Source organism: Helianthus annuus, chromosome 6 (genome assembly GCF_002127325.2).
Source record: "Helianthus annuus cultivar XRQ/B chromosome 6, HanXRQr2.0-SUNRISE, whole genome shotgun sequence".
In the NCBI taxonomy this organism is placed as follows: domain Eukaryota; kingdom Viridiplantae; phylum Streptophyta; class Magnoliopsida; order Asterales; family Asteraceae; genus Helianthus; species Helianthus annuus.
Window position 1 is genome coordinate 55,669,875 of NC_035438.2, and position 63,118 is coordinate 55,732,992.

General features: G+C 37.3%; 1 protein-coding gene across 1 annotated transcript; it reads right to left on the minus strand.

Annotated features, from left to right (window-relative positions):
• Positions 1–50,999: 50,999 nt before the first annotated feature.
• Positions 51,000–52,238, minus strand: LOC110876467. Its single transcript, XM_022124638.1, has one exon. The coding sequence runs from the start codon at positions 52,236–52,238 to the stop codon at positions 51,000–51,002; it is 1,239 nt and encodes a 412-aa protein (XP_021980330.1).
• Positions 52,239–63,118: the final 10,880 nt, after the last annotated feature.

Genomic DNA, 63,118 nt, shown 5'->3' on the forward strand with positions numbered 1-63,118 from the left:
TGTAATGTTTTTTTTTCTTTTTATATTTTCTTTTTTTAATGTAATGCTTAGTATGTATTTTCTTTTTTTAATATAATGTTTTATATTTTCTTTAAGTGTTTACGGGGTGGGCCTGTTGACTGTTTCACAGGTTTGGGCTTACGGGTTTGGGCTTACAGGGTTTGGGTTTACGGAGTTTGGACTGACGGAGTTTGGGCTGACGGGGTTTGGGTCTACGAGGTTTGGGCCTATGGGATTTGGGCTTAAGGGGTTTGGGCTTAAGGGGTTTGGGTTTACGGCGTTTGGGCTTACGGGTATTGGAGTGACGTAGTTTGTGCTTAAGGGGTTTGGGTTTACGGGGTGTGGGCTGACGGGGTTTGGGTCTACGGGGTTTGGGCCTAAGGGGATTGGGTTTACGGGGTGTGGGCTGACGGGGTGTGGGCTCACCTGGTTTGGGTGTAAGGGGTTTGGGCTTACAACCAATAATGTTAATGTTAAAAATAACAAGTTTAAGTTATATTATTTAATGTTATAAATATTTATTTACTTAAAATTAATAATTAAAATAAATAACGTGTTTTGGCAGCAACATGTAATGGGCTTTCTAAATTATAAACGTTCCAAAAGCCCCTTGAACCTTAACTACTAAAATTATAAATTATAAATATTTATTTGGTTAAAATAATCTATTAAAATAAATAAGGTGTATAAATAAACTTAAAACTGGATGTAACTCGTTCTCAGGGTCACGGTGTAGTGGCTTGTGATATGTTGGTTAAGTCGTTGGTGTTTGTGTGAACCAGGTTTGGCGCGGGTTCGATACCCGGCGTTCCCCATCTTTTTATTTTTCATATTTATAAGTTTTTGAATATGAGCCTTTAAAGAAAATGAGTGTATAAATCAAACTAATACTCGATTTAACTCGTTCTCAGGGTCACGGTGTAATGGCTTGTGATATGTTAGTTAAGTCGTTGGTGTTTGTGTGAACCGGGTTTGGCGTGGGTTCGATACCCGGCTTTTCCATTTTTTTATTTTTCATATTTATAAGTTTTTAAATATTGGCTTTTAAACAATAATAACTTTATTACATCCCAAAAAACGATACAAGATAAATTTAAATAACATCCTAAAAACGTTAGCTAAATATAATTTTTGAAAGTTTCAAACACGGAAATGTGTTCAAAGTCCTCGTCAAAAATTATTCCGTAGTCTAGCAGGGCTTCTTCAATGACCTCTTCTTCAGCCAGGTTGTTGTGCCGATTTTTTTTAACGTTCTTGTACCTTCCTAAGAAACGACTACATTTGAATCGTAGGAAAGCACACCGAGTGTTGAGGTCATTGGCGCTACGGGTCGTTTGTTGCACGTGAATGCAGAAATAGTTCATAACCTGACCCCAGAACGCGGGATCGGAAATTAAGTAAGTGCCTTCATCCCGAGCGACGACGTAGGAGACGACAATAGCAATGTCTTTTTCGTCGGTCCAAGAATCCATGATTTTTTTAGCAAGTTTCAAGTTTGAGGTTAAATTGTGATTGGATGTGGTTACATGGCAAGAATGCCTATGCCTATTTATAGTGGGTTCATTGATCACTATTTACTAAATTAATAAATTGAAAACAGGTATTTTATTGCATAAACAAGACAACATTTGGACGGGGTAAACACCACCAAAAATACAGTTTTTCTGCAATGAATTGTCTGTACGACAAAAAAGTTTTACAAATGTCTCCAGTTATATTTATTGGTTTATCCGTAACCAGATGCTCCATAAGCATACACAGGTAGACAGCTTCATTCCCTGCGATTGATGTGTTAGATACCACGTAGTTGTCATTGAGCTCAGCAGAGATACATTTTTTCTGGTTTTCCCGTTTTTTTTTCCAATATTGCAAATGCACTAGTAATGCTCCTAAATAAACTTTAACCTTCGTCAAACGTGGGTGAATAACGTTTATGTATTTATTGCCGACACAAACATTTTCGCACGGGTAATACACCAACTCCTGTGACGATAACTCTAGTCGAGCTAGGAGCCATTCGTTATTTTCTAACGGTAACGGAAAGAAGACGTAATCCACTTCGAAGAAAGAAGGAAATGGGTGTAATTTTCCATTGGCATATTTAACAACGTTTTTAGGAGTAGAATCTAACAACGTTTCGTAAAATTGTGGTGGAAGAATTGTCCACCGCAAGTTTAACAACGGATCCCTTTGAATCTTTTTATTCCTCCAAGCCATTAGCCTTCCCACCCATCCTTCAATATGTTGTATATGTTGTAATTTAAAATTAATTAATAACGGGAAAAAAATTCTAGATTTAATAAAAATATTAGGAAGAATAATTAACTGTTGACGTTAGGTAGCCGCCACAGCGAAAACCTAATAGAGTCCCCCAATTTTTTTTGTCCAACTCTATTCTATTGATCTTGTGAAAACTGCTGAATAACAGAACGACGCATCCCCATTTTTTGTAGAATGTTTCCACGTCTTTTGACCAGTTCTCACTTTCGTCGTCTGGAATTGCCCATGTACCAGCCCGGTGGAGGTGAAAACTTTGTCGATTGTGTACAAAGTGGCTTTGTTCTGAATCATTTCGTTGTGAAACTTCAGAAGAACTTTCACCCTTGGAACTTCTCCATTTTTTGAGAATCCAAGATGAAGATTTGTTTGCTGGTTGCGAGCAGTATACATCATTTTTATTTTTTTCAGACATTTTGCGAGCTCCAGAAATGTACTCAAATACTATACTTAAAGGGAAGAATTATTATTTAAAAAAATTTCGATAAATTAAATGAGAATTTAGGTCAAGTCATTTCAACCAAGACGTTTGGACACGTGGCATGCATGCACGAGACGTTTCAACCAAGACGTCTTTAAGACGTTTCAGGACATTTCTTTAAGACGTTTCAGGACGTTTCAGTACATTTGAGGACACGTGGCATCTTTAAGACGTTTTAACTGTAGGACACGTGGCATTTTAAGACGTTTGAGTACATTTAAGACGTTTCATTTCATTTTAGACGTCTTAAGACGTTTCCGACATGCACGAGACGTCAACGCTGACATTTAAGACGTTTCCAACATATCGAGACGTTTCTTTATTAAGACGTTTGTTCTGGTACTTGAGACGTTTCACAAGAATCTTGAGACGTCTAAACTGTAACTTGAGACGTTTCCTCATTCCTACCGTTTGATGAACGACACGTTTCCAGTTCATTTCCCCGTGTAGCCATCGCGTGACACGTGTCGAGGAAGAGGTTTTGACCTTGGGAGTGTGGGTTCATGTGTTTCATTTCTGCCGGCAAACGTCTTCGGGACCACATGCTCCTTGTGGACCACCGTTGAAGATTCGAAGAAAGACCCGACCACCGTTGAAGATCCGACGAAAGACCCGACCCGCGTTGAAGACCGGACCACCGTTTCATTTCTATCGCCGAACTACCACGTTTACCGTTGACTCATAATGGATCCAAATTACCACGGTTACCCACCCATGGGTCGTCCAGAGCACATATAACCTGATCACGTCATGCAAGACGTTAGAGAAAATCATGTCCCATGTGTATTGGTGATACTTTATCTCTTTTGTTTCCTTTATTATACTGTTTTAGTATTTTAGTATATTTACTTTTTTTGTAACGCAAACTTAAGATTCAATTGGTTTTTTTATTTTTTCTTTCACTTGTTACTTTACAAGGCCAAAAAGATCGAAGTTCGACAAACGTGGAATATAGTAAAGACTTTGAACAAAAGAATGACGGCACCTATTGAATCCCAGATTAGGCAGACCTGTTTTGGGCCATATTTAGATATCAAGTGTGTTATGTGTGATAGCCTACTTTTACTCGGTGTTGCACAATTACAAGTGCATACACCTACACCCAGATTAGGTATTACATATCGCCTAGGCCAAGAAATTTTAATGTTTACCCCGAAACAGTTTTGTCTTATAACGGGGTTAAGGTTTGGGCCCACTAACTGGACACCGATTGAGCACCCTGACTCATTTAAAAACCTAATTTTTTCGGGCCATGAACGTATTGCTTTCAAAAGAATAAGAGATATATTTGAAGGTCCGATGCAATATAGCAACGAAGATTGCACAAGGATATGTGTACTGATGCTTTTGGGCCAAGGGTTTTTAGGGTTGCAGGATTCAAATGCAATCGATAATAAACTGTTACACCTGGTGGATAATCTGAATGACTTTAACCAATATCCCTGGGGTAATTATTTTTGGGAGAGCACGTATTCGAACGTGTATGATATGCACGTTCGTCAAAAGGAAGACGCGAAGGGTTTTTCGTTAGACGGATTTGTTTGGCCCTTTAAGGTACCTGGGAAATCGTATATATATTTTAAGTGTAATGTTCGTTTTAATTTGTAGACTAATACCTGTTAAATATGTTAATGCATTAACAGATGTGGATTCTAGAGGTATTTCTGGAATTTAAACAAAGGAGGGGGTATTTCACTGGTTAGTCCATTCCGAGATTTTTAGGATGGCAAGAAGGACAAAAGCTGATTAAGGGTACTGTTGATGGAATCTTAGCGAATGCAATAAAGGTAAATTGCTATATTGTGTCTTAAATTGTTTGACAAATTTTATAAAATTATAAAAACCGATAAAATTATAAAAACTGTTAAAAGTATAAAATTATAATAACTGTTAAAATTATAAAATTATTAAAAAATATTTTCAACCGTTAATAGTTTTTGAAACATTTTTATATGCATTTTCAAATTTTCAAATTTAATAATTTTATAAATTATAAAACTATAAAAAAAATTCAACGTTTAACATTTTTTGACATTTAATAGCTAATCAAATTATTTTGTAAAATGTTTGAAAAAAATTCAACGTTCAACGTTTAACAGTTTTTTTAATTTTTTTCAACCTTTAATAGTTTTTAACATTTTTTTGTAAAATTTTTGGTTTCAATCTGATAGAGACGTGAATATAAACCGCTAAACTTCATACTAGCTACTGAGTTTGAGGCCGAACACGGTGGTTCATTTCAAGCTCGGATTATTTGGACCGTGAACGTCAAATTTATCAACCTGCTATGCCGACTGAATTACCCCTTCAAATGCAACATCCAATCCAGCCGTGTGACAACCCTCACCAAACCAGGTATCTGTACGACTTAATTAATATTTAATTACTGCTTAATTACTGTGCTTGCTTGAAATTGTGGATAAACTGCTACCTGAATGCTGATACATGTACTTACTTGCATCATACTTTATTTGCTGTCACTCCATTATTTGCTTACAGAACTTTAGTGACAACCTTGATGCACAAAAGCACAGTAGCACAATAAACGGATAACCCAGTAAACGTGCTGACATAGCCAGCACCAGGCAGGCACTGCCTCTAAGGCCGTATGAGCCAGAGATAGTTTACTACACTAGTAGAGAGTGTAGGGAAGTAAGGAGTGTAGAACTGCGTCACTAGGTGATATTTGTAGTGACCGGATGTGCCTAAAACGTACTTCGAATACAAAAATTCTGCACTTTAAATAAAAATTCAGCAATTAGCTAACTAGTAAAGTGCCATAACATGAGAAAAATATTACTAGACACTTTCCAATAAATAATAAGTTATAACGGTATTATTAATACCACTCGACCTTTAAACGTAACTTACGCATTTTCGGAAAATACTAATGAACGCGTATTTTGTCAAGATATTATTTTGGGAAAATTATATGTAATAAAATATAATATTTTTGGGAAAAATATTTATATTTTGGAGTTAGAATTAAAATATATATTAAGTGAGACTTAATAATGTATTCTGAAGATACAGAAACGCACATGTATTAAAACCCCCACCCTTGGGAAGGAAAATGTTTACCAAATATTTGCAAAGAGTAATTACGAAATAGTTGTCTAACTATTTCCCAAAGACATTAAACCTTAAGCTAAGGCACGGCCGTCCGTCTAATAGAAGTTAGTACGTGTAGGTCGTTGCACAGCAGATTGATCAGGAGATTTACTTGATAGAGACGCACCACTGTGAGTTCATGTCCCCCTTTTCTCTTAACTGTTTTCAGTTTTACAACTTCGGGGGTGAAATACATGTTACATACTGTTTACAAACGCTTTTATACATGGTATGATTAGCTAAGGAATTTCCTGCTAGATCACGTGAATGGATAGGCTATTATCGTAAGACCATTAATCCTTGTATAAGGACCGAGAGGCATGAGTGATAGATCTATCGGGTGTTGCGAGCCCCACACATGAGCCAGCGTGTGGCTGCATGTGGTGACTATCTCGTTCCGCCGGAAGGACCGGTATGAAATACGCGTTACAGGTTTGAGTGCTTCCTAGGCCATTTCACTTATTAATGTATTAGCTACACATTAATTGATCTCTTTTTCCTTATTTGCTACATACCAGGATCTCATACTTATAAAGGTTTTACATACTCTCTTACACATGAACTCGCTCAACAATTTTTGTTGATTTTTCCAACTTACATGTATTTCAGGGAACTAAAGATCTGGCACGGTATGCTACGTTTTTCACGCTGCATTAAAGTTATGAGATCATCCAAGTTTAAGGGTTGTGACTTTTTCCTGGACGAGTCACAGTTCTTAAACTGCGTTTGTTTCATGTTGGTGTTGGTGTCTTATGAACATTATTTTTATTTTGTAGTATTGTAACTTTCGTTGCATGTGTCAGCATTACAGATAATGTTATGTTACTTGGTTTTTAAGACTTAATTATATGGATGATCTGCATGGTTTTAATTTCATATAGCTTTGTTATGATTAAGCTATGGTATTAAGAAGTCACACCAAATTAACCACGCTTCCGCAAAGCCAGGGTGTGACAGCTTGGTATCAGAGCTCTAATCATAGCGAACTAGGATTCTTTCTCGAGTCTAGACTATGATCACTAGGGCTCTCACGAAAACATTTTTACATTGCATACCACTTAAGTCCAGATCCAAAACGTTTTTACAAACAAATGTTGAGCACATTTTATTTATTATTTATAGGCTCAGTCTGGGAGGCTGAGGCTCGATCTGGGAGGATGAGGCTCGGTCTGGGAAACCGAGGTAGTTGTCTAGTGGGACTAGGAAGATCAGTCTGGAAGGCTGGGAGGCTAGTGGGACTAGGAAGAGCAGTCTGGGAGGCTAGTGGGACTAGGAAGAGCAGTCTGGGAGGCTGGGAGGCTAGTGGGACTAGGAAGATCAGTCTGGGAGGCTAGTGGGACTAGGAAGAGCAGTCTGGGAGGCTGGGAGGCTAGTGGGACTAGGAAGATCAGTCTGGGAGGCTAGTGGGACTAGGAGAACTATTTGATTGCGTATTGGTGACTAATATGTTTATTTGACTATGTGATTGATTATTTGTGCATATGCGTGTTTGTATTACAGACGACCTGCCTTCATCCGGCCTTGGAGAGTCGGACACCACATACCCCATGCCCATAGTATCAGACGGCATAGTCTCATCAGAGCACGAGGTCTATACCTCAGATACTACCAGCATGGACAATGATGATTTCCAGCCAGTTGCCGCTCGCGGGGATCCCTGCCCCTGTACCCCTTGCCGCTTACCCTATTGTTGATATGCCCTTGACGTAATCACTGACGACAACGTTGACTTGTTTGATGAGGACCCACTCGAGGATGACTTGGAGGGTAAGGCCCTTATTACTCCTGGTGATCTCTTACTTCTCGCTGATGCTCCTGTGGAGGAGGCACCCATCCACTCACCGACCCCGACTCCTTTGAGTCCGTGACATCTGCACCTTCACATGCGCAGGAAGTACAGCATCATTCGCACGACATGGACCCTGATATGGCATCATCCGCTGCACCTGCCCCTGCCCCTAGCTTTGAGTATGGTCATGACGTTGATGACGATTCGGATCCTGTTTTCCCACCGGGATTTGATCCCGATCATGACATTGAGTTTATTCACTTAGATCAGCCCATGAGGGACCCTGTTGACCCCATGTTTGCTGATCCTGTAGATTTTTGAGATGAAGTTTGACGATCCGGAGCCTGCAGTGGCCCCGAGCCAGTAGTTGCTCCAGACCCCGCATTCGAGCATGACCCTATTCATGCTGATGTACCCGCTGTTGATCCTTTGATTGATGATGTACCTATCGATGATCATCCTATTGTTGCTCCACTGTTGGAGGATGAGCTTGCTGTTGATGCTCATGTTGATGCCCCTCACATTCCTGATATTCCTGCTGATCCTGTTATTGCCCCTTTTCCTGACCCTGTGCATGTACAGTTCGATCATGCGCCTTTTGCGACCCATGTTGATCCTCGATACGCACACCCGAAATGGGTGGATAGACGATGCTAATGGTCACCCACTTTTCGAGTTTCCTGCGACGCCCCCTTGTGACTCTTGTTTCATGTAACATCCGTCAAAAACGGATATCCAAATCCGACCCGTTTTAAATGTTCGGATCCTAATCCGTTCAAAATTTGGGAATTTGTACATTAATTCGGTAAATTACCCAAAATTTGGGTTAAAACAAATAAATATAAGATTTATTAATATTAATTTAATAAATTAATAAATTAAATAAATTAATATTTTTCTTATTAACTAAATAAATAAATAATTGAATTATAAAAGCTTGGTTAGTTAAAAACCTTAAAAGGAATTAAGTTAAACCTTTAACTAGGTTAGAATGTTTATCTGTTTTCAAAGAAAAGCACTAACTGAGTTAGAAAACTCAGTTAGTTACAGTTAGGTCAGTTAAAAAAAAAGGGGGATCCTTCTTTAAAGGATCGACCCTTATAAGACTCGAACTCGCGACCTTAGCTGTAACAAACGAACACACAACCATCCGGCCGGGCATGCCACATCCGACTATATTAGGAAACCTATTAATGTTAAACGCTATTTCGAACAGATTCCTTTTAAACCCTTTACCGCCAAAACAGATGACAGCAACACCCGGTCAACCTTTCCATTTTCTCGACTTCGTGATTTCCGGCCATCACCTCGTGATTTCCCTCGTTTCCGTAATTACCCGATCTGGTTTCTTAATTCGGTTCAATCACCGATCATTGCCGAAATTACGTAACCTCGAACCAACCTATAAATACCGAACCCTCCTCACACCTTTCGTTCACCCCCACAACCGGTTTTGACACCACAGCACGTTCAAACCTCAGCAACACTTGTCGGAAGCCGGGGATTACAAACCGATAACCCGCAGCCCTTGTTCGACATCGTTTACCCTCAAACTCTCAACCTCCTTTTCTGTTCAGGCCACTGTCCCTGCCGGAGCCGTCACTGCACTTGCCGGGACTTCGCCGGAGAAGACGAGTCGGTACTGAATCGTTCCCGATGCTGTTTCTTTTTTTTCTGTTCTAAGTATTCTATTAAACATAATATTATTATTAATAATCAGTTATCATTATTATTATTATACTTATTATTATTATATTATTAATATTGTTATCATATTATTACTGATATTATTTAATAAAATCAGTATCATTAATATATGGATTATTATAACTATCGATAAATATATATATCAGATTTATAATTATTAATAATATTATTTTTATTTGTAATCAGAAATATTAATTATAACATATATAAATTCAGTGTTTTTATTAATAATAATAATCAGATTTATTAGTATTATTTTGTTTATTTATATTAATCAGGAATATTATCACTAAATCAGATTAAATATTATAATCAGATTTATTATTTCAGAATTTTTATATATATCAGAATTATTATAGCAGAATTCTTATTATTATTTATTATCCCAGAATTATTGTTTAAATCAGAATATTAATATTATTAATCAGAATTTTTATTATAAAAATCAGAATTTTTATTTTTATTATTCTTAATCAGAATCATGATTATTTTGTTATTAATCTAACTTAATATCATTATTATTTTTATTGAATTATTACTATATCAATTATTAATCAAAAATTTGTATTTTTATTATAATTATTGTTATTATTAATATTACCATATATTACATATATTAATATTAATGTTATTATCAATAATGCTATTATTATCAGTATTAATATTATTGATATATTGATAAATAATAACAAAGTCATTATCATTATTACTATAAATATTAATATTATAAAAATGATGTTAATATTATTATTATTATTATCATTATCATTATTAACTAAAATCAGAAATAATAACTAATAAATGATTCTCATTATTATTACCATTTTAGAAATATTACTATTGCTATTAATTCCCACTAATTCTACCATTATCATATTGATTATTTAAGTCACCAACATAATTAACGAATTCCCAAACACAATAGGGTAATCTCTTGCAACAAAATCCACTCTCGTATTCTTTACCAAGAAACGCAACGCAAACTAAGGTGAGTATACATGACCCATTTTCTATTTTCCACTTTTGGGTGTAATATGTATTCTATATCAAACATCACAATCACATCAAACATTTTACGCACACTCTATCCTTACCCTATGTGATACATTTTAATCATGTTAGACATGTTATGCTAATGTAAACATTCATGACTATGTGTTCATTAACTTCGTACAAGCCTCCCCTAACAATGGTAGCGCTATAGGTTGAGAAACGCCCCTCTCGTTATATTAACGAGTATTGTTAGGTTAAACTATGTTAAAACCACCCGTACACTTTTGGGTTGGACATGTTAATTGCGTTAAACTTTGGTTTGGACACGTAGAGTAACATCGTTTCGAGTATATACTGTCAATATGATATTGTATTTCACATTTGGATATGAGCAACATTTTAAACACGTATTATGCTATGTATGAAAACTTGTATACTCGCCAACATGCTTTTGTTGATTGTATTTTAATACATATTGCAGGTTGATGTTCAAGAAATAAAGAAATCAAGCTAGGATGGAACTAGAAACCCATTTTAGCATAGTATTTTATTTTGTTTGAATTATGATGTATTTGAAAACAATGTATTTCTCCTTTGAAATTTATGAAATGAATTTAAATTATATTGTCACATTTAGTGTTATGTTGTTTTGAACAATTTGTTCGTCTCATCCCGATGTTTCCGCCATCGGTTGGGGTGTGACAGATTGGTATCAGAGCCATAACTATAGGGAATTAGGAATGCCTTGCCTAGTCTATAGTTTAGGAGCTTTCTCACTATGTGTTGCTTAAAACAACTTCCTTGCTAACTCACTTGCTTCTCTCTATTCCTTTGGACTTCTAATGTACATGCCTTTCCTAAGGCTAACACAATACACACTTGGGAGACACTCTTACAACGCAATCGAAATGACTTACCAAGATAGGGGTGATTCCCACACTTGGTGATGATTTTCACTAAGCTATACTTTGATTTTGCACGAAATCTACCCTAAGTTAGGAGTGGTATCCAAACCTTGATGGGAGTTTTCCATTTCATACTCTAGTGGACCCTTATCTTTTGATAAGTACCAACCACGTTAGGGTACGATGTTATCAAGTTAGAGGTGAAACTCGCATCTTGTTTAACTAGTCCTACTCTTTGATTTTCAATCTCGCCAAAGTTTTGATTTTCCCAATCGATTAAGGACGTGTAGTAACTGGAAGGACAAATATCGTTAGTCGCTTCTCGATGAGAGTATTCGTCTATTAGGCCAAAGCACGTTTCCTTAATTCGAAAAGGACTTCGATTTACTTTGGAATAGTCTTATGTTACGTTCCGTGACAATCCAACTTTTATCTCTTTTATGCTATCTCAATTTTCATGTTTTTTTACATTTGTACGTTATATCATTTCAATTTAATACATGCATACTAATATGTTATACTGGATTCGTGATTATTGGGTTATTCTTATGTGATGAACTTGTCTTTTAACCCACACCTTAACATGTATAGCACTATGCATAGTGCTATAGGAGTAGCGCCCGCCCGTATTCTAGTGGTTATGTTAAGTTAACAACATTACACCCTCTTCGTTGCGACGATGTTGGGTAGTCAACATTGCGGTACACGATGGGTTGACCTGTTTATTCACATGCCAGTGATACGTTAATCTGGTTAACTAAGTATGTCATGTGGATTGTTCTACATTTTTATGCTAATACTCATATTCCCAAAACAATGGAAGCTTATCATCAAGATAGGAGTGATTTCCTTACCTTATGATTAGCTCCGCTCACTTTTCGACTTCACCAATGAGCTAGGGGTGATTTCCTTACCTCAGAGGTAGTTGCCAACTCTTTTTTCGTTATTAATGAAACTTTATATTTGAACATTACTTTCATTTCAAGTTTTGAGACACGTTACACACTATCTTCGCAATCAAATAATAATATTCTCTCATGAACAAACTAAATTTTCGATGCTTTCATTATCTATGTTACACTACGTGAAATTCATGATTATGCTATGTGAAACTAATTGAACAAATTATATGCTGTGTGAAACTATTTGAAACGTTATATGCTATGTGATGCATTCAAGATAACAATTTCCTTAAACAAACATTTATTCTCTCTTTTGAATCATTTCAAAAATCTTCCTCTTAGATTTCGAGGACGAAATCTCCTAAAGTAGGGGAGACTGTAACATCCGTAAAAAACGGATATCCAAATCCGACCCGTTTTAAATGTTCGGATCCTAATCCGTTCAAAATTTGGGAATTTGTACATTAATTCGGTAAATTACCCAAAATTTAGGCTAAAACAAATAAATATAATATTTATTAATATTAATTTAATAAATTAATAAATTAAATAAATTAATATTTTTCTTATTAACTAAATAAATAAATAATTGAATTATAAAAGCTTGGTTAGTTAAAAACCTTAAAAGGAATTAAGTTAAACCTTTAACTAGGTTAGAATGTTTATTTGTTTTCAAAGAAAAGCACTAACTGAGTTAGAAAACTCAGTTAGTTATAGTTAGGTCAGTTAAAAAAAAGGGATCCTTCTTTAAAGGATCGACCCTTATAAGACTCGAACTCGCGACCTTAGCTGTAACAAACGAACACACAACCATCCGGCCGGGCATGCCACATCCGACTATATTAGGATACCTATTAATGTTAAACGCTATTTCGAACAGATTCCTTTTAAACCCTTTACCGCCAAAACAGATGACAACAACACCCGGTCAACCTTTCCATTTTCTCGACTTCGTGATTTCCGGCCATCACCTCGTGATTTCCCTCGTTTCCGTAATTACCCGATCTGGTTTCTTAATTCGATTCAATCACCGATCATTGCCGAAATTACGTAACCTCGAACCAACCTATAAATACCGAACCCTCCTCACACCTTTCGTTCACCCCCACAACCGGTTTTGACACCACAGCACGTTCAAACCTCAGCAACACTTGTCGGAAGCCGGGGATTACAAACCGATAACCCGCAGCCCTTGTTCGACATCGTTTACCCTCAAACTCTCAACCTCCTTTTCTGTTCAGGCCACTGTCCCTGCCGGAGCCGTCACTGCACTTGCCGGGACTTCGCCGGAGAAGACGAGTCGGTACTGAATCGTTCCCGATGCTGTTTCTTTTTTTTCTGTTCTAAGTATTCTATTAAACATAATATTATTATTAATAATCAGTTATCATTATTATTATTATACTTATTATTATTATATTATTAATATTGTTATCATATTATTACTGATATTATTTAATAAAATCAGTATCATTAATATATGGATTATTATAACTATCGATAAATATATATATATCAGATTTATAATTACTAATAATATTATTTTTATTTGTAATCAGAAATATTAATTATAACATATATAAATTCAGTGTTTTTATTAATAATAATAATCAGATTTATTAGTATTATTTTATTTATTTATATTAATCAGGAATATTATCACTAAATCAGATTAAATATTATAATCAGATTTATTATTTCAGAATTTTTATATATATCAGAATTATTATAGCAGAATTCTTATTATTATTTATTATCCCAGAATTATTGTTTAAATCAGAATATTTAATATTATTAATCAGAATTTTTATTATAAAAATCAGAATTTTTATTTTTATTTTTCTTAATCAGAATCATGATTATTTTGTTATTAATCTAACTTAATATCATTATTATTTTTATTGAATTATTACTATATCAATTATTAATCAAAAATTTGTATTTTTATTATAATTATTGTTATTATTAATATTACCATATATTACATATATTAATATTAATGTTATTATCAATAATGCTATTATTATCAGTATTAATATTATTGATATATTGATAAATAATAACAAAGTCATTATCATTATTACTATAAATATTAATATTATAAAAATGATGTTAATATTATTATTATTATTATCATTATCATTATTAACTAAAATCAGAAATAATAACTAATAAATGATTCTCATTATTATTACCATTTTAGAAATATTACTATTGCTATTAATTCCCACTAATTCTACCATTATCATATTGATTATTTAAGTCACCAACATAATTAACGAATTCCCAAACACAATAGGGTAATCTCTTGCAACAAAATCCACTCTCGTATTCTTTACCAAGAAACGCAACGCAAACTAAGGTGAGTATACATGACCCATTTTCTATTTTCCACTTTTGGGTGTAATATGTATTCTATATCAAACATCACAATCACATCAAACATTTTACGCACACTCTATCCTTACCCTATGTGATACATTTTAATCATGTTAGACATGTTATGCTAATGTAAACATTCATGACTATGTGTTCATTAACTTCGTACAAGCCTCCCCTAACAATGGTAGCGCTATAGGTTGAGAAACGCCCCTCTCGTTATATTAACGAGTATTGTTAGGTTAAACTATGTTAAAACCACCCGTACACTTTTGGGTTGGACATGTTAATTGCGTTAAACTTTGGTTTGGACACGTAGAGTAACATCGTTTCGAGTATATACTGTCAATATGATATTGTATTTCACATTTGGATATGAGCAACATTTTAAACACGTATTATGCTATGTATGAAAACTTGTATACTCGCCAACATGCTTTTGTTGATTGTATTTTAATACATATTGCAGGTTGATGTTCAAGAAATAAAGAAATCAAGCTAGGATGGAACTAGAAACCCATTTTAGCATAGTATTTTATTTTGTTTGAATTATGATGTATTTGAAAACAATGTATTTCTCCTTTGAAATTTATGAAATGAATTTAAATTATATTGTCACATTTAGTGTTATGTTGTTTTGAACAATTTGTTCGTCTCATCCCGATGTTTCCGCCATCGGTTGGGGTGTGACAGATTGGTATCAGAGCCATAACTATAGGGAATTAGGAATGCCTTGCCTAGTCTATAGTTTAGGAGCTTTCTCACTATGTGTTGCTTAAAACAACTTCCTTGCTAACTCACTTGCTTCTCTCTATTCCTTTGGACTTCTAATGTACATGCCTTTCCTAAGGCTAACACAATACACACTTGGGAGACACTCTTACAACGCAATCGAAATGACTTACCAAGATAGGGGTGATTCCCACACTTGGTGATGATTTTCACTAAGCTATACTTTGATTTTGCACGAAATCTACCCTCAAGTTAGGAGTGGTATCCAAACCTTGATGGGAGTTTTCCATTTCATACTCTAGTGGACCCTTATCTTTTGATAAGTACCAACCACGTTAGGGTACGATGTTATCAAGTTAGAGGTGAAACTCGCATCTTGTTTAACTAGTCCCACTCTTCGATTTTCAATCTCGCCAAAGTTTTGATTTTCCCAATCGATTAAGGACGTGTAGTAACTGGAAGGACAAATATCGTTAGTCGCTTCTCGATGAGAGTATTCGTCTATTAGGCCAAAGCACGTTTCCTTAATTCGAAAAGGACTTCGATTTACTTTGGAATAGTCTTATGTTACGTTCCGTGACAATCCAACTTTTATCTCTTTTATGCTATCTCAATTTTCATGTTTTTTTACATTTGTACGTTATATCATTTCAATTTAATACATGCATACTAATATGTTATACTGGATTCGTGATTATTGGGTTATTCTTATGTGATGAACTTGTCTTTTAACCCACACCTTAACATGTATAGCACTATGCATAGTGCTATAGGAGTAGCGCCCGCCCGTATTCTAGTGGTTATGTTAAGTTAACAACATTACACCCTCTTCGTTGCGACGATGTTGGGTAGTCAACATTGCGGTACACGATGGGTTGACCTGTTTATTCACATGCCAGTGATACGTTAATCTGGTTAACTAAGTATGTCATGTGGATTGTTCTACATTTTTATGCTAATACTCATATTCCCAAAACAATGGAAGCTTATCATCAAGATAGGAGTGATTTCCTTACCTTATGATTAGCTCCGCTCACTTTTCGACTTCACCAATGAGCTAGGGGTGATTTCCTTACCTCAGAGGTAGTTGCCAACTCTTTTTTCGTTATTAATGAAACTTTATATTTGAACATTACTTTCATTTCAAGTTTTGAGACACGTTACACACTATCTTCGCAATCAAATAATAATATTCTCTCATGAACAAACTAAATTTTCGATGCTTTCATTATCTATGTTACACTACGTGAAATTCATGATTATGCTATGTGAAACTAATTGAACAAATTATATGCTGTGTGAAACTATTTGAAACGTTATATGCTATGTGATGCATTCATGATAACAATTTCCTTAAACAAACATTTATTCTCTCTTTTGAATCATTTCAAAAATCTTCCTCTTAGATTTCGAGGACGAAATCTCCTAAAGTAGGGGAGACTGTAACATCCGTCAAAAACGGATATCCAAATCTGACCCGTTTTAAATGTTCGGATCCTAATCCGTTCAAAATTTGGGAATTTGTACATTAATTCGGTAAATTACCCAAAATTTGGGTTAAAACAAATAAATATAATATTTATTAATATTAATTTAATAAATTAAATAAATTAGTATTTTTCTTATTAAATAAATAAATAAATAATTGAATTATAAAAGCTTGGTTAGTTAAAAACCTTAAAAGGAATTAAGTTAAACCTTTAACTAGGTTAGAATGTTTATTTGTTTTCAAAGAAAAGCACTAACTGAGTTAGAAAACTCAGTTAGTTACAGTTAGGTCAGCTAAAAAAAAAAGGATCCTTCTTTAAAGTATCGACCCTTATAAGACTCGAACTCGCGACCTTAGCTGTAACAAACGAACACACAACCATCCGGCCGGGCATGCCACATCCGACTATATTAGGAGACCTATTAATGTTAAACGCTATTTCGAACAGATTCCTTTTAAACCCTTTACCGCCAAAACAGATGACAGCAACACCCGGTCAACCTTTCCATTTTCTCGACTTCGTGATTTCCGGCCATCACCTCGTGATTTCCCTCGTTTCCGTAATTACCCGATCTGGTTTCTTAATTCGGTTCAATCACCGATCATTGCCGAAATTACGTAACCTCGAACCAACCTATAAATACCGAACCCTCCTCACACCTTTCGTTCACCCCCACAACCGGTTTTGACACCACAGCACGTTCAAACCTCAGCAACACTTGTCGGAAGCCGGGGATTACAAACCGATAACCCGCAGCCCTTGTTCGACATCGTTTACCCTCAAACTCTCAACCTCCTTTTCTGTTCAGGCCACTGTCCCTGCCGGAGCCGTCACTGCACTTGCCGGGACTTCGCCGGAGAAGACGAGTCGGTACTGAATCGTTCCCGATGCTGTTTCTTTTTTTTCTGTTCTAAGTATTCTATTAAACATAATATTATTATTAATAATCAGTTATCATTATTATTATTATTATACTTATTATTATTATATTATTAATATTGTTATCATATTATTACTGATATTATTTAATAAAATCAGTATCATTAATATATGGATTATTATAACTATCGATAAATATATATATCAGATTTATAATTATTAATAATATTATTTTTATTTGTAATCAGAAATATTAATTATAACATATATAAATTCAGTGTTTTTATTAATAATAATAATCAGATTTATTAGTATTATTTTGTTTATTTATATTAATCAGGAATATTATCACTAAATCAGATTAAATATTATAATCAGATTTATTATTTCAGAATTTTTATATATATCAGAATTATTATAGCAGAATTCTTATTATTATTTATTATCCCAGAATTATTGTTTAAATCAGAATATTTAATATTATTAATCAGAATTTTTATTATAAAAATCAGAATTTTTATTTTTATTTTTCTTAATCAGAATCATGATTATTTTGTTATTAATCTAACTTAATATCATTATTATTTTTATTGAATTATTACTATATCAATTATTAATCAAAATTTGTATTTTTATTATAATTATTGTTATTATTAATATTACCATATATTACATATATTAATATTAATGTTATTATCAATAATGCTATTATTATCAGTATTAATATTATTAATATATTGATAAATAATAACAAAGTCATTATCATTATTACTATAAATATTAATATTATAAAAATGATGTTAATATTATTATTATCATTATCATTATTAACTAAAATCAGAAATAATAACTAATAAATGATTCTCATTATTATTACCATTTTAGAAATATTACTATTGCTATTAATTCCCACTAATTCTACCATTATCATATTGATTATTTAAGTCACCAACATAATTAACGAATTCCCAAACACAATAGGGTAATCTCTTGCAACAAAATCCACTCTCGTATTCTTTACCAAGAAACGCAACGCAAACTAAGGTGAGTATACATGACCCATTTTCTATTTTCCACTTTTGGGTGCAATATGTATTCTATATCAAACATCACAATCACATCAAACATTTTACGCACACTCTATCCTTACCCTATGTGATACATTTTAATCATGTTAGACATGTTATGCTAATGTAAACATTCATGACTATGTGTTCATTAACTTTGTACAAGCCTCCCCTAACAATGGTAGCGCTATAGGTTGAGAAACGCCCCTCTCGTTATATTAACGAGTATTGTTAGGTTAAACTATGTTAAAACCACCCGTACACTTTTGGGTTGGACATGTTAATTGCGTTAAACTTTGGTTTGGACACGTAGAGTAACATCGTTTCGAGTATATACTGTCAATATGATATTGTATTTCACATTTGGATATGAGCAACATTTTAAACACGTATTATGCTATGTATGAAAACTTGTATACTCGCCAACATGCTTTTGTTGATTGTATTTTAATACATATTGCAGGTTGATGTTCAAGAAATAAAGAAATCAAGCTAGGATGGAACTAGAAACCCATTTTAGCATAGTATTTTATTTTGTTTGAATTATGATGTATTTGAAAACAATATATTTCTCCTTTGAAATTTATGAAATGAATTTAAATTATATTGTCACATTTAGTGTTATGTTGTTTTGAACAATTTGTTCGTCTCATCCCGATGTTTCCGCCATCGGTTGGGGTGTGACAGATTGGTATCAGAGCCATAACTATAGGGAATTAGGAATGCCTTGCCTAGTCTATAGTTTAGGAGCTTTCTCACTATGTGTTGCTTAAAACAACTTCCTTGCTACCTCACTTGCTTCTCTCTATTCCTTTGGACTTCTAATGTACATGCCTTTCCTAAGGCTAACACAATACACACTTGGGAGACACTCTTACAACGCAATCGAAATGACTTACCAAGATAGGGGTGATTCCCACACTTGGTGATGATTTTCACTAAGCTATACTTTGATTTTGCACGAAATCTACCCTCAAGTTAGGAGTGGTATCCAAACCTTGATGGGAGTTTTCCATTTCATACTCTAGTGGACCCTTATCTTTTGATAAGTACCAACCACGTTAGGGTACGATGTTATCAAGTTAGAGGTGAAACTCGCATCTTGTTTAACTAGTCCCACTCTTCGATTTTCAATCTCGCCAAAGTTTTGATTTTCCCAATCGATTAAGGACGTGTAGTAACTGGAAGGACAAATATCGTTAGTCGCTTCTCGATGAGAGTATTCGTCTATTAGGCCAAAGCACGTTTCCTTAATTCGAAAAGGACTTCGATTTACTTTGGAATAGTCTTATGTTACGTTCCGTGACAATCCAACTTTTATCTCTTTTATGCTATCTCAATTTTCATGTTTTTTTACATTTGTACGTTATATCATTTCAATTTAATACATGCATACTAATATGTTATACTGGATTCGTGATTATTGGGTTATTCTTATGTGATGAACTTGTCTTTTAACCCACACCTTAACATGTATAGCACTATGCATAGTGCTATAGGAGTAGCGCCCGCCCGTATTCTAGTGGTTATGTTAAGTTAACAACATTACACCCTCTTCGTTGTGACGATGTTGGGTAGTCAACATTGCGGTACACGATGGGTTGACCTGTTTATTCACATGCCAGTGATACGTTAATCTGGTTAACTAAGTATGTCATGTGGATTGTTCTACATTTTTATGCTAATACTCATATTCCCAAAACAATGGAAGCTTATCATCAAGATAGGAGTGATTTCCTTACCTTATGATTAGCTCCGCTCACTTTTCGACTTCACCAATGAGCTAGGGGTGATTTCCTTACCTCAGAGGTAGTTGCCAACTCTTTTTTCGTTATTAATGAAACTTTATATTTGAACATTACTTTCATTTCAAGTTTTGAGACACGTTACACACTATCTTCGCAATCAAATAATAATATTCTCTCATGAACAAACTAAATTTTCGATGCTTTCATTATCTATGTTACACTACGTGAAATTCATGATTATGCTATGTGAAACTAATTGAACAAATTATATGCTGTGTGAAACTATTTGAAACGTTATATGCTATGTGATGCATTCATGATAACAATTTCCTTAAACAAACATTTATTCTCTCTTTTGAATCATTTCAAAAATCTTCCTCTTAGATTTCGAGGACGAAATCTCCTAAAGTAGGGGAGACTGTAACATCCGTCAAAAACGGATATCCAAATCTGACCCGTTTTAAATGTTCGGATCCTAATCCGTTCAAAATTTGGGAATTTGTACATTAATTCGGTAAATTACCCAAAATTTGGGTTAAAACAAATAAATATAATATTTATTAATATTAATTTAATAAATTAATAAATTAAATAAATTAGTATTTTTCTTATTAACTAAATAAATAAATAATTGAATTATAAAAGCTTGGTTAGTTAAAAACCTTAAAAGGAATTAAGTTAAACCTTTAACTAGGTTAGAATGTTTATTTGTTTTCAAAGAAAAGCACTAACTGAGTTAGAAAACTCAGTTAGTTACAGTTAGGTCAGCTAAAAAAAAAAGGATCCTTCTTTAAAGTATCGACCCTTATAAGACTCGAACTCGCGACCTTAGCTGTAACAAACGAACACACAACCATCCGGCCGGGCATGCCACATCCGACTATATTAGGAGACCTATTAATGTTAAACGCTATTTCGAACAGATTCCTTTTAAACCCTTTACCGCCAAAACAGATGACAGCAACACCCGGTCAACCTTTCCATTTTCTCGACTTCGTGATTTCCGGCCATCACCTCGTGATTTCCCTCGTTTCCGTAATTACCCGATCTGGTTTCTTAATTCGGTTCAATCACCGATCATTGCCGAAATTACGTAACCTCGAACCAACCTATAAATACCGAACCCTCCTCACACCTTTCGTTCACCCCCACAACCGGTTTTGACACCACAGCACGTTCAAACCTCAGCAACACTTGTCGGAAGCCGGGGATTACAAACCGATAACCCGCAGCCCTTGTTCGACATCGTTTACCCTCAAACTCTCAACCTCCTTTTCTGTTCAGGCCACTGTCCCTGCCGGAGCCGTCACTGCACTTGCCGGGACTTCGCCGGAGAAGACGAGTCGGTACTGAATCGTTCCCGATGCTGTTTCTTTTTTTTTCTGTTCTAAGTATTCTATTAAACATAATATTATTATTAATAATCAGTTATCATTATTATTATTATTATACTTATTATTATTATATTATTAATATTGTTATCATATTATTACTGATATTATTTAATAAAATCAGTATCATTAATATATGGATTATTATAACTATCGATAAATATATATATCAGATTTATAATTATTAATAATATTATTTTATTTGTAATCAGAAATATTAATTATAACATATATAAATTCAGTGTTTTTATTAATAATAATAATCAGATTTATTAGTATTATTTTGTTTATTTATATTAATCAGGAATATTATCACTAAATCAGATTAAATATTATAATCAGATTTATTATTTCAGAATTTTTATATATATCAGAATTATTATAGCAGAATTCTTATTATTATTTATTATCCCAGAATTATTGTTTAAATCAGAATATTTAATATTATTAATCAGAATTTTTATTATAAAAATCAGAATTTTTATTTTTATTTTTCTTAATCAGAATCATGATTATTTTGTTATTAATCTAACTTAATATCATTATTATTTTTATTGAATTATTACTATATCAATTATTAATCAAAATTTGTATTTTTATTATAATTATTGTTATTATTAATATTACCATATATTACATATATTAATATTAATGTTATTATCAATAATGCTATTATTATCAGTATTAATATTATTAATATATTGATAAATAATAACAAAGTCATTATCATTATTACTATAAATATTAATATTATAAAAATGATGTTAATATTATTATTATCATTATCATTATTAACTAAAATCAGAAATAATAACTAATAAATGATTCTCATTATTATTACCATTTTAGAAATATTACTATTGCTATTAATTCCCACTAATTCTACCATTATCATATTGATTATTTAAGTCACCAACATAATTAACGAATTCCCAAACACAATAGGGTAATCTCTTGCAACAAAATCCACTCTCGTATTCTTTACCAAGAAACGCAACGCAAACTAAGGTGAGTATACATGACCCATTTTCTATTTTCCACTTTTGGGTGCAATATGTATTCTATATCAAACATCACAATCACATCAAACATTTTACGCACACTCTATCCTTACCCTATGTGATACATTTTAATCATGTTAGACATGTTATGCTAATGTAAACATTCATGACTATGTGTTCATTAACTTCGTACAAGCCTCCCCTAACAATGGTAGCGCTATAGGTTGAGAAACGCCCCTCTCGTTATATTAACGAGTATTGTTAGGTTAAACTATGTTAAAACCACCCGTACACTTTTGGGTTGGACATGTTAATTGCGTTAAACTTTGGTTTGGACACGTAGAGTAACATCGTTTCGAGTATATACTGTCAATATGATATTGTATTTCACATTTGGATATGAGCAACATTTTAAACACGTATTATGCTATGTATGAAAACTTGTATACTCGCCAACATGCTTTTGTTGATTGTATTTTAATACATATTGCAGGTTGATGTTCAAGAAATAAAAAAATCAAGCTAGGATGGAACTAGAAACCCATTTTAGCATAGTATTTTATTTTGTTTGAATTATGATGTATTTGAAAACAATGTATTTCTCCTTTGAAATTTATGAAATGAATTTAAATTATATTGTCACATTTAGTGTTATGTTGTTTTGAACAATTTGTTCGTCTCATCCCTATGTTTCCGCCATCGGTTGGGGTGTGACAGATTGGTATCAGAGCCATAACTATAGGGAATTAGGAATGCCTTGCCTAGTCTATAGTTTAGGAGCTTTCTCACTATGTGTTGCTTAAAACAACTTCCTTGCTACCTCACTTGCTTCTCTCTATTCCTTTGGACTTCTAATGTACATGCCTTTCCTAAGGCTAACACAATACACACTTGGGAGACACTCTTACAACGCAATCGAAATGACTTACCAAGATAGGGGTGATTCCCACACTTGGTGATGATTTTCACTCAGCTATACTTTGATTTTGCACGAAATCTACCCTCAAGTTAGGAGTTGTATCCAAACCTTGATGGGAGTTTTCCATTTCATACTCTAGTGGACCCTTATCTTTTGATAAGTACCAACCACGTTAGGGTACGATGTTATCAAGTTAGAGGTGAAACTCGCATCTTGTTTAACTAGTCCCACTCTTCGATTTTCAATCTCGCCAAAGTTTTGATTTTCCCAATCGATTAAGGACGTGTAGTAACTGGAAGGACAAATATCGTTAGTCGCTTCTCGATGAGAGTATTCGTCTATTAGGCCAAAGCACGTTTCCTTAATTCGAAAAGGACTTCGATTTACTTTGGGGTGTGACATTTCAGCCCCTGTTTCAGTTCCTATGGAAGCACCTTTGTTCCCACACTCACCACTGATACTCACCACACCGTTACATGACCCGGAGCCTGCACTCGAGCCAGCTGCTACCCCATTTGGGTCAGCTTGATGTTGCGCCTGCTAAACCTACACCTTTACGTGATCACGATCCTGTTTCTTTTTGGTCTGGCATACATTGCACCCCTTATATCTACCTGCATCGGTCAATCTCCTCATTTGTGAGACGTTCGTTTTTACACCCGCAACCGCTGACATTGCTCCTTTCCCCTATGAAGACCAACGTCCATTGCGCCAATATGCTTATAGCTTCCTTTCAGAATATAACCGCACCTCGGGGAGGTACTTCAGGTCAGCACCCGCATAACGATTCGTCTGCTACAACAGCATATTCCCAACTGCACAGGTCGCACCACTTGCTACTTTCACCTCTACAACGTCGGACGAGCCATCTCGATGATTCCTATTGTACACTGTGCTGAAGTTAGACCCTTACATTATAAAGGCCACACGCGAGATGAGTTGCTCCTGTAACATCAACTACAGTTAAGGATATGAGTCACAGAATGTTGGAGCTTGAGCTGACGCCACAATTGGCAACTTCAAATGCGAAACATTACATAACCGAAAACATGACTTGAGTGTCTACATCACAAGATCTCATATTGTCTAAAAAGTTTATGCAACAATACCACGTTCTCCAGCCTGTCTATCACCAGCATGCTTTGATCCGCCGCATACATCAAGACTCCTTTGTGCTCTTGACCTTTGTTCTTTCACCATTCCCGGGATTCTGATGTTCATTTCTAAACTATTGAGCGGCAGAGCAAATAATTACTTCAACGTATATACAAGCTCGAGGAGAGACTCACGCATGTTGACAGTATACTTTTCTTTCCTCCTCCACCTCAGTCACCAGTATAGTTGATTTCTGGATTAAGCGGATTGCATTACGCTTGGGAAAAGACGCTAATGATAAGCGGGGATTGCAGAGACTTTTGAGGATCACTTCTGACCACGTAATGGTGATGCACTGATATACTTGTTGGACAAGGGTAGGGTGACCCTGTGTCCCTTCTGATGTGATGCATTTTGGTAAGACACAGTGATTGTGGCCGGAGGATAATGAAAGCCCGATCATCTTTAACCACGCGACAATACTTATGACTAATGACTGACGAAAAATATCGTCCCTATGCTATCACTAAGCACGTTGATGATCTACATATTTGCGCTATAACTATAATACCACATGTTTACTTGCTACGTTCCTATTTGCAAGCTGTGCTATAACCGTGATGATATGTAATTAATTGTTAAACAACTGTGTATTTACGTAAATGTAATATACCTCTGAGGTCTTATTCGTTAAATAGAGATTTATGTGCTCGTGTCCTTACTAAGACCCGACCTAACCGACCTTCTTCTAGGAAGATGTCGACTCGAGGGACCACCGATACCAACAACCCCCTACCGACGACAGAGGCGGAATTTCAAGAACGCCTCTTACAGTTCATCGCACAGTACGAGGCCTTTTGCTCCGAGCGCAGCGGAGGTACCTCCGGAAATAAACCACCCAGCGGCTGCACCTACAAGCAGTTCTTGGGCTGCCAACCCTTGCATTTCGGCGGCACTGGGGGTGTCGTAGCCTTCATGCGCTGAATTGAGAAGACGGATTCTGATTTGCGTGCGAGCAAATGCTCCTCAGAGGATCAGGTCACGTACATTTCCGGGCTGTTCCGAGATGGGGCCCTGTCATGGTGGAAACTTCAGGTTCAGACGATGGGCGAGGCTGCTGCATATGCCTTATCATGGGACGAACTGAAAGAGCTAATGCATAAAAAGTACTGCTCAAGAACAGAAAGCCAGAAGGTGGAAACTGAGTTCTGGAACTTGAAGATGGAAGGTCCAAAAATAGCCGAGTACGTGGAGAAGTTCCAAGTTCTGTCGCGTATTGTTCCATACATGGTAGATCCAGAGTTTAAGAAGATTGAGCGTTTCATTTGGGGATTAGCACCTCAAATCATGAGCATGGTGACGACATCAAAGCCTGCAACGATCACTGAGGCCATCAATCTAAGTGTGGCCTTAACTGAAGAGGCGATCAGGATGAACAAATTTTCAACCTCTGAGGAGAAAAAGGAGACTCATGTAGAGTCATCTGGGGATAACAAGAGAAAGTTAGCAAATTTCAAACAGGGTACCCAAATGAGTAGCGACAACAAGGCCAAAAAGAGAAAAGAGTACATGGGTAAACTACCTAAATGCGACAGGTGCCGACGCCATCATACTAGGCGATGTAAAAATGGGAAGTGTGACAACTGTGGCAAAGTGGGACACAACAGGGAAACGTGTTGGCGTGAGACGAAGCGTGGAAAGAAAGGAAAAGGAAAAGATAAGGGATGTTACAACTGCGGGGATATGAAGCACTATAGGAAAGATTGCCTAAGGGAGATTAAACAAAATTATGGGAAAGATGTCTAACACCGGGCTAGGGAAGCACGCCAGGAATCCAAGCAGGGATATCGGTACGTTCCATATTACTCAATGCTATGCATTTGCGCTACCTGATACTGCTGTAAATTTTAGCTTCGTATCTCTAGAGTAAGAGTATACTTGGTTTAGTAGCAAGTGAGATAAATAACCCGCACACGATAGTACTAGCTAACGGGAAGCTAGTGGAAACCAACGAAGTAGGTGGAATTGGCAAGAGAGAACTTGGAGAGCGTAGGTTTACGCTGGATCTATTGCCAGTTGAGTTGGGAAGCTACAACGTGGTAACTGGGATGGGTTAGTTGCCAAGCGATCGAACAAAGATTGATGTTCGCAACCAAATGACGAACGAAGAAACGATTGGGACTCACGAAGCAGGATACACCTCCACAGATCACGAATTGTTTGAAGGCACGAAAGATGTTGTAGGAAGAATGTGTTGTTCTCCGGCTCATGTCGGGGACAAGGGAGTCGAAGAAACAAAACTCGAAGATACCCCCATGATCGGAGAATATCCTGAAGTCTTCCTCCAAGACTAGCCAGAATTATCTCCTCAACGACAAGTTGAATTTCGCATCGATTTAATTCCAGACGCAGCGTCTGCTGTTGATGCACTTTAGCGACATACACCTTCGGAGATGCAGGGATTGCCAGTGTAACCTCAGTAGTTGCTAGAGAAGGAAGATAACAGACCAAGATTCCCTGTTAGGTAACCCCATTTCTGCTCGTCAAAAAGAAGGATGATGATTTTCAAGTAAACGTCAACTACCAGGAGCCGAACGAGCTAACCCCCCAGAGTCAGTGACTCTTGCTAAGGATTAACGAACCTCTTACATAACTGACTATGAGGACCCAACTACTACTACACGACTTATCGACGATCGAACATCGTTAGCGGAGAAATTCAGGGAGTATACCAGGATGAAATTGTGGGACAATGACTGTGCTTAGACATAACCAAATTGGAGCTTCCTGCACAGTGTATAAACCAGATCCACAAGGGATGTAGAATCCGGAGAAACTAGAAGCCTTACATCTAGGAACCATATCTGTCAACTCGATCAAACATCATTAACTTGACCAACTTGTCATTGCAGTTAACGAAACCGAAAGTACTTAAATTTTCTTCCGATTGAATTCTTCACTTTCACTTCTAATGAGTAGATATTTGCATTTCTACTCCCCTTAAGTAGTTGCATCACGTTGTTTCCTTCGCTGAGAGCGAACACACGTTTGCTTCGTATATTTGGTCACTTCTTCGTTTTGGTAAGAACGCATCGCTTCATCACTTGAAAACTTATGTATAACCCATGCACCGTTTGCAACGCATGCGGTTTCATTTCGAATAAACGCTCCATTAAAGTTCAGATATTACGTTGCCAAAGCTAATTACTAGTTTGTGATTCGAATGACCTACATTTTTGTCATTGTTGACTCTTTTGTTATCAAGTCAACACACTTTTGAAACCACCTTCTTTCAAGTTACATGTTTTCTATCATGCCAAGATTTCCTTGTTGATATGTACGTTTATTGTTTGGTTACATTGAAACTAGGTTCAACTGCTTGAACTTATCCAGTTCACATGTTTGATTTGAGATGCCATATGATGTATTGAGAGCATCATATTCTAATACTTTGGCACAGATTCTTTTGTTTCGAGTAATAGTAGACTTGTTTGGTCTATGACTCCACTAAATCGTTGATAGATTTCGATACCTTACAGTGATACTTTCACAAAATTTGAAGCTTGCGCTATTCTGACTACTCACTCCGTACACCGATTTAATTGATTATTTGACAACTTGCCCTAAATCCATTTTGATTATCACAATTAAATCACACTCAACACACTTGCGTGCTGAGTCAAAGGTACATAAACTCATTTCATATCATGGTGTACCTCCTAACGATTCTTTCATTATCAATTAAATGCCTTGCAGTACTTAGTTCATCTTCCAGCTTGTTTCAATACACCTTCATCTGGTCTCAGACTTGGTGAAATTGTCCAGTCACCGCTATTATGGAACCATGTCGTTGCGATACCTTGTGGTATCATTACAAACTTGCAGCTTGTGCTAATCATGGTCAACCGTTTTACACCAACTGCATATCTTCTCGTTTGACCCGCCATTTAAACATTTCCGATGCAACTACAAACCAAAGCAAAAATACACCAGATTCGTTTGTCTTCATACGGTGTATTCCCGCAGTTCAAAATGTTCAACGCACTAAACTTTACTATTCACCTACTCGGGAGTTGACGGATCAATATACCATTTCATTTAAGTTGATAATTTTTGAATTTATATAGCGGGCGCTCTGTTTCATGAAAACTCGCTTGGATACTGCGATCGATCGTTTGAGGATCTTATTAGTTGAAACTCCTCTCTTGTGGAACCCCCCCTGCTAGCTGGGTTATACTAGGTTATACGTCAAGTACGTCTTGTACCTCGGACATCAACTACTATCCGCACAGACCATTTAACCCTAGAATTCGGCTTGATATATTCTTGGACCCACCAAATGTGAGTAAGGTTTGATTTAGTTTGATGATTATCTACCTCGAGGTTATTTATAAACATACATGTGTGGCGTAACCATAAGGAGTTAAGGTGGTATATAAATTCGAGGTTTAATATTTAATAAAGGACTAATGTTGACAAACCTTGAAAGTATATAAATTCAAGGGTTATAAATGTCAAACAAGGGTAAGTATACTGTATAGTAACCCTAAATGGTGCTCGTACCTTCAAACGAATAAATCATGGATCGTACGGAAGCGAAACGCGGAAGAAAGTGAGAGATTACAAGCTGCAGGGGGTTAACTGTGTCAACATGTTTAATTATACCTCTGAGTGACCCTTTGACGTACCCGAAGCTTTGTAACAGTAAAGTACGCTCACTAAATTATACTGTATAAATTCCGCGAAGTTCCGTTTTAAAACGAGAAAGTAATGATCAAATTCGTACGAGAAGGGCTAAAAGCGTCAACAATGAAAGTTAAGGCTTCCCCAAATAATTAACAAGATAACCGGGGACTTAACAGTATGGGTAAATAACACGAGGCCCTTAGTTGTAAATAATCAAGGGCCAAATCGCAAAGTTACCCCTTCAAACCCGAAAGGTCAGGTTAATAATTACAGAAGATTTCGTTATTAATTACCAGATTCTAGTCATGATTACAAAAGATTTAAAAATCCTGAAAAACCAACCTCTCGCGGGCCACGTAAAGGTTTGGGTTAAGTTGAGGCGGGCCGCGAGCCTCCTGGTTGAACGCGTCTGATTTTAAACTTCAGGCGGCCCGCGTAAAAAGTGCATGGTTCTTCCATGCGGGCCGCGTGAGACGCCCAGATGCAGAATGTTTGGACAGACTTGCCTTTTGAGCTAGTGAACGACCAAATGAGCAATAAGTGAGGCATGGGTGCCCTCTACTTGCCTCCTAGCATCAAGGGCCACCTGCCCATCATCCATACTCACTTGTAGACTGATGTGTGATGATCTAGAGGCCTTTCTTGCACTATAAATAAGCATGCTTGGTTCACAACTAAATCACACTTCAAAACACACCTTCTGCTCATTTCTCAAGCTCCCAAGCTTTCTTCTAACATTCCCAAGTCGTGCACAAGTCTCTGTAAGTATGCCAAACCTTATATGGCTTTGTTTTTGCTTAGTTTATCCTAAAAGTCAATCCGTCGTAATTAACGATTGACTTTGCGATAAATCACGAATGGTTCAGTGAATTGTCGAATCAAAAGTAGTTATGTGTTGGTATTTATGTGGGTAATAAACCTCTAGAAGGGTTCCCCCTGATCACCACCCTAACTAGTTCAAATGTCGAGTCAAACGCATGCTTAAAAAGTCAACAGAAAGCCGTTTTTGCGAAGCTTGCATAATCTGTAATATAGATGCTATGAAACTTGTTTTGATGATCGTAAAACATGATATTAAGTATATTAACTTGTCTAAGCTCGTTTGATTCGACCATTTGCTATTTGACCCGGTCCGGAGCCGAAAGTCGCAAAAGTTTGACTTTTGCTTTGACTTCAGTTCTGACCCGTGTTAGTACATTGTAGATATGCCTTAAGGACTCTCTTAGGACCAGGTCACGTGATGGTATCACCCTCTGTGACCGGTTCGTTGTTTGTCCGAGTCTTTTACGCATTTCCGTTAATTACTTAAAAGTTGACCGTAACGCCCTTTTTAAAATAAAACGAGTATTTCGGATACGTGAAGGGACCATAACCTTGCTTACTAAATTCTAAGCATGTCCCTAAAGTTTCACGCCAATCCGAGGTATAGAATGGGAGTTATGCTAAATAGCGCATTTATAAGAAACTTTTGTAATAAACGGCGCAATTAGCATAACGCCTACCTAAACCAAGATTTCGTCACCAAAACTTTTACCCACTGTAGTAAAATAATATTTTGGGATTTTTAAAGATTATTAATTAATTTTAACCTGCTCATAACCTGCGGTTATGGCTACGGTTCGGTAAATACCGAATATGCCCTTTTCGGCCAAAACTTGAGTTCTACAAGGTCTTTTGACCCGATTCCAGTTGCTACTGATTTTAATTAATAAATAAAGTATTTTACACTTATTAAACTGATCGGGAAACTCAGGTTTCCTGTAGAACTCAGAAATCCCTTTAAAAGTCTTTAAAATGACCGGAAAACCCCTACGGGGCGTATAATGAACTAAAACTCGTTACGGGCATTATGGAAGGTATCCTACTGATACCACAACCTCTTTAAAGTATATTGACATAGGAAAACGGTGTAGGACTCCTACGGTTACCCGTTGCGCCTATTGCGCGCACGGTTCGGCTTATGTAACTAGTTTACATAAATTAGCCGATACGGGTCAAACCATATCATTTTGACCCCAAGATTCAAAGTGTGAATATTAAACCCGTATAAAACAAGTCTCCGAACTTGTTGGGTCAGAATCACATTCCGTTCTCGGTTTTCGCCTTTCACGCGATTAAACCGTATCTATCCCTCGAACTAACCGGTCTAGGCTACGGCTAATATAACGACCCGTTAGGATTCTAATAGGTTATTTTAAAACCTTCGTTCCAGAATAGGAGCCCCAGTAAAAGATATCTGTGATTTAACTGATTAAGGACAATACTTGCAAAGGTAAATACTTTTAACTTATTTTTCCTTATACGGGCTTGGGTTACGGTATATAAAATACCGCTTGATTGAGCATCAAATCTTCCATCGCTTAGGTGGTTAATTGAATAATTTGATCGGCTCATTTAAACAGTCTTGTTACTTAAAAGCCTTTGGGGGGTTAATGACCATGTCCCGGATATCCTTGGCATCATTCGAAGAAATGGCCACGACCTTGACAGTCGGGTGTAGGCGTACACCCGGTATTATGTCTGTATTATTAAAAGACGTAGCCGATGGTTTACCCACCTCGGTTTTACGCAATGTGGTGTGTCTATTGATCTTTAACCCGGACAGGATCCGGGCTACTGAACGCATAGAAGGAACATGTAATTCGTTCACAAGATTATAATTTTAAATAATTTTCCCAAGTTATAAAAGAATTTGTGCCTCGTGCATTCAAATCAATTTTAATAAACATTTTACAAAAGTGTCGGTTGAATGTATTTACCAGTGTAAACTGACGTATTTTCCCAAAAAGATTAAGTGCAGGTACTACACGAAATCGGCTGGCAATAGCTCCTTAGCATCTTAAGAAGTCTCGCAAGCTTGATGTCTTATCTGTTGAACAATATTTTTGTTTATTTTGATCCCTCCTGTGGATACTATTCAACTACTTGTGATACATTTGATATTACATTAATGGTTGAATCATAATTATCTTTATGCTTCCGCTGTGCATTCATATATTGTGGTTTGACTATATTGTTGCCAACTACGTCACCGTAATCCCCCACCGGGCCCACCGGTGATACACGTGGAAATCGGGGTGTGACAACTTGAAATTGTGGATAAACTGCTACCTAAATACTGATACATGTACTTACTTGCATCATACTTTATTTGCTGTCACTCCATTATTTGCTTACAGAAATTTAGTGACAACCTTGATGCACAAAAGCACAGTAGCACAATAAACGGATAACCCAGTAAACGTGCTGACATAGCCAGCACCAGGCAGGCACTGCCTCTAAGGCCGTATGAGCCAGAGATAGTTTACTACACTAGTAGAGAGTGTAGGGAAGTAAGGAGTGTAGAACTGCGTCACTAGGTGATATTTGTAGTGACCGGATGTGCCTAAAACGTACTTCGAATACAAAAATTCTGCACTTTAAATAAAAATTCAGCAATTAGCTAACTAGTAAAGTGCCATAACATGAGAAAAATATTACTAGACACTTTCCAAAGTGTCGGGGATAAACTGTGTCACTAAAAATATTATTATCGACACTTTAAACATTTATTTAGCACATTAACGGATTAATATCCAACCGTACAATCGGACTTTATCCGGGACATAAAAATATTAGCATTAACATTGTTTTTCTCTTTCCGAGCCAGTTAGGGTCCCCGAATACCCTAACACCCGTTACACAACGTAACACACTAGTAATCGGGTTAACCTCTTAAATTAACTAACTAATACTTATACATTTAGTTCAAATCAAACCAATTACCCACACCCCTTAACCGAACTCGGTTAGCAAGGGGACAAACACTTACAAGACTTGAATATTTTATTAGAACATGCTTAATATCTTCTAGACAACATATTAACCTTTGGTTATTTAGGAAGAAATGGCCTATAAGTAACTACATATGTCCAACATAATCTTCACCTCACTTAATCAAAAATCCATTTCTCTTTTCCCTTGCTCCTCACGGCCGAGAACCAAGCTCCACAACCATCCATCTTTCAATTTTTATCAAGGCTATTTTTCATACATTCAAGTGTGGAGGATCACACATAAGGAAGCTCGGTGCTTGCGGATCGTCAAGGACCTCACCCCAACGCTTTTAACCACTCGTTTTTCGACTAGTTTCTTCCCTAGCCTCGAGCTAGTAGTAAGTGACTCTAAACACCTTTTTGATCTATTCTAAAGTGGTTAATAAAAGTTTGGTCGGTTGAAAACCATGAACATATAAGATCAAAATTAAAAGTCTAATAAAGAAGATGAACAAGGTGGATAATAGATGAATATTAGAGTAAAACTTATAAAACTAGTATTGTTATGATTATTTTTGGTTGTTGATTGCTAGCATGGGAATGGATCGTCATCAAACCCGCTAGATCATGTTCACAAAACATGAACTAGCCTTATGTTTGGTTGTAAAGTTTCTAGATGACGAACCCTTTCCAACATAAACATGAACTTGTGTAAAAATAATTTTTCTTATGAAATGGAGTTCTAAACTAGTAGATCTACGGATCTACAAGTGGTATTTTCAAAGGACCAAGTGTTAAAAGAAATCATATTTTAAAGTCGGATCTTTCTTAAAAAAAAAGGTAATTTATATGAACACACAAGTGTGTAGACACTTGTGTAACGCAAAGTTTTGACAAAAGAATTATTTTTGTAATTTTTGACAAGAAGTTGTGGAAATGTATTTTATTTAAAAACGAGATTCACAAGAAACCGAGTTCATTTATAAAAGGTCTATTAAAAATATGGAGAAATTACTACATATTTTACGCAAACCACAAGTTCATGTATTTTTGCGATTTATATCTATTTTGACTAGTTTAATGTTGAAATATTGGTTGTTAATGTTGGGAACATTGTTGATTTGAATTTTAAAAGAAAATGATACGCTTGAAAGCGTGGCCACCTCCGGTTACAGGGGAAACTCTGGCGAAATTTTTCCAAAAATCTAACACTTGGAAATATTTTTATCACAAGTGTTATGAATATAATTTTTAACTTATTTTTCCAAATAAGTTTCGCCACAATTTTATTTACAACATTTTTAAGTGTCGGAGGTGGGATTTTCACAAAATAAAACTTGATAAATATATATTTGATATATATATATATATATATATATATTCATAACAACACTTGTGAGATTTTTATGATTATTTTGTGAACTATACAAATATTATTTTTAGGGTAAAAATAATATTACCGAATATTAACGAATCCAAAATAATACGAACACCTTCACAATAAATAATAAGTTACAACGGTATTATTAATACCACTCGACCTTTAAACGTAACTTATGCATTTTCGGAAAATACTAATGAACGCGTATTTTGTCAAGATATTATTTTGGGAAAATTATATGTAATAAAATATAATATTTTTGGGAAAAATATTTATATTTTGGAGTTAGAATTAAAATATATATTAAGTGAGACTTAATAATGTATTCTGAAGATACAGAAACGCACATGTATTAAAACCCCCACCCTTGGGAAGGAAAATGTTTACCAAATATTTGCAAAGAGTAATTACGAAATAGTTGTCTAACTATTTCCCAAAGACATTAAACCTTAAGCTAAGGCACGGCCGTCCGTCTAATAGAAGTTAGTACGTGTAGGTCGTTGCACAGCAGATTGATCAGGAGATTTACTTGATAGAGACGCACCACTGTGAATTAATAAATAAAGTATTTTACACTTATTAAACTGATCGGGAAACTCAGGTTTCCTGTAGAACTCAGAAATCCCTTTAAAAGTCTTTAAAATGACCGGAAAACCCCTACGGGTCGTATAATGAACTAAAACTCGTTACGGGCATTATGGAAGGTATCCTACTGATACCACAACCTCTTTAAAGTATATTGACATAGGAAAACGGTGTAGGACTCCTACGGTTACCCGTTGCGCCTATTGCGCGCACGGTTCGGCTTATGTAACTAGTTTACATAAATTAGCCGATACGGGTCAAACCATATCATTTTGACCCCAAGATTCAAAGTGTGAATATTAAACCCGTATAAAACAAGTCTCCGAACTTGTTGGGTCAGAATCACATTCCGTTCTCGGTTTTCGCCTTTCACGCGATTAAACCGTATCTATCCCTCGAACTAACCGGTCTAGGCTACGGCTAATATAACGACCCGTTAGGATTCTAATAGGTTATTTTAAAACCTTCGTTCCAGAATAGGAGCCCCAGTAAAAGATATCTGTGATTTAACTGATTAAGGACAATACTTGCTAAGGTAAATACTTTTAATTTATTTTCCCTTATACGGGTTTGGGTTACGGTATATAAAATACCGCTTGATTGAGCATCAAATCTTCCATCGCTTAGGTGGTTAATTGAATAATTTGATCGGCTCATTTAAACAGTCTTGTTACTTAAAAGCCTTTGGGGGGTTAATGACCATGTCCCCGATATCCTTGGCATCATTCGAAGAAATGGCCACGACCTTGACAGTCGGGTGTAGGCGTACACCCGGTATTATGTCTATATTATTAAAAGACGTAGCCGATGGTTTACCCACCTCGGTTTTACGCAATGTGGTGTGTCTATTGATCTTTAACCCGGACAGGATCCGGGCTACTGAACGCATAGAAGGAACATGTAATTCGTTCACAAGATTATAATTTTAAATAATTTTCCCAAGTTATAAAAGAATTTGTGCCTCGTGCATTCAAATCAATTTTAATAAACATTTTACAAAAGTGTCGGTTGAACGTATTTACCAGTGTAAACTGACGTATTTTCCCAAAAAGATTAAGTGCAGGTACTACACGAAATCGGCTGGCAATAGCTCCTTAGCATCTTAAGAAGTCTCGCAAGCTTGATGTCTTATCTGTTGAACAATATTTTTGTTTATTTTGATCCCTCCTGTGGATACTATTCAACTACTTGTGATACATTTGATATTACAGTAAATGGTTGAATCATAATTATCTTTATGCTTCCGCTGTGCATTCATATATTGTGGTTTGACTATATTGTTGCCAACTACGTCACGGTAATCCCCCACCGGGCCCACCGGTGATACACGTGGAAATCGGGGTGTGACAGGTTGGTATCAGAGCCAACATTGAGTGAATTAAACACCATCCTAATGTGTTTAATCTCAGTGACACAATTGCACATACTTGAGTCTAGACAAGAACATAGGACAAATTCGAATTGTTATTCCAAGTTTGTCTTTTCCTTTTATTATGGTATTTAAAGTTTTAAAAAGCAGGAAATATGCCGCCAGTGATATTCCGAGGAAGAGGAAGGGGAAGAAGAGGCAGAGGAGAGATCGTTACTCATCACGATCACGAAGCCGGACCTTCAAATACGCGAGCTCCTTCGACCACAAGGAGTGAAGAACCGCAAAGGCGAAGAGACCTTTATGAACCTGCGAGGCATTCCACCTCGCATAGCTCGACGCCATCATACCGGCACTCATTCGGGCCAAATTCCGAGAATGATCCCAACAACCCGCAACCCTCCTACATACCTCTACAGCGTTCGGTATCACACCGAAATTTTGACGACCCTACTCCATACTTCAGAGGTCAGTTTAATCCAGCTGACTACATCCAGGAGCCTTCAGGCTTTGTTCCGTTAGGACCACAAGATCACTTCTCCGAAGATCATATGGACGAGGATACTGATCCGACAGAACCTGCTCGTGGTACGCCCACGCATCCAATAGAAATCTCTGATGGGTCATCCTTTTATGGTACACCCTATCAGGGACCAGATAGCTTCATGGCGTTGTTTAATCAACACGAGTGGTACCACACGCCACAGACATCACAACAGACGCAACATCCGCGAGATCCCTCCGAGGATCCACATTTCGTGGCAGTTACGCCACCACCTCCGCCACCGGTACAGCCAGTAATGCCTGATCCGCCAAGGCGTAGGAGGACAAATGCCCGTATGTCCACACGAGGAGGAGGGGATTTCCACTTCAGCACCCCTCGACACTCTAGTAGTAGCCACTACCCGCCACTACAAGAAGAAGGACCTTCAAGTCCTGTACAGGAGGCGAACTCCGCACCAGCTGCACCAACTTCACCACCATTTGGGTATGACCACCCAATACCTGCGTACACGGGCCCAATGGCTTACAACCCGTTCGAACCGTCATCACAAGCACATTACAACTACAACTATGAGCTCGACCCATATGTGGTAGCGGCTAGGTATAATGCACGCTATCCCGACGGAGCTCATGGGAACATGGGAGTACCGGACTACTCAGCTCATGGGTATCCAGCACCTCCCAGACCTCCAGTTCCGTAACAGGCGCCACAACCACGTTTCTCTCCTCCTGAACAAGAAGAAATACTCCACCTTTTGAGCCGTGTGGAAAGAGACTTCGAGGAAGAACGTAAGAGCCACCGAGGATTCCTCAAGGGCTTAGAAACCTACTGAAGGGCAAGAAGAAGAAACGTGACCATTAGTCCTTATGTATGTTCTAATGTAATGTTTATTTTAAATAAGTCCCTGCGTGGACGTTTATCGTATTTCAGTCCCTACGTGGACTTATCTTTTGGTCCCTGCGTGGACACTTATCTCGTATTAGTCCCTGCGAGGACTTGCCTCCTATTTTAACCTCTATGTAGGTATGTACTGTTTAAAAGTCCCATTTAGGGCGGTGTGTAATCGTATTAAAATTTTGGAATGTTATATTATGAATTTCATGTTGTTATTACTATATATGAAATAAATCAAAATCATTCCTTTTTAATTTGATCTGCCTAAATAAAGAATCTTCAGAGTGAAACCTAGCCTGGTGTCTTTTAAGATCCGGCCAAGATGGTAAGACCTAATTAAAAGATTCAGATTCCCTGTTAACCTCTGTAAGCATGTTAACAATCATGACAGATGTGATTCATTAAAATCACACACGTCATTATTATACAAGAATCCTTTAAAGGATTCCAAAACCCAAATTAATGATATAATAAATCATGGGTTAAATCATCAATGAAGATGATCACTTGTTAATCATCCATAAGCGATGTAGTGCCTACGGGTCAAACATATTGTCATAATAAGGCAAAAGACAGTGGTGATTTAGGACTCCCTGTCAGAAGGAGTAAAAGGACTATGGTTCAAACCTTCATACCTTGATTCTCTGTAATCTCGGCTAAATATTTCAATAACGTCCTCGTGACTAGGCTTTTATGCCGCTAGCAATATTAATTGTGATTAGGATAAGTGTGTTCAAATCCTAAATATAAAGTGAGTAACAAATTAACCGGATATGGTCTTCGTTACCATGGTTAATGAATTGCCATAAAAGACAATTCAATGATAAACTCCTAAATAGAATTTTCATTATCTTCTGCAGCAGATACAAGCTACTATGGCAAATCCTAATGGAGGAAGTAGTCATACAAATGAAGATGATTATGATAATGCCCAAATAAATTTAACGGGCGCTCAACTCAAGGCTCTTGTCGACAACGCTGTGCAAGCAGCTCTAGATCGACAATATACAGAATCTCGAAGCAGAACAATTTCCAAACCACCATCAAAGCCAAAGACACACTCAAAAACCCACAGCAAACCACTATCCAAACCCAAGAAGGACGACGATAACCACTCGTCCAAGCCCAAAAAGGACGACGACAATCACTCGTCGAATGAAAATAGTGTTCGTCGCGAAAGGGAGTATACTGATGCTTCCCGTGCCAGGGGCTGCACATACAAGTACTTCGTATCTTGTAAACCCCGAGACTTTACGGGGGAGAAGGGTGCCGTCGAATGTATGACATGGTTGGATGAGATGGACACAGTGGTGGACATCAGTGGCTGCGCTGAAAGGAATGTAGTGAAGTTTGTGTCGCAGTCGTTTAAGGGCGAGGCCCTAGCTTGGTGGACGGCGCTGGTTCAGCCTCGGGAAAAGCGGTGCTTTACAGCATGACGTGGGAGGAATTCGTTTCTCTCATCAAAGAAAATTACTGCCCTCAGCATGAGGTGGAGAAGATAGAGTCCGATTTTGTGTCATTGGTGATGACAAACCTGGACTGCCAGGCCTACTTAACGAGCTTCAACACGATGTCTCGATTGGTTCCATATCTAGTCACCCCGGAACCAAGGAGGATTGCTCGTTTTATCGGGGGGTTAGAACCCGCGATAAAGGCTAGTGTGAAGGCCTCTCGGCCAACGACCTTCAGGTCTGTGACTGACCTCTCTTTGTCCCTCACGATGGACGCGGTCTGACTGAGATCGCAGAGGAACAAAGAGGCCGAAAAGAGGAAGCGTGAGGATGATACCTCGCGAAGGTCGGGAAAGAAGCACCGTGGGAACGGTGATGGCAAGAGAGGAACAGAGGCGAGAAAAGAAGGGCAACAAACGGAGAGAAGCCCAAGTGCAAGAACTGCCAAAAATTCCACTTTGGGAAGTGCCGGTTTGGGCCGAACTCACAGTCCCAGTCAAAGACGCATACTTGTGGACTGTGCAAGTCCAAAGACCACAAGACTGTGGACTGTAAGAAGATTAAAGACGCGACCTGCTACAACTATAGTGAGAAGGGGCACATCAAGAGCAACTGCCCCAAGCTCGCCAAGAAGACCGAGGAAACCAAAAAGAATAACGCTAGAGTCTTCAAAATGGATGTGAAGGAAGCATTGCAGGACGACAACGTAATCATAGGTACTTTTCTCGTGAATAATATATTTGCAAGAGTACTTTTCGATTCAGGCGCTGATAAATCCTTTGTAGACCAAAAATTTTGCAAATTGCTGAACATGCCTATCAAAACCCTAAATGTGAAATACGAGGTAGAGCTAGCAGACGGCACTGTAGAAACCGTCTCCACTATATTAGAGGGATGTATGATATCCATTAAGAACCATTCTTTTCCTCTATCTCTACTTCCCTTTAATCTAGATGGTTTTGACATCGTTCTGGGCATGGACTGGTTAGCGCACAACCAGGCCCAGATAGTCTGCAATAGAAAACAAATTGCGCTAAAGACCCCGACTGGTGAATCGCTCACCATTCGAGGGGATACGCAATATGGATTGCCCGAGAACGTAACTATGCTCAAAGCTTCAAGATGCTTAAAAAGAGGCTGTGTCATCTACATGGCACAAGTGATTATTGAAGAGCCCAAATCAAGGATAAAAGACATTCCTGTCATTGCGGAGTATCCAGAAGTTTTCCCCGAAGATCTACCTGGATTGCCACCAGATAGGCAAGTGGAATTCAGAATAGATATCATCCCTGGAGTAGCTCCCATTGCTAGAGCACCCTACAGGCTAGCACTGACTGAAATGAAGGAATTGAGGACCCAGCTAGATGAACTGTTAGCAAAAGGTTTCATCAAGCCTAGTTCGTCTCCCTGGGGAGCACCTGTCCTGTTTGTGAAGAAAAAGGACGGATCGATGCGTCTGTGCATCGATTATCGTGAACTTAATAAGGTCACGATAAAGAATAGATACCCATTGCCAAGGATCGACGATTTGTTTGAACAACTGCAAGGAGCTAGCTATTTCTCGAAGATCGACTTAAGGTCGGGCTACCATCAGCTGAAGGTCAGAGATGAAGACGTGCATAAAACAGCATTTAGGACTCGCTACGGTCACTACGAGTTCCTAGTGATGCCTTTTGGGCTCACAAATGCACCGGCTGCGTTCATGGATCTCATGAATCGCGTCTGTAAGCCGTACCTGGACAAATTTTTCAACGTATTCATCGACGACATTCTTATCTATTCAAGGAATAAAGCCGACCATGAGAAACACCTACGATGTATTCTCGAATTGCTGCATCGCGAGAAACTCTATGCCAAATTCTCTAAATGTGAATTCTGGCTACGAGAAGTCCAATTTCTTGGACATGTCGTAAGTGAGAGTGGTATCCAGGTGGATCCCGCTAAGGTAGAGGCGGTCATGAATTGGCAAGAGCCAAAGACGCCCACGGAGATCCGTAGTTTCCTGGGATTGGCAGGATACTACAGGAGATTCATTGAGAATTTCTCAAGGATTGCTGCGCCCTTAACTTCTCTAACCAAGAAGAAGGAAAAGTTTGTTTGGGGCCCTAAGCAGCAAGAATCCTTTGATATTTTGAAACAAAGGCTGAGCAACGCTCCTGTGTTGACGCTACCAGAAGGTACCGAAGAGTTCGTAGTTTACTGCGACGCGTCACACACTGGCATGGGGTGTGTGCTCATGCAGAAAGGCAAGGTGATTGCCTATGCTTCAAGACAGTTGAAGGTGCACGAAAAGAATTACACCACCCATGACTTGGAGCTGGGTGCCGTTGTATTCGCACTAAAACTGTGGAGGCATTATCTATATGGAATCAAGTTTGTGATCTATTCAGATCACAAAAGCCTTCAACATTTGTTCAATCAGAAGGAGCTAAACATGAGGCAACGCCGTTGGATGGAGACCTTGAATGACTATGATTGTGAGATCAGGTACCATCCCGGCAAGGCGAATGTAGTCGCTGATGCCCTGAGCCGGAAAGAAAGGATGAAACCCATCCGAATCAATGCTAGGAGAATGGAAGTAAAGAATAACTTGATTGAAAAGATATTAGCTGCACAGCGAGAGGCTGTGTTGGAAGCTAATTATCATAAGGAAAAGTTAGGAGTAACTGAGGAGCAGTTAACTCTTCACAAGGATGGACTTTTGAGATTGAATGGACGGATATGGGTTCCTATTTATGGAGGACTACGAGATGTTATCCTCCAGGAAGCCCATAGTTCCAAATATTCTGTCCATCCTGGAACAGACAAAATGTATCAGGATTTAAAGGCAAATTATTGGTGGATAGGCTTGAAAAAGTCTGTAGCCGCCTATGTAGCCAAATGCTTGACTTGTGCGCAAGTCAAGGCTGAGCATCAAAAGCCATCTGGCTTGCTACAGCAGCCTGAACTTCCTGAATGGAAATGGGAGTGTGTAACTATGGATTTCATCACCAAGTTACCAAAAACGAGCAAAGGAAACGACACAATATGGGTTATAGTCGATCGACTGACTAAGTCAGCTCATTTCTTACCCATTAAGGAGACTTATAGCTCCGACACTTTAGCCCAGCTGTATGTTGATAAGATTGTGGCCTTACATGGCATACCTGTATCTATTATCTCTGATAGGGATACTAGGTACACGTCACATTTCTGGAAGAGTTTCCAACAATCTTTGGGCACACGTTTGAACTTCAGTACGGCTTACCATCCTCAGACAGACGGTCAGAGTGAGTGTACTATTCAAACGTTAGAAGACATGCTGCGAGCATGTGCTATCGATTTAGGTGGTAGTTGGGATAAGAACCTACCCCTAATCGAATTCTCCTACAACAATAGCTACCATACCAGCATAAAGGCTGCGCCTTTCGAGGCATTATACGGTAGGAAGTGTAGATCGCCTGTTTGTTGGGCGGAAGTGGGAGAGGTCCAATTATCAGGACCAGAGATAGTTTTCGAGACAACGGACAAGATTGTCCAGATTCGGGAACGTCTCAAAGCTGCCAGTGATAGGCAGAAAAGTTACGCTGATCCGAAGCGTAAGGATTTTCACTTTGAGGTAGGTGAAAAAGTGTTACTAAAGGTATCACCCTGGAAGGGGGTGATGCGTTTCGGTAAGAAGGGTAAACTGAGCCCACGATACATAGGACCTTTTGAGGTTATCGAACGGGTCGGGTCAGTTGCCTATAAATTGAACTTACCAGAAGAGCTCAATGGAATTCATAATGTGTTCCACATCTGCAATCTAAAGAAGTGTTTCGCTGATGAATCATTAGTGATCCCACACACAGATGTGCATATAGATGAGAGCTTGAAGTTTGTGGAGAAGCCTCTGTCGATTGAAGACCGACAGGTGAAAAAGCTCCGAAGAAAACATGTGCCAATAGTTAAGGTTAAATGGGATGCCCGGAGAGGTCCCGAATTCACGTGGGAAGTTGAATCCACGATGAAAGAGAAATATCCCTATTTGTTTGAGTAAATCTCGGGTCGAGATTTATTTTAAGGGGGTGAGGATGTAACACCTCGAAATTTTGTGTCCAATAATGTATTGACACGTGTCTTGAGTTTACACGTGGCATTTAATATTTAATAAAGGACTAATGTTGACAAACCTTGAAAGTATATAAATTCGAGGGTGATAAATGTCAAACAAGGGTAAGTATACTGTATAGTAACCCTAAATGGTGCTCGTACCTTCAAACGAATAAATCATGGATCGTACGGAAGCGAAACGCGGAAGAAAGTGAGAGATTACAAGCTGCAGGGGGTTAACTGTGTCAACATGTTTAATTATACCTCTGAGTGACCCTTTGACGTACCCGAGGCTTTGTAACAGTAAAGTACGCTCACTAGATTATACTGTATAAATTCCGCGAAGTTCCGTTTTAAAACGAGAAAGTAATGATCAAATTCGTACGAGAAGGGCTAAAAGCGTCAACAATGAAAGTTAAGGCTTCCCCAAATAATTAACAAGATAACCGGGGACTTAACAGTACGGGTAAATAACACGAGGCCCTTAGTTGTAAATAATCAAGGGCCAAATCGCAAAGTTACCCCTTCAAACCCGAAAGGTCAGGTTAATAATTACAGAAGATTTCGTTATTAATTACCAGATTCTAGTCATGATTACAAAAGATTTAAAAATCCTGAAAAACCAACCTCTCGCGGGCCACGTAAAGGTTTGGGTTAAGTTGAGGCGGGCCGCGAGCCTCCTGGTTGAACGCGTCTGATTTTAAACTTCAGGCGGCCCGCGTAAAAAGTGCATGGTTCTTCCATGCGGGCTGCGTGAGACGCCCAGATGCAGAATGTTTGGACAGACTTGCCTTTTGAGCTAGTGAACGACCAAATGAGCAATAAGTGAGGCATGGGTGCCCTCTACTTGCCTCCTAGCATCAAGGGCCACCTGCCCATCATCCATACTCACTTGTAGACTGATGTGTGATGATCTAGAGGCCTTTCTTGCACTATAAATAAGCATGCTTGGTTCACAACTAAATCACACTTCAAAACACACCTTCTGCTCATTTCTCAAGCTCCCAAGCTTTCTTCTAACATTCCCAAGTCGTGCACAAGTCTCTGTAAGTATGCCAAACCTTATATGGCTTTGTTTTTTGCTTAGTTTAGCCTAAAAGTCAATCCGTCGTAATTAACGATTGACTTTGCGATAAATCACGAATGGTTCAGTGAATTGTCGAATCAAAAGTAGTTATGTGTTGGTATTTATGTGGGTAATAAACCTCTAGAAGGGTTCCCCCTGATCACCACCCTAACTAGTTCAAATGTCGAGTCAAACGCATGCTTAAAAAGTCAACATAAAGCCGTTTTTGCGAATCTTGCATAATCTGTAATATAGATGCTATGAAACTTGTTTTGATGATCATAAAACATGATATTAAGTATATTAACTTGTCTAAGCTCGTTTGATTCGACCATTTGCTATATTGACCCGGTCCGGAGCCGAAAGTCGCAAAAGTTTGACGTTTGCTTTGACTTCAGTTCTGACCCGTGTTAGTACATTGTAGATATGCCTTAAGGACTCTCTTAGGACCAGGTCACGTGATGGTATCACCCTCTGTGACCGGTTCGTTGTTTGTCCGAGTCTTTTACGCATTTCCGTTAATTACTTAAAAGTTGACCGTAACGCCCTTTTTAAAATAAAACGAGTATTTCGGACACGTGAAGGGACCATAACCTTGTTTACTAAATTCTAAGCATGTCCCTAAAGTTTCACGCCAATCCGAGGTCTAGAATGGGAGTTATGCTAAATAGCGCATTTATAAGAAACTTTTGTAATAAACGGCGCAATTAGCATAACGCCTACCTAAACCAAGATTTCGTCACCAAAACTTTTACCCACTGTAGTAAAATAATATTTTGGGATTTTTAAAGATTATTAATTAATTTTAACCTGCTCATAACCTGCGGTTATGGCTACGGTTCGGTAAATACCGAATATGCCCTTTTCGGCCAAAACTTGAGTTCTACAAGGTCTTTTGACCCGATTCCAGTTGCTACTGATTTTAATTAATAAATAAAGTATTTTACACTTATTAAACTGATCGGGAAACTCAGGTTTCCTGTAGAACTCAGAAATCCCTTTAAAAGTCTTTAAAATGACCGGAAAACCCCTACGGGGCGTATAATGAACTAAAACTCGTTACGGGCATTATGGAAGGTATCCTACTGATACCACAACCTCTTTAAAGTATATTGACATAGGAAAACGGTGTAGGACTCCTACGGTTACCCGTTGCGCCTATTGCGCGCACGGTTCGGCTTATGTAACTAGTTTACATAAATTAGCCGATACGGGTCAAACCATATCATTTTGACCCCAAGATTCAAAGTGTGAATATTAAACCCGTATAAAACAAGTCTCCGAACTTGTTGGGTCAGAATCACATTCCGTTCTCGGTTTTCGCCTTTCACGCGATTAAACCGTATCTATCCCTCGAACTAACCGGTCTAGGCTACTGCTAATATAACGACCCGTTAGGATTCTAATAGGTTATTTTAAAACCTTCGTTCCAGAATAGGAGCCCCAGTAAAAGATATCTGTGATTTAACTGATTAAGGACAATAAAAGGTAAATACTTTTAACTTATTTTTCCTTATACGGGCTTGGGTTACGGTATATAAAATACCGCTTGATTGAGCATCAAATCTTCCATCGCTTAGGTGGTTAATTGAATAATTTGATCGGCTCATTTAAACAGACTTGTTACTTAAAAGCCTTTGGGGGGTTAATGACCATGTCCCGGATATCTTTGGCATCATTCGAAGAAATGGCCACGACCTTGACAGTCGGGTGTAGGCGTACACCCGGTATTATGTCTGTATTATTAAAAGACGTAGCCGATGGTTTACCCACCTCGGTTTTACGCAATGTGGTGTGTCTATTGATCTTTAACCCGGACAGGATCCGGGCTACTGAACGCATAGAAGGAACATGTAATTCGTTCACAAGATTATAATTTTAAATAATTTTCCCAAGTTATAAAAGAATTTGTGCCTCGTGCATTCAAATCAATTTTAATAAACATTTTACAAAAGTGTCGGTTGAATGTATTTACCAGTGTAAACTGACGTATTTTCCCAAAAAGATTAAGTGCAGGTACTACACGAAATCGGCTGGCAATAGCTCCTTAGCATCTTAAGAAGTCTCGCAAGCTTGATGTCTTATCTGTTGAACAATATTTTTGTTTATTTTGATCCCTCCTGTGGATACTATTCAACTACTTGTGATACATTTGATATTACAATAAATGGTTGAATCATAATTATCTTTATACTTCCGCTGTGCATTCATATATTGTGGTTTGACTATATTGTTGCCAACTACGTCACGGTAATCCCCCACCGGGCCCACCGGTGATACACGTGGAAATCGGGGTGTGACAGCTTGAAATTGTGGATAAACTGCTACCTAAATACTGATACATGTACTTACTTGCATCATACTTTATTTGCTGTCACTCCATTATTTGCTTACAGAACTTTAGTGACAACCTTGATGCACAAAAGCACAGTAGCACAATAAACGGATAACCCAGTAAACGTGCTGACATAGCCAGCACCAGGCAGGCACTGCCTCTAAGGCTGTATGAGCCAGAGATAGTTTACTACACTAGTAGAGAGTGTAGGGAAGTAAGGAGTGTAGAACTGCGTCACTAGGTGATATTTGTAGTGACCGGATGTGCCTAAAACGTACTTCGAATACAAAAATTCTGCACTTTAAATAAAAATTCAGCAATTACCTAACTAGTAAAGTGCCATAACATGAGAAAAATATTACTAGACACTTTCCAAAGTGTCGGGGATAAACTGTGTCACTAAAAATATTATTATCGACACTTTAAATATTTATTTAGCACATTAACGGATTAATATCCAACCGTACAATCGGACTTTATCCGGGACATAAAAATATTAGCATTAACATTGTTTTTCTCTTTCCGAGCCAGTTAGGGTCCCCGAATACCCTAACACCCGTTACACAACGTAACACACTAGTAATCGGGTTAACCTCTTAAATTAACTAACTAATACTTATACATTTAGTTCAAAACAAACCAATTACCCACACCCCTTAACCGAACTCGGTTAGCAAGGGGACAAACACTTACAAGACTTGAATATTTTATTAGAACATGCTTAATATCTTCTAGACAACATATTAACCTTTGGTTATTTAGGAAGAAATGGCCTATAAGTAACTACATATGTCCAACATAATCTTCACCTCACTTAATCAAAAATCCATTTCTCTTTTCCCTTGCTCCTCACGGCCGAGAACCAAGCTCCACAACCATCCATCTTTCAATTTTTATCAAGGCTATTTTTCATACATTCAAGTGTGGAGGATCACACATAAGGAAGCTCGGTGCTTGCGGATCGTCAAGGACCTCACCCCAACGCTTTTAACCACTCGTTTTTCGACTAGTTTCTTCCCTAGCCTCGAGCTAGTAGTAAGTGACTCTAAACACCTTTTTGATCTATTCTAAAGTGGTTAATAAAAGTTTGGTCGGTTGAAAACCATGAACATATAAGATCAAAATTAAAAGTCTACTAAAGAAGATGAACAAGGTGGATAATAGATGAATATTAGAGTAAAACTTATAAAACTAGTATTGTTATGATTATTTTTGGTTGTTGATTGCTAGCATGGGAATGGATCGTCATCAAACCCGCTAGATCATGTTCACAAAACATGAACTAGCCTTATGTTTGGTTGTAAAGTTTCTAGATGACGAACCCTTTCCAACATAAACATGAACTTGTGTAAAAATAATTTTTCTTATGAAATGGAGTTCTAAACTAGTAGATCTACGGATCTACAAGTGGTATTTTCAAAGGACCAAGTGTTAAAAGAAATCATATTTTAAAGTCGGATCTTTCTTTAAAAAAAGGTGATTTTTATGAACACACAAGTGTGTAGACACTTGTGTAACGCAAAGTTTTGACAAAAGAATTATTTTTGTAATTTTTGACAAGAAGTTGTGGAAATGTATTTTATTTAAAAACGAGATTCACAAGAAACCGAGTTCATTTATAAAAGGTCTATTAAAAATATGGAGAAATTACTACATATTTTACGCAAACCACAAGTTCATGTATTTTTGCGATTTATATCTATTTTGACTAGTTTAATGTTGAAATATTGGTTGTTAATGTTGGGAACATTGTTGATTTGAATTTTAAAAGAAAATGATACGCTTGAAAGCGTGGCCACCTCCGGTTACAGGGGAAACTCTGGCGAAATTTTTCCAAAAATCTAACACTTGGAAATATTTTTATCACAAGTGTTATGAATATAATTTTTAACTTATTTTTCCAAATAAGTTTCGCCACGATTTTATTTACAACATTTTTAAGTGTCGGAGGTGGGATTTTCACAAAATAAAACTTGATAAATATATATTTGATATATATATATATAGGGTAAGGATAGTGTAAAAAGGGCCTAAAGTGTGAGAAGTGTGAGAAGTGTATTATAACACTATATATAATACTATATAACACCACATAAACACCGTATAACAATACGTAACACCATATAATACCATATAACACTATGTAACACTATATATCATTATATAACAAATATAACACTATACATCTATCATAGACATGCTATCAGACAACCTATAGTGTTATATTTGTTATATAATGATATATAGTGTTACATAGTGTTATATGGTATTATATGGTGTTACATATTGTTATACGGTGTTTATATGGTGTTATATAGTATTATATATAGTGTTATAATACACTTCTCACACTTCTTACACTTTGAGCACTTTTTACAGGATCCTCTACCTATATATATATATATATATATATATATATATATATTTTCATAACAACACTTGTGAGATTTTTATGATTATTTTGTGAACTATACAAATATTATTTTTAGGGTAAAAATAATATTACCGAATATTAACGAATCCAAAATAATACGAACACCTTCACAATAAATAATAAGTTACAACGGTATTATTAATACCACTCGACCTTTAAACGTAACTTACGCATTTTCGGAAAATACTAATGAACGCGTATTTTGTCAAGATATTATTTTGGGAAAATTATATGTAATAAAATATAATATTTTTGGGAAAAATATTTATATTTTGGAGTTAGAATTAAAATATATATTAAGTGAGACTTAATAATGTATTCTGAAGATACAGAAACGCACATGTATTAAAACCCCCACCCTTGGGAAGGAAAATGTTTACCAAATATTTGCAAAGAGTAATTACGAAATAGTTGTCTAACTATTTCCCAAAGACATTAAACCTTAAGCTAAGGCACGGCCGTCCGTCTAATAGAAGTTAGTACGTGTAGGTCGTTGCACAGCAGATTGATCAGGAGATTTACTTGATAGAGACGCACCACTGTGAGTTCATGTCCCCCTTTTCTCTTAACTGTTTTCAGTTTTACAACTTCGGGGGTGAAATACATGTTACATACTGTTTACAAACGCTTTTATACATGGTATGATTAGCTAAGGAATTTCCTGCTAGATCACGTGAATTGATAGGCTATTATCATAAGACCATTAATCCTTGTATAAGGACCGAGAGGCATGAGTGATAGATCTATCGGGTGTTGCGAGCCCCACACATGAGCCAGCGTGTGGCTGCATGTGGTGACTATGTCATTCCGCCGGAAGGATCGGTATGAAATACGCGTTACAGGTTTGAGTGCTTCCTAGGCCATTTCACTTATTAATGTATTAGCTACACATTAATTGATCTTTTTTTCCTTATTTGCTACATACCAGGATCTCATACTTATAAAGGTTTTACATACTCTCTTACACATGAACTCGCTCAACAATTTTTGTTGATTTTTCCAACTTACATGTATTTCAGGGAACTAAAGATCTGGCACGGTATGCTACGTTTTTCACGCTGCGTTAAAGTTAAGAGATCATCCAAGTTTAAGGGTTGTGACTTTTTCCTGGACAAGTCACAGTTCTTAAACTGCATTTGTTTCATGTTGGTGTTGGTGTCTTATGAACATTATTTTTATTTTGTAGTATTGTAACTTTCGTTGCATGTGTCAGCATTACAGATAATGTTATGTTACTTGGTTTTTAAGACTTAGGGGCCGTTTGGCAACCTCTGAATGGGTAAGTGCTGAACCAGTAAGAGGTCTGAATGGGTAAGAGACTCTGAACCAGGAAGTGCTGAACCAAAAAGTGTTGTTTGGTTGGACCTCTGAATGGCTATGCACAATGACTATTTTACCCCTCTGAACTATTTTATGCTGAATGAAATGTATCTGTTTGGTCAGTGCTCTGAATGACGGTTCTGGAAGATTAATAATAATAAAATGAAAACACATAACATTATAGAAAATCCAAATTACATATAAATCCTTCAAAGTTCTTAAAAATTACTAAAATTCAGTAAGAAATTAATAAATTACGTAGAATTTTAATTTTAAACATTTCAAATTAGTTGACTAGCTATCTGGTTACGCAAAGTAGTCATATACTCGATGTCTTGTGAACCCCATTCTATGTCGTGAACGAACTGCCCAACATTTTCTCCACCTTGTATTTCAGAAAACACAGTGTTCTCGCCATACTCCACAAATAATTGATCACGAATATTGCACTTCCTTATAAAATTATGGACGGCGAAACAGGCGATCACTATGTCCCTTTGGCTTGGAAAAGAAAAGGGAGCCATTTGCTTTAGGATTGGGAATCTCGCCTTCAAAACACCATATGAGCGCTCAATAACATTTCTGAGTTGTGCATGGGCATGATTGAATTTTTCTTCCTTAGTTAACGCACGTTGTCGTCGAAAATCGGCTAGCCAATATCTCGTATTACGGTAGGGAGTCATAAACCCACGAGTGTTGGTGTATGCAGCGTCACAAAGGTAATATTTATCTGTAAACACCAGTATCAAAACTGTTACATAAACAATAGGTAATTTATAAATAATTAAAGTTAAAATGATTAAAAACCTGGTGGGGGGGAAGGAAAACCCGGAAGTCGGGTTAAATGCTACTTCTTTTAAAACTCGTGAATCATGTGCAATCCCCTCCCATCCGACCCATACAAACGTGAATATCATATCAAAATCACAAATTGCTAAGACATTCTGAAAGCATTCACCCTTTCCTCTTCCCCTGTAACGAGTCTGTTGATCAACAGGCACGACTGCATGTACAAGAGTTCCATCTAGCGCACCTATTGCTCCAGGGAATATTTGTTTTAGTTTTCTATGTCGTTCTGAAGTATTTGCAATTGCATTAGAAGATGTTGGATTTATAACTTCTCTTGCGAAACTCATCATTGCATTTAGGACCTCATGAAAACATCTATGAATTGTTTCTGTTGAGTGCTGAAACCTTCGTTTAACCATTCGAAAACGTTCATTATGGCCTATGACTGTTAAAAACATAGCCAACTTTTCTTCAAAGCTTATTGACCTACTACTTTGCAACCAATTTTTTTCTTTAAAATGATTGCACAATAGTACAAATGCATCACGTGAAAGACGCATCAACTCATGACACTGTGTAGAAGTTCCATGCAACAATTCTTGTGTGTATGCATGACCGGTCAATGCCAAATTCAAGTCTCTTATCTTTTCATTTCTTTTTCTTTTTGAGTCTAACCGTTTCCAATACCAGCAAAGGAGAATGAAAACTATAACCTCATCGTCAGGATCCATAGGCTACCTGTCATAACCATTAAATAACATTCAAGATGAACAAAAGATCCATATCATAACATCAAAAAATATCCATAACAAAATATTAAAAACCATAGATATATAAGATCCACAAAATTCAATCCAAACAAAAAACATCCTTGACATAATATCCACAGAATCATCTAAAAAAATATCCATAACAATTTGTGCAACAAAACCCTATGCATAAAATGACACCCACAAAACCCTATCCGATCAATCCATACTTTGCTCCAGCATTCTTGACCCATAGTTCACAACTTTGCGGCTGAAGTCGTAACCACACTTTCCTAGTATCAGCACTTTCACCAAAAAGCAAAAGTGTTGTTTGATATTTCACATCTAACTCTCCCCATCCCATTGTCTCCAACTTCTCCATGCATGCATCAATATCATTAGAAAGATTGTGTTTCTCTATCAAGATCTTTGCCACCTTAGTAATGCAGTCCCCAACTTCATCTATTGTTGCCTTATCTTTTCGTTTCTCCCTTTTTTTTAGACCGACCGGATGCTTCCTCAGTAGCACCTTGAGTTGGGGGTTCCATTTGACCGCACTCGATATCCTCAAAACCATTTAAATTGTGGTCAAAAACTTCCTCAGAAGGATGAGGAAGTGTAGAAGATGGCCCCCAACTGTCAAAGCCGTTCGAAGTAGATCTCTCAAACAGTTGAACACAAAGCTCGGGGAAAGAAAGTGGCACGCTTCTCAAAGCTTCTACGTATTTGTTTGACTGTGTAGGAAAATAATATAAAATAATATAAAATATTATAAGATAATTAAAATTTAATAATAACTATTATTTAGAAAAACTAAATACCTTTATCTCTAGTTGCCATTCTTCTTCTGACAAGTTAAAGGTGTTTGTTACAGGATTATAAACGTTGCCGGTTTTGTTCTTAAGCTTTGACCAAGCAGCAAATTTTGATTTTAGATAATCATAGCGGTTCTTCATTTGTTTTTGATCCGCTATGAAATTGTGTTCGGTTTTCAACTTTTCCGCCACATTCTTCCATGAGCTTTGTTTAAGGCTGCTTCCTTCACGACCATGGAGTGTTACTTCTACAATACATGCTTCAAGAAATGTTTTGTCAACGCTCTCTTGCTTCCAACTAATCCTATTCCTTTTTGACATTTCTTTGAATATTTCAAAACAAAATAAAAGCAAGATTTAATCATGCATCAATATTATTAAAATGATTATAGTCAAATGAAAAGAAAATGAGTCTGGAAAAAGAGAAGTGGACCCAAGCATTTACTAAATCAACATTTCTATTAAAACTACTAATTAATTTAACAAATAGAGTCAACATAAAAGAGGTGGTGGACCCAAGCATTTACAAAAAACATAAAAGTGGTGGTGGACCCAAGCATTTACAAAAACTCATTGAGCATAAAAGAACACAAAAAGTCCAAGCATTCATTAAATGATCTCCACTGTACAAACATGCAAAACCTATGGAAGAATATCCTCAAGCTTCTGATCATACTAATCGTATTAGATTTGGTGTTTTGTTTGGTTCAAAATCTAACTAAAATAAGATATCCTAGTGGGTGACCATCGTTCAGCACATAATATGGTCAAATTTGGGTTTAATGATTCTTGATTTTGGTCAAGATAATTAGCCAAAAGTTCATATGTGGGTTTTACGTTTTTACTTGACGTAAATACATATCTTCTTTAAGTTCATCTGTATGTAATTTACCGGAAGATCTGAACCAGATACAAGCATACACTAGCCCTGAATCAAACCATAACCCGCACAACCTAACATCGAGCATTCCAGTAACATCAAATACATAACTAAAACGATCAACATATTAGCGAATCAATACTTAAAAAAAACCCTAGTTTTCAAAACGCATACAGAACGATCGAACTTACCTGGTTGTGATCGAAGTTTTGTTGGAATCGGCAGTTGATATGCTTGGATGGTGGTCGCCACTCGCCAGAAGAGAAGAGGAGAAGACGCAAGGAACGTGTACGTACGTGGGTATTTAGGTCTTTGTTTTCATTCAGAGATTGTTTTAAAACTGAATCGCTCAGAGGCCCATGAACCATTAAGAGTTGTCCACTTAACAAACCAAACACTCTTAACTCTTACCCATTCAGATGTAGCCTCTTAATGGAATCATTAAGAGGCTACCAAACAGCCCCTTAATTAAATGGATGATCTGCATGGTTTTAATTTTATATAGCTTTGTTATGATTAAGCTATGGTATTAAGAAGTCACACCAAATTAACCACGCTTCCGCAAAGCCAGGGTGTGACAAGCCGACTGAAAACTGCGGCCAGCAGAAAATGAAGGACTTCATTCACGACTTGTTCGGCGATGATGAAGTGCCGGTTCAGATGCATGATATTCCGTTAGACACGCCTGACTTACAACGGGATGTTGCTCCCGGTCCGTTTTCGTCAGGATTTTATTCTGAAGAGCAGCTTGTTTCTAAATTTCAGTCACTGATGTTCGCAAACAACCGGGCGTTGACTGACATGATCAAGTCGGAGTTGTTGCAAAGTTTTCGTATGGCTCCGGTTAATACTCCAAGCCATATACGAACACCGATGGAACAATCCCAAAAACAAGATGATAATGTATTCATCCAAAAATCCCGTTTATTTGGTTATAAAAATCTAAAAAAAATATTTAAAAATGTTTCTAACATTTTATAAAAATTTGTAGGCAGCAACTGATTCCTATTTTAACTTCGATAAGGATGTGTATCATGTGTCAACAAATCCCGAAAATCTTACGGAAGAAGCCGTAAGTTTGGGCTGCGTATATGTTTATTTTAGTTATCCGTGTACGTTCTGATAATTAACCTCTTAAATTAATGTTATTGTAGAATGAGGATCCGGAGATGATCAAACTGAGGCGGTCTGAAGGCTTGTGAAGCCCGCCAAGTCTCTGCTATCACCGTTTGTAGTTTACAGAAACATGAAGCGGAAGCAAGAAAAAGATAGAAAATGATGAAGATAATTTAATCAAAACAATACAAAATTGGGCACCAACTAGCGGCGTTAGCAACTAACCCTCACGGCAGGCGGCTGTGTTGGTCCTGATTTCTGGGCGGTAATGCTAGGCACTGACGATACTGGCTGGTTAAGCGATGATGTAAGCAGTATAAATTATTTTGTTAAAACTAAATATACTAAATTTTCCTATAAACTTACCCTAAAATTGTACAACCCTATAACAGCACCTTTTTGGATGGATGCTACACATGTATCATTCAAGAAATCCATCCGACCGTTGGTCCATTTTACCCCCATATTTCCAGATGCATTGCCAAACTTTGGATCAGACGTTCGAAGGTTACTTCAACGGGGGTGTCGAACCTTTTCCTCCGATATTTAGCGTTGACGAGGAGTACGTACCGTTATTTATACCATCAATTCACTGGTTTTTAGGAGTTTTCAACCTGGTTAACCATACCCTCACTATTTACGACAGGTAAAAATTTATAAACGCTCATTTTTTTGTAGCTGATTATTTAATAGTTTTAGTCTCTCAAAAGGTATGACTTTAAAAATTTATAAATGCTCGTTTTTTTTTTTGTAGCTTGATGGGCATGCAACAATTGGAAAAAGGAAGAACGGAAGTGGTTTGTTTTATAAATTTTGTTTTTGACCATTGGCTTCGTATGCATGGTTATTATAACAACAAACCTTTACCGTTAAAGTTTCTGCTTCAAATAGTATATGCAGATGACGTGCCACAGCAGTCGGGACCATTAGGGGACTGTGGGGTTTGGGTTTGTATATTTCTGGACCGGTTGATAAAACAAAAAACCACTAAATGATGGTGAAGACACAAGCATAACGGCTACAAGGATGAGGCGCCATCTTTTGATACTTTTCTACAACTCGCTTATACCTATACAATCAGTCGACGAGATAGAAGAGGACGATATTGAATGTATTCAATGATTTGTATTAGTTTATATTTTATAAAACAGAATTCATTATATATAGTTATTTCTATATATGTTTCGATGACATATTAAGTAGGTAAAACTTCATTTATATTAAATATTATATTATATTTATATTTATTGTGAACATGTGTGTATATATATGTGCCCTCACTATGTCAATAATGCCACACCGGATGTCTTACTCAAACATTCCTCATTCCGTGCAACGCACCATTTGGATAAACCAAAATGATCGGTTTGAACGTTGGTCGCCAAATATTCTAGAGTTTTACTATGACGGCGATACTCCAACTTGCTACTCAACCTACATGGGTAAAACACCTCTCGGAAAAGAATGGTGGGCGGATTACTTGGATTTTGTGGAAACGGATTTATTCAGGAAACGGTACCTTCGAAATACCTTTCGTGTTAATGATAGTGTTTTTATATTTTTTTAGTCAAACGTTTACCATATTTTTTCTCAGCATATCAATGCATGGTGTAACAAGCTAATGTATCAACGGAAGCTGCACAGACGGTCAACGGCGATGTCATCAAAGGATTATCGGTGGAAAGTAGTCCCGCCTACTTTTTTAACATGATAATAGAACAAAATAGAGAGGCCTACGGATATGCAGACGGTTCAAAAGAAAATTTTCCTCCCTTTTGGGATGTTGATACGGTACGTTGTTAAATATGCTTATTCGGAATGTACGTTTTTTATAAATTTGCAGACCTTTACTTCTTTACACCAACATTTGACAAGGAAATAATAGAGTTGTACGTTTTTTAATAAATTTAAAAATAAACTTTCTGTTTAAAAAAATTAGCAATTTTTATATTTTATATTTTATAAAAAAATATTGATTTTTTAAATAATTTATAATTTAAAAAAATCTCTAAAAAGAATACCTTTTCCGGGGCTTATTTACGTTTCATTTTTTTTGCAGATTTACATGCCCATAGCGCACAACGAAAACCACTGGTTACTTCTAAAAATAAATATGCGTTCACTTAAAATATATGCTTATTTTCCCGATAACTGTAACCTAAGTAATTGCGGAGAAGGATTTTGCATACACAGGAAAATACATCAAATTCTTTTAGAATTTGAATCTCCATTCGTATGGTTTCTGGGCCGTATATCGTACTGGCAGCACTCGGGGATAGATAGTGTACAAGCCTTAGAGTATTGAGGGGATGTTGTGTGGCCTGACCACGGAGCTCATATTGGCCGAAACTCAGGTATTATCATATGTATGCTACTGGAAAATCTAGTTTACAACCATTCATTGACATGGAACGAAGTAAACATACAGGATGCTTGTGTCAGATGTAGACGCTACATGGCTGATGAACTCTACGTCGGGCGCTACTCACCAACTAATTTTTGAAGGCTGGACGTACGCATTGTAAAATTTAATTCTTATATAAATTAAAAGTACTAATTACTATTGCGGTTACGAGAATTTGTTACATGATTTTCCTAATTAAAACATAAAAAAACTAACCTATTATTAAAATTCTGCTAAATTATAAGATGGAAAAATATCATCCGTTGGACTCTGGGTTTCTATCTCTTTCCCTTTTCCTTTTCCTGATGATTTACGTGAACGAATCTGTGATGGCATTGGATCTAAACAAACGTCACGAACATGGCCGTATGTTCGACACTGCAAACAATATACCTGAACGGGCTCTTCCCCACGAGACAAGATTCAGGTGTTTTCTTTTGGACGACCAGATTGACGTTTTGTAATATGCGGCGGTAATACACTGCCAAGGCCTTCTGGTATCACCCATTCAGACCTATGAGGCAGATGATTAATCGATTCTTCATCCGTTTTTTTGTATACTTCGTTTGAATAACACAAGAATGCATAATGACTGCAGTCAGGTTCACCCAAAAATCTTGAAACAGCAATCACATGCCCACAAGGTAGATCTGAAACTTACCAGACACGGCAGCTGCACGAACGATTTAAAAAATCAACTAAACCCCTTTTCCCACCGTCTTCAACAAGAACACTGTTTGCCCCGATGCCTGCAACAGTCCAGGTTCTAGACCCTTCAATTTTCTTTAAAATTTTCTTCTGTGCCCACTGAGTCAGTGAGTGGCTCTCCTGCATGCCCTGCAGTCGACAGTCATAAAACCATTATTGTATGGACTCGCGGAAGAATTCGATAAGTTGCGTTATCGGCATCTTACGCGAGAATGTAGACAAAGAGTTAATAGACTCTACACTATTAGATGTCACATAGTAGTATCGATTGCCGGGACAATGAGCTCTTGCCCATCTACCAAACCCAATATTTGTTAAAACCTGGCGTATTCTAGGAACGCCAAGACACAAAGCATTGAATGACTCGTTAAAGTCAGACATCCGATAAGATTTACATGTCTTCCACTATAGTGTCTCGTATTCTTTTTTTAGACGACGGCAAACGTAAATTCATCATTAAATGACGACAACACAACCCGTGGTAAACACGTGGAAACACATTTCTAACACCTACATGTATAGAATTCGCCCTATCCGAAATGATCGCCATGTCTGCTATTTCACCAACACAGTCTCTAAGCTTTGAGAGAAACCATGTCCAAGATTCACCATCCTCTGATTTTCCAATGCCATAAGCAATTGGTAAAATCTGATTATTTCCATCCATGGCCACTGCTAAAAACAACGTCCCTTTAAATTCACCCTTTAGGTGTGTCGCGTCAATGATAACGACCAGTCTTAGATTAAACATAAAGCTATGAATCTGAAAATTAATGATAACAAAATAAGATCAAAACTCATGTTACTTTAAAAAAAATAAGAGCAAGTACAAAAGAAAAGGTGTAAATTACCGCAACACCTAAAGCAACAAAAACCATTTCAAAACGACTCTACTCATCAACCAAGATGTGAGTAACGCTTCCAGGATTTGCAAGCTTCAAATTGTAACAGTATATTGGTAGTTCGGCAAAAGAGTCTCGGGTTGTTCCTTGTAGAAGTTCAAGTGCATGGCTTTTACCACGCCAATCTTGAAGGTTTGTTATCTCAACATCGAACCTTTGTCTAAAATCTTTGACAATCTCTTTCGTTTGATATATCCTACCACTGTCTTTTAGTTGTTTCTTTAAAAAGTGACCCAAAACCTTTGGGTTAGCCTGACGGAAATGTGGGTGTGTTTGCGTCTTCGAACAGGTGTGTCTATCATTCATATTTTTAACAAAAAATAAACTACCACCAAGAATAGCGTATGCCTTAAATCGCCATTCACAACCATCACCCATGCATGACACTTCATACCGTGTCTTAGATGATCTATCAACTTTAAACTCGAAATGCTCTAACAAACATTTCTTTCCCAACTCAAGCTTCATCTCTTCTTTGTTATTGAATATATGACCGGCCTTAAACACTATAGATGAAGAAGCTGATTCGTTGTTAGACGTAGTTGATTTTTCAAAATTATTTTCTAAAATAGGACACTCATCGTTTAACACATCAACACTTTCTTTAACTGAAATATTTAAATCTGGAGTTTTGAAATTGTTTAAAGAAGAAAAACCAGAGGAACCAACACCAGACTCTTAAATAACATATAATTTATATAATTCAAAGGGATTCTGCATCGCCAAATCAAAAAAAATCTAACATCTCGATCATTAATTATATTGATCGGATCAGTAAACGTAGACATCCGGTATGACAAGCGTGTAATATTTGGAGTATCACACATCTTAGAAACATAATTTAAAAAACTATTATATGAATGATCTGTTTTAATTTCTAAACCACGTCTCCTTGAATCGCCATCAGTAACATACTCAATGTTTCCGTTAATAACATCCCACTTTCCCCCAGTATAAACAACAAACTTGACCCTCATGTTGTGAGATAATTACTAAAAAACAAAATTCTTAGATTTATACTTTAAATAAGGGATCCCTTTAAATTATGGTAAACGTTTAAAATTCGTACAAAACGTCTTCTATTGGTATAAAACGTCTTAAAATCGTACAAAATGTCTTAAAATCATACAAAACGTCTTCTTGAGCTGCTGAAGCCGGCTAAAGATGGTCAAATGGCTCAAGCCGGCCTGAAACGTCTTAAGCCGTATAACGCAATGTGCAGCCGTAAAGGAAACGGCTCAAGCCGTATGAAACGTCTCAGCCAAGACGTCCAGACGTCTGATTTTAGTGTCAGACACGTGGCAGCTTATGGTTGGTCAGCCGCCAAGACGCTAGACACTTTTTGTGGCGTCTCACCAAGACGTTTGACTTGGCTATTTTGGAAAAGTTGACCATGACTTGGCTATTTTGGCTATTTTCCCATGGAAAAATGTTTGAAAATTTAGCGGTAATGAGTCGATAGTGATGGCTAAATATTAAAATGTTGTTGCATCACGTGCAACCTGTACTAAATTTCACCTCAGAAGGATTCTCTAATTTCACCTCATAAGGATTGAGCTTCTCTTACCTCACATAATTCCACTTTACAAAGTAGGCCAAAGCGTTGTCACGATCATAATGTCTTACACTAGATTAGAAAGGTGTGAATTACATGAGCCGGATCAAAATAATAAGAAATAGTAATTAATATGCCAAATTTTACATTTTGATATATATATTTACGTATCTCAACAAAACATATATTAACGTAAAAGAATCCCATTAAAATTCACTTCCTGCAATTTTGAGGGTGTTTTTTGTCACACCCCCAAAATCCACCTGCGGATAACACCCGCTTTGAGGGCGTGACTGACCAGGATCCAGCCACCAATTATACGGAATAATTAAGTTGATAACAAAAGTAATACTTACTAACCATAAGATTAGCAAATATCAAGTTTAGAGTTCAATGTTTTAAGTTCAGAGTAAAAAGTAGCGGAAGCATAAATAAACAGTTTTAAACAATGTTCATAAGGTAAGCATGGTAAATGCCCAACACACGGGCAGACGACCACTACACATCCCAAGCAGCTGCTCCAGTCACTGGCCACCTGCAAAGCATGCAGTAAGGGGGTCAACAATAATGCTGAGTGAGTTCACTAGTTGTCCAGTTTTAATTACCAAAAACTTGTTTCACCAGTTAATTTATCCGTTTATACATGCCATGGGGAGCTACCCCAAAAGTTAGCGACTAACTGTTTTTCCAATACCGAACACTAGGTAACCGTTTGCGTTTCCGCAGGATGCCCCGATGCCAATGTTCTATCATCATTGACGGATGCCTGAGTACATTAGTTCACGACCGATCCCATACCATGGCACGGTGTGAGGCTGGTAAGACCTAAATAGCGCTATCAACTAATAACCCGTTCGCCTGGCCCCGGCGACTAATCGGTATTATGTAGTAGGGACTTGAGTGATAGAGTTGCGTTTAGTGCCGTTTGGTTGCATTCCGTATAAACAGTAATTAACTAAAAGGTTTCCCAATACAAGGGAAGGAAAAGTAAGTTTGTTCCCAGTAGCTAGGGAAGGAATGTAAATGGTATCCCCTTTACAAGGGGATAGGGTTGTTTTAGTCTCGTGTCCCAAACCACCGGGACGCATGCTTTTAAGTTGTGAACTCACCTTGGGTTGCTCGGTAGATTATTTTACCCGGTCAAGTATGTTGGTCACCACGTCCTAACATGGTTACCGAATATGGGTCAAGTCGGGTACAAGTAAACACATAGCGAACACGTATGGCAATACATATAGTAGACACGTATAACATGCGAATACACAAACAGTTGGGTTACTGGGTCAGCCCTAAACACACCATCAGCAGTAACAAACATGCAGTCCAGTCAACAGAAAGCCCAACAGTCAAAGTCCATTAACAACAAAGTAGCCCAGTCGAGACAAGGGTGGTTGCGACTCGCAACCGAGGTTACGACTCGCAACCGAGGTCTCGGTTCATCACGTTTTGGTTACGACTCGCAACCAGAGGTTCCGACTCGCAACCGACGGTTCCGACTTGACAGCAGTGATTACGACTCGCAACCGGATTCGACTCGTGCTGATTGCGACTCGCAACTGGGAGATCTCGACAAGACTTGATGTGGTCTCGAGTCGCAACCAAAGGTTGCGACTCGCAACCGTGATTACGTGCACCAGAAGGTCTTCTAGAACCTGACATGTACTAACCAATGATATTGCATTTTCATGTAAATAGTGTACTATTCCCACTAAACATGTCTGTTTGTCCATTTTGTGTCTAAATCGGATAAAAACAGGCATTTTCAAATATTTATAAGACATTCATGCTGTTCATCATATTCAAATAACATTCAAACATCATTCATGAACATTCAATCCAAAGATCATTTTAATATCATTCGGATAACAAAACATCAAACCCCTCATAGAAATACTAGAGAAAAAGAACACATTTTATCATTAATCCTCACAATATGGACATAAAAGGTATTATCATTCTCGGTTCCTAAGCATAAATGGATACTAACCATTCAACCAAGTAAAGGATAACATAAACATACACGGCTAACTAACCGGCAAAAGTGATGACATGAATGGACATTTACTAGCTAAAACATGTTCATCATCAACAAACAAGCATAATCAAGCACAAATAATGAAGATCCCATTCAAGCCAAAAGAAAACACTAACCGGCTAACTCGAGGTGTAAGAAAGGGGGTGTTCGGGTGAAGATTGATCCGGCCGATCCTCCTTGTCGTTTGTCTACTTGATCCGAGAGAGGAAGAGGGAGAAGGAGGTGGTTTTGGTTGCTAGAGTTCTTAGGTTTTTAGGGTTTTAGTGAGGAAGAAGGAGTGAGTGAGGGAGAGTGTTTGCAAAATGGTAAAAGGTGTGAAAGGTGGTCATCCATTCGGGTTATATAGGGTTTCGAGTGGGCTAGGTGGGGTACGATTTGGGCTCCTTGGTTGTAAACCCCCAACCGGCCCAACTGGCTTACTGTTCACTCAAGACCAAGGGGTCTCGA

Excerpts from the sequence above, each read along its gene's own strand:
- LOC110876467 (XM_022124638.1), bottom strand. The coding sequence starts at position 52,238 with ATGGATCCTGACGATGAGGTTATAGTTTTCATTCTCCTTTGCTGGTAT.